The 70346-nt window shown below is 40.6% G+C and overlaps 4 protein-coding genes across 7 annotated transcripts; 3 read left to right on the plus strand and 1 right to left on the minus strand.

Moving 5' to 3' along the window:
• The first annotated feature begins 24697 nt into the window (after positions 1-24697).
• LOC117472912 (mothers against decapentaplegic homolog 4-like) lies at positions 24698-34212 on the plus strand. Of its 3 annotated transcripts, none has more exons than XM_034118353.1 (10): positions 24698-24942; positions 26335-26736; positions 27001-27175; positions 27637-27891; positions 28146-28253; positions 28363-28413; positions 28915-29098; positions 30253-30421; positions 30638-30776; positions 31350-34212. In XM_034118353.1, the coding sequence occupies exons 2-10, from the start codon at positions 26497-26499 to the stop codon at positions 31559-31561; spliced, it is 1533 nt and encodes a 510-aa protein (XP_033974244.1). In that variant the 5' UTR covers positions 24698-24942; positions 26335-26496; the 3' UTR covers positions 31562-34212. The 3 variants fall into 3 exon arrangements, with proteins under 3 accessions (XP_033974244.1, XP_033974246.1, XP_033974245.1); XM_034118355.1 differs by having other exon boundaries at positions 27646-27891; XM_034118354.1 differs by lacking the exon at positions 24698-24942 and adding an exon at positions 25778-25875.
• A 1982-nt stretch (positions 34213-36194) lies between these two features.
• Positions 36195-44362, minus strand: LOC117472859 (RNA-binding protein MEX3B-like). Of its 2 annotated transcripts, none has more exons than XM_034118290.1 (5): positions 43613-44362; positions 42204-42442; positions 41969-42014; positions 40084-40808; positions 36195-39760 (listed from the first exon to the last, which is right to left on the minus strand). In XM_034118290.1, the coding sequence occupies exons 1-5, from the start codon at positions 44217-44219 to the stop codon at positions 39362-39364; spliced, it is 2016 nt and encodes a 671-aa protein (XP_033974181.1). In that variant the 5' UTR covers positions 44220-44362; the 3' UTR covers positions 36195-39361. The 2 variants fall into 2 exon arrangements, with proteins under 2 accessions (XP_033974181.1, XP_033974183.1); XM_034118292.1 differs by having other exon boundaries at positions 39481-39755.
• Positions 44363-45692: 1330 nt separating this feature from the next.
• tmed7 (transmembrane p24 trafficking protein 7) lies at positions 45693-49723 on the plus strand. Its single transcript, XM_034118130.1, has 4 exons — positions 45693-45767; positions 46063-46280; positions 46874-47119; positions 47617-49723. The coding sequence occupies exons 2-4, from the start codon at positions 46122-46124 to the stop codon at positions 47851-47853; spliced, it is 642 nt and encodes a 213-aa protein (XP_033974021.1). The 5' UTR covers positions 45693-45767; positions 46063-46121; the 3' UTR covers positions 47854-49723.
• Positions 49724-50106: 383 nt separating this feature from the next.
• On the plus strand, positions 50107-60501 carry fem1c (fem-1 homolog c). Its single transcript, XM_034117989.1, has 6 exons — positions 50107-51473; positions 56238-56407; positions 56522-56710; positions 57154-57665; positions 58068-58244; positions 58530-60501. Exons 1-6 carry the CDS (start codon positions 50930-50932, stop codon positions 58792-58794), a joined length of 1857 nt encoding a protein of 618 aa, XP_033973880.1. The 5' UTR covers positions 50107-50929; the 3' UTR covers positions 58795-60501.
• Positions 60502-70346: the final 9845 nt, after the last annotated feature.

A 70346-nucleotide genomic window follows, 5' to 3' on the forward strand; every position in this document is an offset into this window, starting at 1 on the left:
AATATCCTGTGCTGCGCCAAATCATTTATTCTTGGGTTTCCTTTTCCCTCATCTTGTCATGGTTCCAAATACATTTTCTAACCTCAGTAGTTGCAGATGCATTTGGAAAATCTTTAAATTGATGTTCTTGTTCCGACTTAAACAGAAGCTAAATAACTTCTCCACCATAGAGTGTAAATGAAAACCGAAGCAGAACCTGAGACAATGCCTTTGTTACAACTAAAACGAGGTAATCATTAACAATTTGAATGCAATGCTTTTCAGTTCTCTAAACAATGCTCTGGCACAGTGAACAACAATAAAGACGGTCTCCTCCTCACCACCACAGGGGAGCGTCAGCAGCGCAGTTTCACATCTGGGTACTAGTTTAGTTCATCTTATTTACATCATCTGCATCCACCTGTAACATCTGTTCCTCACCATCAGTCCTCTACTCACGTCCAAGCGGCCCGTCGAAACAAGATATTCTGAGACTCTTCACTAGCTGCACCATTTACTTGTAAGAGAAAGTTAAACTGCACAGATACATAGACAATATGAAAAGTGCTCAGATGTTTTGCTATTAAAAAGTGAAAAGGTAGTGTAGAAATGTAGGTTTTGGCATATTACCTTGATCAGTGTACTCAATGGGAAGGTTGGTTTTCCTATTTAAGAGTTGTGGAGGGTTTATTATTTCTTACCAAGTAATAAAACCAACTTCATACTGCATAAAGGACCTTCATTCAACGAGTAGCGACATTCTGTAGTAAGAGACTTCACCTAAGGCCAGGTAGGCAGCACATTTAGCTAATTCACACTAATACAAAACGTAACATTTATGGCTGAAATTAGTAAGAGAATGAAGGCCTTGGTATGTAACATGTGTGTCACTGTCCACACTGTCTGGCAACACACCTCAAATCTGATCGGACAGATACAATGTTCTTAGTGATACTTTGTGTTCTGCTTTAGTGATCAGACAGCAACAGTCACCACGCAAATAGGTAATTGTACATGAGCTCAGTGGCCTCCTGATTTCCTTAACAAATAGCCCATCCCCTCATTCACTTCAAAAGTCTTTCTCTCCCCAAGTCATTTGTTTAGAGTGGAGAAGCACACAATTAGCCTCTGCTTTGGATGGGGCACAAGAACCTGCCATATATAAGCCTCATTTGGTTTGCAAATGTCCCATTTATTTCCGATTTTAGTGGCTAAAACAAATAGCTGCGCTTTGTTTATAAAAGAGGAGGGGGAGAGTGGTGGAGCAAGGGAGAGAGAGGAGTGACATGAGGGAGAAGTGGCTATTTTAGCTGTGCCCCGGTCATCTTGCCTGTAGAGGAGAGAAGAGGCTCTCACAGATAATGACTGAACAAGCAGCTTTGTGTGGGACGACAAATGGAGTGATTCCACTCTCTCGTCCCACTTACCACAAGAAGAGCGTTGATGTGTGTGCGTCTGTGTGTGTGCATGTGTTACAGACAGAGAGAGAGAGAGAGAGAGAGAGAGAGAGAGAGAGAGAGAGAGAGAGAGAGAGAGAGAGAGAGAGAGAGAGAGAGACACACACACAGAGAGAGAGAGCTAATATGCAAACATGTGTTTTGTTGGGCTATTTAAATGTGTGTGTAAGCGCATTTGGTTAGTTTGGTTAGTGTGTGTGTGTGTGTGTGTGTGTGTGTGTGTGTGTGTGTGTGTGTGTGTGTGTGTGTGTGTGTGTGTGTTGTGTGTGTGTGTGTGTGTGTGTGTGTGTGTGTGTGTGTGTGTGTGTGTGTGTGTGTGTGTGTGTGTGTGTGTGTGTTTTTATGTATGTGCGTGTGTGTGTCAAGAGGGCTTTTTAAAGAGTGAATTCATAGTCATGAGGTGGTGTGTGTGTCAACAGCAGATTATTTGCGTGAGGGTTCAGGCCAAGCCTTCCCATGGAGCCCTTGTTTTGTTTTGACTGTTTTTGATGGACAACCAAGGACATGATTTGAATACCATCAACACGGCCTGTGAGACACTTTCTTTTTTTGGTTGAGGGAGAGGTGGAAGCGCTGGTTGGTTTCCTCTTTGGAATAATTTGAGTCACCTTGTGCCAAATCCAATCTTCTAGTGCCCCAGTTAGGTTCAGTGTGAGGGAGAGCAATGGTTTATATTCATCCTCATCAGGAGGAGGATGATGTTCTTTGGCAGATGTTGCCTGAATCTGTTACCTGTTCATGTAGACGTACACCTCACATTTTAACATATGACAGGATCACCCAAAGATCAAAAACACACAAAGGCCCTAATCTAAAGTGTCAACACCAACTGTTGCCAAGGAGGACGAATGATGCCAACAGACCAAGTTTATTTACTTATTCAAAAAAAACGTCTCTCATATGGCCATTTCAGTTTGCATGTCCTTGGGTCAAGCTCGGTTTTTATACTCAAATTAGTATTGTACAATATTTTTAAATGTATATTTATTCAAGTCCCTCTACGCTTAAAAAGTTGAGCTTTCCTGAAACGTCTTGGAGTGTGACACTTTTTTCACATTTATCTGCTGAAAGAGAAAAGTCTCTGTTCATTCACCTAAAATAAAGATGTGGACGTAAATGCATATTTTCTGACATCGCAAATAGTTTGAAGGCAATTGTGGTACAATAGGCAGTTTACACAATGAATCGACAATGAGAGACATTTAGATTCAGGAAAAACAACTTTTGCAATAAATATAATTTGATAAAGCCTGCATATATATTCTGGATTACAATGAGTAAGAAATATTTCATTTAAGAAAACGTTTAGCTTTTTTCCGGGGGAAAAACATATGAGAGCAGAGTAGGCCTACTTGTTGATGTTTGGAGCATTTGTTACAGCCCGGTTCGTTGGCTGCAACAAAGATGAAAGACAATACGAGTTTAAAAGTAACAAAACACATATATTCACAATATAACCACACTTAAAAAATTAACAAACCTAAATAAACATCAAAGTCAGTAGTCAGTCATGTACGGGTATGTGGCAGCAGCCGTGTTCAACAGACGAGTGAGAGCCACAGCGTGGGATGGGGTTGGAGGGGATCTTTAAAATATAATCCTTTTTTTGGTGATAATCTTTATAGATTATTTTAATATAACAGTACAGGTGACTTTAAAGCTAAGGTTGTTTTTTTGCCACTTGAGGCTTATCAGATCATCACATCATTATAATGTTGTCCCAGATGTGCTTGGTGCTGATGTTCACTGAGCTCATGTGAATAACAGAATAACAGCCAACATTTTACAACACCACCTTTAAGTTTGTCACATGTAGTCATTCTGATTTTTGACATTCAATAAACAGTTCACCTCGTGAAAATGTGCAACTTCAGTGGCTATTAACTCACTGCAACCTTGTTGGATTTAACTGCACTGCCTGCATGTTTGAACCTTCAGTAAATCACTGCTGTCACGTCCCTAGCGTCTCCACTGCTCTGTGTTGGTCTACAGATGACATCATGCCCACAGTCTCTGGTTTCAAGCCTTTAGAGAGCGATGCTGTGATCACTGAGGAAAACTGAAGCAACACAGATGATGGAGATAACATGTGTGAACATTGTTTAAGTCTGGACTTCCCACATAACGGTTCATGCCAACGCTATTTACACATTTTTCAAATGAAAGTTGGGATATGCAATTTGTATTGAAGCAGATAGGGCGGATATTTAATGACTTGATCTTTTAGTGTTCACCTTAATTTTGGTCAAAATCCCAACTGTGATTACGATCATGTTTTTATTGCTCTTTACTTTAGACATAATGAGGGTTTTTTCCTTATTATCAGCAATGCTTGGTTTTAGCAATGTCGGTTTTGATTTGCCCCTGTTTCCTCTCTTGATGCCTTTCCTTAAATGGACCTTTTTGATTGTGATCATGTCCATTAATCACTGTGTTTTTATGTAAAACCAACTCTAATGTTTGGAGGGACTGTTAATAATACTTTATGTGCAGGGCTTATTATAATCATAGAAGGTAATGATTAACATATTGTTTGCAATGTCATGGTTTTTTTTTTTCCGAAGGACTAAAGTGCCTTGAAGTGCTCACAAAAAAGATTACACTTTCAAGGAAAGAAAATACTACATTGTAGAGAAGTAATGCAATAATAAGGGATGATTTATTACTCAAAATGTATTTTACATGTAGGGGATTTTTTCATTCATGGTGACTGTAAGGGGTTTCCTCTTATCTGTGGGGAAAAAATAGCCAAGACATATTATAGTTCAAGGGTGTCCCGGATCCAAGCCATGAGAAACAGGTTTTTGGCATTTGTTGAAGCCGCAGTATGGTGTTCATTCCCAGTTTGCCGAGTTCTTGTATAATTTATGACTGTGCATTAAACAGCCTAGCACCAGGCAGCCCATCATGTAAACAGATCAGGGCTTTTACAGGCAGCTTGCCGGCTGTTTAAACAGACGAAAGGAAAAGGGGAGAAGGAGGGAAATTAAAACCTAAATGGAAAACATGTGCGACTGTGTGTGCATGTGTGTGTGTTTAAATGTGTGTGTATGGGTAGGTGCAGGGGGTGTGCAACTAGACGATGTGGAAGTGACACAGTGTGAGGTAAAAATGCACACATTAAAACTTGCAAACACATACAACCACACACATACAGACTAGCACACATGCACACAGACACACACAGACACACACAGACACACATAAACCTACGTACCACAAACCTCCAATTTTATCAAGACCAGCTGTGAGTGGAGTCGTATCAAAGGCAACATGTGGAGTTGTGGTGCTGCAGAGACGATCAGGTCCAGATGGGTTCAGTCTGTCTGACAGACCTGCTCCCCTCGGCCATGCTTTGTTATGTTAGCCACTGATCGTTTCTCCTCTTTGTTGCCCCTTTGTTTTATCTTAGGGCTTTCCTGTTTAGTGAACTCAAATAGGAAAAGCAAGAGGTGACATGCAACAAAAGCGATAAGCCGGTTGCAAAACCACAATGTGTGTTGTGTACGTTGGCTGAGAGCCACAAGGACATCCGTCTGCGTCTCTGATCACAAAGACAACAAGCCAAAGTAGATTTTGTCAGGAGAGAAGAAGTAGTGCGTAGGTCATGTCATCTGGATGTTTTTTTGAATGGTTGTGGTGGTTAATCTGTGTGTCCTAACATGTGTAGAGGCAGTCACAGCCATGATCTACAGCATATGGTTGAGCAAACGCGCACACGCACAGGCACACGCACACACATGCAATTTGACACACCCACACAAACACCAGTTCAAAGAGTTGTGTGGGCAGAGCATGACTTATGGTATATATCACAGTGGATAAAACATAACAAATCACTTTAAATCTATCTATCTATCTCTAAATGCTGAAAATTGATTCTAATGGAGACATAATGAAACTCTGTAGACATCGTACAGCAATTAGCACATATGGTCACATTCCACTTGATTCTTGGAAGAGGACACAATTACCATGAAACACTGTATAAGTGCATGTCGAGGAAAAGGAAAAATATGCTCTCAATTTGTAATGGGGACACAATTGTGCTGCTTTGACAAATGAGGGACTCAGCTATTTTCTCAGATGAAACACGATTCATTCGAAAAAGCATGTTTGGAATGGGTTTATTTTTTATTTTCGTGTCAATTATGTAAAGTTTGTAATAGAGGCTTCTTGTTCTTCAGTAAAAAGGGCTGAGCGAATTAATAAAATAATGTGTTTACTTTGGATACTGACCATAACCTGTCTGCTAATCACCTCAAATGTGGCATGACTGAAATCCAGACCAAAAACAGCTCTGAGTGAAACAACTGAAGAGCTGCGTAGGTTGGGGAGTGTTGTTTCTCTGGGATGATAAAATAAATACACATTATGAAGGCCCATTTGAGTGGATCCGTGAGTTTGAAGCCTTATCAGACCTGTAAATATTGGTTTAATTATATATTTAATTCAACAGGCTTATGATACAGATACCATTTTTGTACCTCGCTCAATGCTTTACATTCAAAGCAAATGACAAGAAATGGGTTTTATTGACTTTGCGTCAGATTTTTACCTAATAGGCTATTCAGAGAAAACCCATGTTTTTTTTTGACATATGTGTCCTATTTAGGGACACATCTGTCTGTATAATTATAGAAAATGAAAACACCAAAGCATCCTCCTGTGTAGCTCAGATCAGCTGAAGGCTGTTGAGGCTTTAAATAATACTACAGCTCATAATTAACATTTGTTAAACATTCAATGATGTGTTAAGTGCTTAAGTGCTTAGGTGCTCCAGCAGGTGCACAAGATCTTCTGAACATGTGAGATCAAAAGCAGAGGCTTTCCATTTGATTTGAAATGTTCTCTGACTGCTTTGTAAGGTCTTACACATCTCGGTTCACATAATACTATTCCATATCGTGCAGTATATCATGATTTTACAGCACCTAGGAGTGTTCAAGGTCTAAAGCAACAAGTTGAACTTTATACCACTGGGGTGCTTTGATCTGGGTTTTTGATCTACATGTTTGATCTGTCTATTCTTTTTGAAGCACTCTCCTCTAGTTTTCCTCCTCACTTTAACAAGGATAAAACAGAAAGCAGGATTGTAGCTGCCAAGTCTCTCAGCCGCAAAAACATCAAGTCTTTTATGTTGAGCGCAGAATAAAAGATTAACTTGATCTACTTCTGCAACTTCTGAATTTAAGACAATATTGCCTGTTTAACGCATTCTCTTTGTTGTTGTGTGTGCCTGCATGAACACTTTGTTGTTTCTGTTGCTGCTGCGGCTGAGTGTGTCCTCAGCGTTGGTGTGTTTTGTTTGTGCAAGGCTGCTTGCCTTGCCTTGGGTGTGTGTCAGGAAGGAGGTGAGAGAAGTGCATTCAGGGGCATCAGGTGTTTGTGTGTTTTCTTACCGAGTGCTTTCATACAATTATCAGGTGGATTTGAACTATCTACGACTGGTCCTTTGTGTAAAAAAGGAACAAAGATGCCTCTCTAGATACACCAACACCCAGTTTGTTTAACAGCCATGCAAACAGGCTGTGGGGAAATACCCACCACGAGTGATAATCAAAGGCTTGTTATGGTCATGGGAATGCAAATAGAAGTGTGTGTGTGTGTGTGTGTGTGTGTGTGTGTGTGTGTGTGTCCCTATCTCTTTTATTTGCATTAGTTGTCGCACACATCACGATATGCACAAAAAAGTGTGTGTCTACACAAACACACACACACACACTTCTTTGTGCATATAGTGATGTGTGCGACAACTAATGCAAATAAAAGAGATAGGGAGTCTGTATGTGTGTGTGTGTGTGTGTGTGTGTGTGTGTGTGTGTGTGTGTGTGTGTGTGTGTGTGTGTGTTTGTTTGTGTGTATGTGCTGTCCTCAGCTGCCGTACTAATCCAAGAGACAGGCTTAGACACTGAGACTCTTGCGACCCTTTAAGTAAGCACTAATACTGTTAAACCACAACTGAGCTCTTACACACATTGAGAGAGAAAATAAAGATAGAAGAAGCTTCAGTTTCTACACACACACACACACACACACACACACACACACACACACACACACACACACACACACACACACACACACACACACACACACACACACACACACACACACACACACACACACACACACACACACACACACACACACACACACACACCTCTAATCAACCCCTTACGTATTACAAACTATGCCTCCTAGTTGTGGTGGTGTTGGTGTTGAACTAAGAGGGTACAATGCCTCATTACCCTGCTTAAGTGTCCTTGAGCAATACGCATAAAATAAAATGAAGAAATTACATTTTATGTAGCCTGAAATAATTATTTTTATAATTATGATTAAATATATATCAGTCCATCACAACCACAGGATGAAAACCTATACTGATATATTGAGAGGATATCATTTAATCATGTGGTTTTGTTTTAACATTGCACTTTCGATTAACCCTCTGTTTATTGCGATTGTTGTTAAAATCTTGCATGCCCACAACAATTCTGCTCATGGGAATACCCAAGAGTAGTTCAATTAAACAATTATCTTGGTGCCTGGTCACACATATGCAAATAAAATGTGCCCCCCATTTACCTCCATATTGTGCAAGCAAAGGGGCTAAAAAAACGTTTGCTTCCAACGGCGAAGTAAATTTGCATCTGTGCTTTGCATAGAGTTCAACTTTGGTGCATTTTTTTTGTGTGTGACGGTGCCAGAGATCCTTTTTTTGATATATGTGTAAAAAAACTTGTATATGGACTATGGGGAGACAACAGTGACAGTGCAGAGATGAAGGAAGGACAGAGGGAGAGAGGGACGAGGAGCAAACCAATGAGGAGAGAAAGAAAACTAAGAAGATTTACTGTAACTGAGTTATTCAACACTGATGTTAAAGAGGCTTATGATTCCAGCAGCGCTCTCCAAAGGCACACGTGTATGTGCACACGCTAGCACACACTGACTCTAACACATACAGTGTGTGTGTGTGTGTGTGTGTGTGTGTGTGTGTGTGTGTGTGTGTGTGTGTGTGTGTGTGTGTGTGTGTGTGTGTGTGTGTGTGTGTGTGTGTGTGTGTTAAACACTCCTGAGGGAACTAGGGCCTAATGAGAGGCAGACAGACCAAAGTTGCAGGCAGACTGTGAGTTAGCATGACAACGTGGTAATGACTTTTGTTGCCCCTAAAATGCAGATTTGTTTTATTTTACTTTATCGTAAACTCACATCACAGAAGAAAAATTCAAATGAACTCTTGTTTGTCGTAGACTGGCTTTTGCATAACTGCCAATAGGATCAGTGTGAAACAGACTGAACTAAGAACAAGCCCATGGACTTAAATCCATGAAAGCTCACATAAAATGTGTTTGCAACTTTACGTGTAAGCCTCATGTCTGCATAAGCACACACTTTAAGTCACTTTTCACATACTTTTAACACTTTCCTACTGCCCCAAATGCATTCAGTCATCGAACAACTTCGGTCTGTCTTCAGTAATAACAGCTCACACACTTCGGTGTCCACTGCAGCAAAGTACAACGCCAAACAGAAACAGAACTAATTATTTAGGTATATTCCTATATGTCACTGGTATCCACAGATCATATGTATGGGATGAGGTTATGGCTTTTTTTGGGGTGGGGGCGATCTGCCTTTATTGACGACAGGCAGTTAAGGTTGTCAGGTTGGATTTGAACACCGTCTACTTGAGTATGGACTGAGCCACCTAGCAGCTATTCTTTTTAACCTTTATGAACTTTGCTAACCACTTTACAGACTCCAAGATCAATGCTAAATCTATGAGAACAGATTAGCATTAAGGCAGCGTGTAATGGCTAGCCCTGTATCTATTCGGATCTCTGATGTAAATACAGCTCATGTCCGTGTTGGCATAAGACTGGCCAGGGCTTGTGCTTAAAGCCATTATAAAACTGAGGCAGCTTTAACAAGGTCAGCGCATGCGGGCCAATTATAAGACTTGGAGAAGGTCACATGACATAGATGGTGAAAATGACTGGACCAAGACATGTAGGTCAAATGTGGCACACAGGAGCATGCACCTATATTATGGGGAGACACAGCAGGTTAATACTTTGGATTAGAGCCATTAAGCTATTAAGCTCAGCTGTAAGACTCTAAAGCAGCAGACAAATATTTTCTAAATTAGCAGAATGTCTTTGATGTGGATCAATGATACAGTAGATGGACTGGGAGAAGAAAAGAGATGAAGGAGGGAATTCAGCAACTTTGTGGCTTTTAATGGTAAACCACAGTCTAAATGTTCAGCCCTTTTTTTAACCAGAGCAGTAAACTGACGGCATATTTGTGTTAACAGTAACAGCCACAGGGTGAGTTGGAAAGGAACAATTGGGTTTCTTACAAGTTAACACATACAATACACTTCCTGGGAGTATTTTGGTGATCCAAGTCTGTCACATGAAGGTTGTCACAGAGCCTCATAAACAAGAAAGTCACATTTCATTACCTTTGAGGCATGTCATTATAAATATATTGTATAACATTTGTTTAATAGGGCTGTGGAATCATTAAAAAATACTTGACATTTTGTATTGATTTATTTCCACATTCAAAGGTAATTTAATTCACCTGATATGAAGGGTTTGTGAAAAATATTGTAAAAAGTTTGGACAAATACACTATTGCTGTAGGTGACTGCCCCAAATGGCAGAATGCTTACAGGTTAACTAATATGATGAACATTATAAAGATTATACCTGACAGTATATTAGCATATTGATGTTAGCATTTAGCGTGAACTGCTGAGCCCAAGTACAGAGCTGCTAGCATGAAGACTATTATTTTGTCGTCTTAGCATCAAAAAGCTGAAATATTACTTTTCTGTCAGCCTTCTTGCTTTGAGGAAATTAGTTGTATCTAACATTTACTATGGGCCTTGTCATTAAAAGAATCAAAAATAAAGATTTGCTGTTATTTTTGGTCATTCATTAAAGGTGGGGTATGTAATTTATTTCAGAAACACTTTTTGTTATATTCCATGGAACGCTCTTAACATCCCGATAGCAATGACTATATTAAATGCTTTGACAATAAATACATACAAAAATGTCATCTGTGGAAGCCGTAGCGCTGTAAAAAGCACGACCAATCATTTTAGCCGGGCCGGCTAAAATAACTGGATGGCCTACCTGCCTGACAGCCTTCCATCTGTGCACAAACTTATCTCGTGCCCTCATTGGTCATGTGCGCGTTTGTGTGTGTTGGAGGAGGGGCTCTGTAAGGAAGTGGCAGATTTTTTCCGGTTGTGTATTTTCAAATTCTAGCGCACTCGAGCTGGTTTCTCCAAAATTACCTACCCCACCTTTAAGCAGGTCAGCAGGAGCAGATAAGTCTGAACTGGTTTTCCTGTTACTCTAACTCTAGGTTTTTGTTTTATTGTCACACTACATCAGCACATGATGTGTTAAAACACAGCTGATAAATGAAATTAACATAATGTTTTGTTTGTCAACTTCAGATGACCTGTCAGTGTGTTCGAAGTTATCAAATGTTGCGCTCTTTCAAACTTAATAATTAAATTAACAGGCTAAATCGTCAAATCGGGCTTACAGTCTATGTAGAAATACTTAAGTGTGACCAGGCCTCAAGGAATAAATAGAAGAGACTGACAGAGATTCACTTACAGCCCCTGAAGCATGGGAAGTACTCAAGAAAACCAGATATTCAGAGTTATTCAGAGGACTTTGAAAATATAAATTCTTATTTTGGTAGTTAAAGAAGAAAGTGAGGAAAGAAAGAAAGTATATTTCAATTAGCTATCAGAAATAGGTAAAATATTGTTTCATAAAATATCCCTGACTTGCTGTTTATCGTGTCATTGAAAACAACATCACACATCTATGTTGTAAAAAGGAGCATGGAGACTCGTAGTAAGTGGAAAAAGATGATTATCAATGCCTTACAGTGATTTATCATGCTGTGTTATTGGTGTGACATGACAAGAACATCAAGTCGCTCTGTATGTTTGCTGTAAAGGTCCTTACACACCAAGCCGATTTTCGGCGTCGATAGATGTCGGACCGCCGATGAGTGTCGTGTCGCCCTACTCAGATTGGTGTGTCTTGGGGTGTTCTTCAATGTCGAGGAAGGCTGCGCAGAGCCACTATTTCAAGCATACTACATCATCGAGTGCCGCCGAAGGACTGTTCCAATGTCCAGCATACTTGGAATTCTACCGAGGCCGGCGTACTTCGTAGCGGGAAATTTCGAGGCTGCACATGTGTAGACTCCGCTGTCTTAAAATCCCCACAATGCTTTGCGCACGGACCAATTTCCAAATCTTTGGCGGAAATCACGCTCCATTTCAGGCGGGGCCCCCGCATATGATGCACACCTGCACACCTGTTAGCCTGTTCCACAATTCTTCGTTTTCCGAGGCTAGGAAGGATTCTTGCCTCGCTTCTGAAGCAAGTGACTCGGAAGACATGTGCTACCAAGCAAGCGTCCTCGACTGTGAGAAACACCCTTGGTGTGTACTGCACCGCCGTGTCTTTTCGGCCGTGTCGACACCTTCCGCCGCCGATTCGACATGTTGAATCGGGAGGCTGTCGGCTAAAGGCCGTCGGCCAAAGAAATCACTCGGATTGGCTGTTCAGCTTAGCGAATCAGTGCATGAGAAGCGAAACGGAAGTGAGGGACCCAAACAAACTATTAAGAAGGCAAATCTGAGATTTCATTTAACTCCAGCTCTCGACACAGGTTCGGGAAAGCCCCATGAGCTTCTCGCTGTAGAGTGAAAATGGAACGCACACGCTATTTGTTGTTTGTTTATATCACACAGTCTGTTCTTCTTCTCTCGGTGTATCACGCAGTCTGTCTTCCGGTTGTTGCCTCTTTTGAATGACGAATACACACTACCGCCGCCTGCTGGTAAGGAGAGTTATTGCCACTCACGCATGCGCAGTTCGTACGTGCAACTTGGCCGTCGGCTGAAGTCTTTGCGGTGTGTTCCAGTGCGAAACATGGCCAAGACGCAGGAGACGTGAGGCGACGTGAGGCGACGTGAGGCGACGTTCCGTCGGGACGTGTTCTTTGGTGTTCTTTGGTGTCAGTTTGGTGTGTAGGGACCTTTAGAGATCAGCTACTGATGACATGCTATTTTGCACAGCCAGTAAAAATGTGAATACCCGTTTTCAAAGGTTGCAGTGGTAAAAAAGCATCAGATGCTATACCACCAACAAACAAGGCCATTGTTCTCAGCTGAAGGCAAAGTACAGCTCTAAGTAGTGTGTCAAAACGTTTTGATTTGGCTACCAGATTCAGTTCATTAGTAAAAGTACAAGGAAGGTTTGATTTCTATGGATCGATGCAGAAAAACAGATCAGCTTAAGAAGTTTTTCTAGGAAAAGTAAGGGGACCCAGAGGTAAATGTACCTATGCACCGCATTTCATTAATACTGGGTTGAGGATTGACTGTCCAGTGACCAACAATCACATGAACACACATGTAAACAGATATCGGACATCTGACTTTAGAGACAACTTTGTATTTCAAATATATAGCTAAGGTCAATGCAACTGCAACTGTAACACAGTTAAAATGAGACAATAACATGCGTGTTAGTGTAAGTATCGGCAATCATTTCTGCACTGTTTGGAGGACATAAATACCACAAATAAAATCACACCGTTTCCACAATTATTAACCAATCAACTGTTGTTTTCTGCAGAAGAGCAAATTAATAAATCTTCCACTTGTTTAGAAAGAAGATTGAGAAAGTTAAGAATGACAGCATCATTCAATCAAGTAAGTGCCCCAAATGACAGATTTTTATTTAATTATTTTTGCATTTTACCCCTGTACTCTTATTTAACAGAAGGCCGTCCAGGAATCGGGTGAGAGGGGACAACGTTTCAGAGGCTGAAATTGAACCAGGGATCATAATGGCTTCCAAGGCATTCCACAACATACTGTATCTTTGGATGACATAAACTTTGGTTATTTAGTTTATACTGTATGGTACTTCTCTCATACAACCCACATTTTGGGAAATAGACTTCAGATTTGGTGTAAGCTTTGAAGAAGGGATGGTTTCACTAATGGGCTAACAGTTAGTTAGGCATTTGAATTAATTAATGCAAGCGATTAACGAGGGGCATTCAAAGAAAAAGAAAAGGCATGTGTGCTAACATGCATGTAGGGATTGTACGTACATGTGGCAGTAGTAGCTGTACGGTGTGTGTGTGTGTGTGTGTGTGTGTGTGTGTGTGTGTGTGTGTGTGTGTGTGTGTGTGTGTGTGGTGTGTGTGTGTGTGTGTGTGTGTGTGTGTGTGTGTGTGTGTGTGTGTGTGTTAAACACTCCTGGGGGAACTAGGGCCTAATGAGAGGCAGACAGACCAAAGTTGCAGACAGACTGTGAGTTAAGTTAGCATGACAACGTGGTAATGACTTTTGTTGCCCCTAAAATGCAGATTTTTTTATTTTACTTTATCGTAAACTCACATCACAGAAGAAAAATGAACTCTTGTTTTGTAAAAACATTGTGAGGAGTAAAATGTTCAGTCCACCATCTGATAGCTGAAAGCACTTTAGAGGGGTCTGATGGTTGAGTGGTTAGCAATGATGCATGTGACACCAGCAGTGCTCAGTTTAAACCCCATATCAGTGAAATTGCTTTTCCACAAACAAAAGAGTACCAAGAAAAGGTTCAGCTCACACAACTGAATGTCTATGCATGACAGAAATCACCATCCCTATACTAACAATTTGTGAGCTTAAAATGATTTGTTTTTACATGATTCTTTGCAGTTCTGACAATCTACATTTTTGAAATCCCAGCTTGCAGAACTATGTATGTAGTGAGGTCTGTCTCTATACTTCAGCAGAAGCTCATGTACTTTCACTCATGCACTTTATCATGTTACATAGAGGCATATAAGAAGGCACCAGCAGTGCCAAAGCATCAAAGATGGTTCATGTGGAAAATTCACATTTAAATTAAAGGTAATGATTCAATTGGAAAAGTTGCAGATTGTACATTAAACCAAATAGGTTTAAAATAAAGGAAAGGGTTTTGCATTTAACCTCTTAAGCACGGCGGTCCCCCCATTGGACCCCTCCCACCGTTTTTTTTTCGAGATAATGTCTCAGGGCTTCTTAACATTTATGAAACTATTAATGTGTAGCACCAGATTAACGGGAAGAATCTCAGCTAACTGAAGATATGAACCATTTTTACCAAAACAAAACACAAGTCTCATAAGAAGCGTCTAAAAGACCCCTGAGCGAAAAAATGCTAACGCACTGCGGCAAACAATTCAAGATAAAGATACCCTTATTACTTATCGTAGCTGCACATACAATATAGCCGATTAAAGCTGAGACTCCACTGATTATTTAGGTATAGTATCATCACTGAGCGATCCGAACTTGCGACAGGGGAAGCAAACACAGACATCACAACACGTACCTTTACGGAGCTTTTACGGCAGATCGTCTCACCGTAGCTGTCAATTAGGTCAAAAGACGTGTTCAATGGCATTAAAACGAAAAGAAAAAATGCTACAACTGTTGATCCATAGGTTGATGATGTAGCTGTGCCTTTGAAAAAATTATTTATAATCCATAATTCCATTTTTTATGTAAAAATCGGAGCGGAAAAGCTGCATACACTCTGTATGCAGCTTCCGGTTTTGGTAACGCGTCACTCTCACTCCTTATTTGTTAACGTTTTGGTGTGTATATAACTTTCCCTCGATTGCATTGGCTCTAGCGGTTATAAAGAGCTTTCATTCATCAAAATCGACCAAGGGGGGCCAGAGATAGGTCAAATCCACCCAAATGACCCCAGAAGTGGGTTTTTTTGGCTAAATCTCTCTAAAAATGTCAAATTTCACTTGTTTTGCATCAATCTTGATACAGGGTACTTATTATATGTTGTACTTTGGATTCCTAAAGCTTTTAGTCTACTAACCCATCATCCAAGGGTAGTTTTCACTATAAGTAAAAAAGAATTTTTGGACGGACACTATAATTTACAGTTTTTTACTATGTAAAATCTGAATTTTCTTTAAAATAAAAAACATCTATATTGATTCTGACTTTTCTACATCCAACTCACAGGTTTATCATTACTTTGAGAATAAAGATTATTAATTTAACCCTTTTAGAAGGGAAGCTATGGTCATTTGTTCTGGGAATGTCATTTTCGAGCCTGAGACCTGAAAAACAGGCTCAGGGCTTAAGAGGTTAAATGTATGAACTTATACACTGGAAAAGAACAAAAAAAACGTGTAATCGTCCTGTTAGGCAATGAATCCATGCAGGTCATGGTCATCTCTTAAGAACAACTGATGGTAATCTTAAATATGACAGCAACGATTCTTATAACAATGTCCACAACTACAGAAATTAAACACATGTATCCGCGCCACCAGGAAAGCTGCTTTTTTTCTGCAGCTGAGTCTGTTGATAACAGTGTTTCTGAAAAGTATCCTGCAGCCCGGCGAGGTGGTGCTTATGATGATCTCTACCACTAGCCTGTCATTGCTTTTTAACACAAACATTAATGTTACATTTTTAAGTGTTGCCATGTTTGGTTACGTTTAGGTATGCAAAATAAGCAGTTCTCAAGGAAGGTGTTTCTATCAACAAATGATGATTCTTGTTAATCCTTCATGTACACAACGTGCAAAGGTAAACATGTGAACAATGCTGCTCCTGTCACAGCCACTTAGATATTATGTTTAAAGAAAGGAAGAATATGACAGAAAGACAGAAAAGGATGACGTCAGAGTCCAAGAAGATATGTTAGAAAAATAAAAATAAACTAAGAAATCCCACTTTAGTTTAAAACATTAAACGGAACATAACTCAAAATAACAATTTCTGATTAGTAACACAATAGTTTTTACTTTTTAATGTTTCTTATCAAACACTAAAGCAAAGAAGCTGCAAAGAAACAAAAACATGCAGGATGATTCACTTCACTTGTGAAAGCAAATAATATCTCTTTAAAATATATCAGCTGGCTTCATGCAGGTGTGTATGTGCACGTGTGTGTGTGTGTGTGTGTGTTTCCCATTTGTGGGTGGGCCCATTAGCCCACAACCTCTCAGAGCTATGGTTCAGTGGTTAAAGAAAAAATGTTCCGAACCTCAACCACACACACACACACTGACCACAATTCACATAACCATGCAATCTTGCCAAACTATATATAAGGACACACACACACTGAAAAAATACCCTGATCGAATGACACATCATAGCAAACATTGCTCACATAAACCAAACCCTGTGTGCGTGTGCATGTGTGTGTGTGTGTGTTTCGTACTAGTCTTGCTTTATTGAAGTTTTATGATGAAACATGAAGACTGACCCTAATTCAAACCATATGACGGCATCAGTGTTTGATCTCCACAAGCCCTCTGAGTCACAGGGGGCTCACGGTGTGTGTGGTCACATGTTCACTTTACACATGTGATGGGTTAATGGTCGTACACACACACACACACACGCACACGCGCACACACACACACACACACACACACACACACACACACAGACAGAGAGAAAAAGATCAACAGAGAAATGTAAAGAAGTATTTGGGCAACGTTATGTTGATTGAGTCAACAAATTACTGTTTTTTGCACATTTTAGTTCAATTGAGAGGGGTACACACAATTGTTTTCTTGATTTCACTACACTAGGGCAACCCGGTAGCTCCCTTGGTAGAGCATGCGCACCGTGTACTGTCTGTGTCCTTGCTGCAGCGGACCCAGTTTGAATCCGACCCTGTAGCAATAGGCTGCATGTCCTCCCCTCTCTATCCACATCTAATTCTGTATGTCAGAAGGCAATAAAAGATCAAATTCTCTACACAAAAAAAGTCACTTTGTAAGTACTTCACACTTCCTAAATCATATTGTTCTTTCCTGAAATCTGTTTTCCCATGATGACTCTATATGATCTTTGGATATGTTCAATGCACCTAACCTTATTAACCATCTCCTCTTTAAAATAGTTTCCCATTTTCGGGAAATTATTTATGAAACTGTGTTTGTTCCATCCAGTCTGAAAGACTAAGAAGCAAAGTGATCCTTAGATTTGTTGTGGTTTTCAGTTCATCTTTGTGTAGAATTATCCTTAAAATCCCCCAAAATAATTTGTAAAAATGAGACAGTCCCAGTGAAAATGTGTGCAGTGTATGGTTTGCTCATACTTTCTATCTACGAATGAGGATGTAAAGACAGGCAGCTGTGACACAATCACCATTGTTAACATAAGGATAAGGAACTATAAGGTCACTATACAGTCAAATGTCATTACAAACAAACCAGAATTAGTGCCATCTCAGATCTGTGTGCTGTTGTTAGTGTTTGTTCAGAGTCTGATGCTGCTGTTGACCTTTGTTCATATCCTGATACACTGCCCTCACTGGTCATGAGCTTATTGCATCTTGCATAGCATTCATATCTTAGGATCTGCTCCACCGTATTCTGAAAGATCACAGGACACCCAAGCTATGGTAAATATATATCAGAAGCTTGACTGTTGCCCTCAATCTAGCATCTTTAATATACTATGATACGATTCTAAAAATAACAGAACCATATATCTGTGACATTATTGTTAATATTGAGGAGCTTCACTAGCAGTGCTTTGTTTGAAGTATCTATAACTCCAAGGAATAATCGAAATGCCACTTAATGTAAGGGAGTTTGTCTGTAATTTGTTCCAGCTCCTATTTTTTGTTTTAATGAGACTTTTGATAAGGTTTTTTTATTCTAATACTAAGACTACAATAGATGAGGATGGAGGGTGCTAGTATGTTAATTATTGGAGCATAACATCTTTAAGACGCAAGTATCTCAAAACTACTCCGAACACAGACATTTTAATATGTAAAACGCCTATTTGCAAGCAGCGCAAGCACATGTGTGGGTGTGTCCAAGCATGTGTGTGTGTGGTTCGTGTGTCAGGTGACTAGCCCTGGGCTGATGAGGAGAGGCATGTGGTCGCCATTTAGAAGGATTAGGACTGTCAGGGACATCAACCACGACTAATTATTCTGTTAGCACACTACAGGGATGTGAGTGTGTGTGTGTGTGTGTGTGGCTGCAGGCAGGGAAAAGATGGAGGGAGAGTAAAGCTGGAAAAAAGAGAAAGAGAAAGATGGAAGACAGATGGAAATGAATAAAGCCAGACAACAGAGAGAAGGAGAGGAGCACTGAGAGCTACTGTTAATACCCAGAGAGAATACACTGTCTGTATGAAATATGGATTGATAGGAACAGAGTAGAAAAACCCTGTGGGGAAATTAGATGAAGGTATGGAGATTGGAAAGGAGAGTAAGAGGGAGATGTTAAAAAAGGAGGAATGAGAGGGAGAGAAGAGGGGTGACCTACCTCATGCCTTCATGGATGACTGCATTTGTATCCAAACATCCCAACATGCACTGCTCTGCCACTCGGGGCGAAATCCGCCTGCAGCACCCAATCAGCCGTGGCCTTTTACCACCTCGCCGTGGGGCAGAGTGTGTGCAAGCTGAGTAAGTGAGTGTATTTGTGTGTGTTTGCATGTGTGTGAGTTTAAGCGTGAGGGCGCACACACATCTGTTAATGTGTGTGCGTTTATGGACACAGAACTCCGCACTACACTGCCTCTCTGATTTATCTTCAAACAGACAGCTCAGCCATCTCGTCTCCCACACCTCCGCTTCTCTCTTCCTCTTTCCTCTACTCTTCATTTCTCTGATGCTTACCGCCAATCCATCCATCCTCCAAATATTTCACCTCTCCTCCCTTCCCTTAATCCATCTCTTCTTCCAATCATTTTACTCCTCCATCCATTTCTTCATGCTTCTCTCCATCCCTCCATCTGCATTTACTTCCCCGCGGGGAAGACAATTTCCTGAATCCCACTGAAGTGGAAAGATTTCACATTTAATACTTCCCCCACTCTTGTGATGTGCCCAAGCTTCAGAGGAAGGGGTTCAAAGGAGGAGAGGAAAGAAGAAGAAGGTGTGAGGAGAGATTTTTGATGAGTAGATGGATGGAAACGTTGGTGGCATTACCTTTATCAAAACATGTCTGTCAGTCTAAATCTTTCAAAAAGTAATTTCTCTGGAAGCCTAAGAAGCTTTAGGTTAATGTTTTAGCATGCTAATAATTTCATTATAATAATAATAGTTCTCATTAGCACCATCTGAATATCATGTGAAAAAATAGGAAATTACACTTTAGATGTGAAGTTTTTGTCATTTCTCAAATCACTGACAGAAAATAACCAAGAAGATATGCTTGTTGCTAGGTAATACGAACACTTTTAAAAGTAGATGAATGACTGTGGAGCAGCTGGCAGGACTTGATCATAACAACACATATTTGAAAACACTCAGGCCAAAGATTTTCACAGCATAACAACAATAAAAAGTGAGAATCTGTCGTTGGTTGGAGTGGACTTTCTTTAGAGTCTCTACACTGATAGTGCTGAGGTTGATCAGACAACTATTACCTTGACAGCCATCAGTCAGAGGCGAGACACATGGTGTGGGTGTGATAGTTATGAATGAGTGCATGGGACTTACAGCGTACATCCATCAACAGTCATAAACATAAATGAACAAGCAACAGAGGAGCGTAAGGGAGGTGATGTCTCTCTGACAGTCTTACACAATAAAGTGACAGCAGCTTTCTGACTAAAAACACTTCTCCACCTTTTTTTATTTACTCTTACTCCATTCATTATTTCCCTTCTGCTTCATCACTCCTTCCCTTCTCGTGTTATGTCAAAATGAAAATAATGCGATTTGTTGACTCTTTGATTCTTATTTACGGTTGCAACCACAGACTTTATGTATACCTTCGAAGGTTAAGCTGAGTACAACCTGAACACTGACAAGAGTTTTACGCCACAAAATTGTTAAAATTGACTGTTACTGCCAGACAAACATCTGCATCTAATGCAGGATGAATGGCAGTCATGTGGAGAACAGTCGCATTTCGCTTTATGATCAGTTCAAGCTAAATACAGTAAATAATTGCATCTTCTTCCTATAAGTCTTGTTCTTAAAGCATGCTGGGAGCTATAAGCAATCAGCCAAATTCAATTCATAGGGATATCACCAGAAAGTACAGCCATTTATAGCTGCACAGGGATTTAAAACTACCTCAAGGTTCAAACATGAACTGCATATCGGATATCCTTTTATGTAAAAATGTACATTAGGAAGTGCAACACACTTCAGTATTATATGGGTGAAAAGACTGCAGAACACAATTAAACATTCAAATAGAGCCATAGAGTCTGTTAAGAGTATATTTTGCTTGAAAGCCTTTTTGTTTTGATTTGTTTATCTTATTGACTTTTACATATGGTGTGGGATTTAACTCCTTTTTTGTAAAAGGGTTATTACCAGAGCACGTCATATGTTTGATTAGTTTCAGATGCATTATGTTTTGACACACAAACTATGGATGCAGGTCTGTATCTTGAGTTTGCTTGATTTCCTTTTGGCTATGCTTGCCTCTTACTCATTCAGTAGGCTCAATTGTTTGATTAAGTCAAAAGTGTATTCACTTCTGTAACATCTTGAGTTCTGGTTTGATGAAGATGGAATGGGTATTACAATATATTTATCACAAGGTTCAGCCTGTAAAGTATAACACAATATTGATACCATCTGATTTTTGAAATCGACAGTCTGTCAGTACCGGGCAGGGTTTAAAGCCTGGTGCTTACTGCTCTCTGTTGGTCAGTATGTTGAATTACACTACAAGTGAATGGCAGTCAACTGGGTTCCTATCCCTCAATGCCATTCATCAGTGTGTTCATGCAAACAAATGTGATAATGATGAACTCTCATTGCTCCCATTGTGACTCCCCTCACTTAATGTTCGTCAACATTATGCCTCTATCTTGTTTATGTTAGTTTGTGTACTACTTATTCTGTCACATGCTTGCCGTAAATAAGAAATGGGAATAAAGAACACACAGAATCAAAGGAAAAGTATTTTCTTTTGATCTTTTTCGATGGTGGGTTTGGATTTGAAAGAATGAAAGGGAGAATAGTACGGTGGCCCGGAAGTGCAAGACACCACAGCATTTCATAAAACACCACAGCATTTCAGAAAACACAACAGCATTTCAGAAAACACTACAGCATTTCAGAAAACACCACAGCATTTCAGAAAACACAACAGCATTTCAGAAAACACCACAGCATTTCACAAAACACAACAGCATTTCAGAAAACACCACAGCATTTCACATTGGACGGAAAGGGTATTCCTTTAGGGAGAACACTTCTTGTTTGTGATTGGACAGAGCCAGCCAGAGAAGCACTGCTGTGATTGGTTGTTTTTGCTGCCAGTCAAGAAATGACGCTTCGTGATCGGTCAGCACCCGACAGCGCAACATGTCATATACAGTCTATGGTCCCAACACATCAACCGTTAGCTGTTAGCACACACTCAGAGCTCACAGCTCCTCATATCTGTTCAGAAACTGGACAAAAGTTAAACAAGTACAAATCACAGACTGTCTATGTCATGGCGAATACAGTCGCTGCTTCATTTATGTCTGTATGACGCTGTTGTGAGTGTGGACGGAGCAGCTACAGGTTAGTTTAGCCTGATCGATTCGCCCCCTCTCCAGCACGTCTTGTTTGAATGACAGGAGTAAACACTGACAGCTGCGGTGAAACTCGAGCGATTAGAGCGATGCGAAAAAAACATGAATTAATGCTTTATTAATTCATGGTTTTTAAGGGGCTTATCTCCATGTAAATACTATGGTAGACTACCCAATATTCGCATCGCTCTAATCGCTCGAGTTTCACGGCGGCTGTCAGCTGTGTTTGCTCCTGTCATTCAAACAAGACGCGCTGGAGAGGGGGCGGGGCGTATCTCCATGTAAATCCTATGGGAGATACCAACTACAACAAAATGAACATATTGACCGTGATTTAATTGTAATACACGTTTCAAAGTGATGCCGAAGTAACTACATACTGATACCGGTTAGTAAAAAACATGAATTAATGCTTTGACAAGTCTGCAGACAAGACGGCAGGCGAAAAGCTTTTAAAATGCGTGTTTTCTGAATGGAATTGAATCCATCAGGCTAAACTAACCTGTAGCTGCTCCGTCCACACTCACAACAACGTCATACAGACATAAATAAAGCAGCGACTGTATTCGCCATGACATAGACAGTCTGTGGTTTGTACATGTTTAACTTTTGTCCAGTTTCTGAACAGATATGAGGAGCTGTGAGCTCTGAGTGTGTGCTAACAGCTATATGTCCCAACACAGCAGCCGTTAGCTGTTAGCACACACTCAGAGCTCACAGCTCCTCATATCCGTTCAGAAACGGGACAAAAGTTAAACAAGTACAAACCATAGACTGTATATGTCATGGCGAATACAGTCGCTGCTTTATTTATGTCTGTATGACGTTGTTGTGAGTGTGGACGGAGCAGCTACAGGTTAGTTTAGCCTGATGGATCCGATTCCATTCAGAAAACACGCATTTTAAAAGCTTTTCGCCTGCCGTCTTGTCTGCAGACTTGTCAAAGCATTAATTCATGGTTTTTACTAACCGGTATCAGTATGTAGTTACTTCGGCATCACTTTGAAACGTGTATTACAATTAAATCATGGTCAATATGTTCATTTTGTTGTCGAGTTTCACCGCAGCTGTCAGTGTTTACTCCTGTCATTCAAACAAGACGTGCTGGAGAGGGGGCGGATCGATCAGGCTAAACTAACCTGTAGCTGCTCCATCCACACTCACAACAGCGTCATACAGACATAAATAAAAGCAGCGACTGTATTCGCCATGACATAGACAGTCTGTGGTTTGTACTTGTTTAACTTTTGTCCAGTTTCTGAACAGATATGAGGAGCTGTGAGCTCTGAGTGTGTGCTAACAGCTAACGGTTGATGTGTTGGGACATGTTGCGCTCGGGTGCTGACCAATCACGAAGCGTCATTTCTTGACTGGCAGCAAAAACAACCAATCACAGCAGTGCTTCTCTGGCTGGCTCTGTCCAATCACAAACAAGAAGTGTTCTCCCTAAAGGAATACCCTTTCCGTCCAATGTGAAATGCTGTGGTGTTTTGTGAAATGCTGTTGTGTTTTCTGAAATGCTGCGGCGTTTTCTGAAATGCTGCGGCGTTTTGTGAAATGCTGTTGCGTTTTGTGAAATGCTGTTGTGTTTTGTGAAATGCTGCGGCGTTTTGTGAAATGCTGTTGTGTTTTCTGAAATGCTGCGGCGTTTTGTGAAATGCTGTGGTGTTTTCTGAAATGCTGTTGTGTTTTCTGAAATGGTGTAGCGTTTTCTGAAATGCTGTTGTGTTTTCTGAAATGGTGTAGCGTTTTCTGAAATGCTGTTGCGTTTTCTGAAATGCTGTTGCGTTTTCTGAAATGCTGTAGCGTTTTCTGAAATGCTGCGGTGTTTTCTGAAATGCTGTTGTGTTTTGTGAAATGCTGTGGTGTTTTGTGAAATGCTGTGGTGTCTTGCACTTCCGGGCCACCGTAGAATAGAGAGCTAAACGATGCAGAGAAAAAAGGGAAACAAAGACAAAAAGCGTAGACAATTAATGTCAAATTATGAGAGCATGCATGGAGCATGCCAAGTACATTAGCTACCAAAGCTGAACATTAATCATCATCTTGCGGCTGTCAACGGGTAATATTCACATCTGTAATTGGGACAAAGTGATAACCAATGGGGCATTTCAAGTGTGTGTGTTTGCTATGAGAGAGAGCATTTTTATATTCTCTTTACAGTCGAGAGGTTACAATGCAGGTGGCACATTGTGGAAACGTCTACTTTTTACACCAACTAAATATCACTGCAACAGATTTCAATGCATTAATTAGCACCTTGTTAAGTGCATTGGAGAAAATAAATATATAAATGAGTGGCATGGTGTTAAATTAAACTGAAAACTGAATCTGGAATCATTTATCTATCTGTTTTCTTGGTCTTTATATTGTAATTCTATCAAACTGATTACAAATACACAATCCGTCTGTGGTTATAGCTTACATGTTATGGTAGTAAAGGGTGAGGGTAAACTGATAGACACACAGACATACCTCCTAATTTCATGCAAGGAATGTCAAATCTGTTCATGACAAATCAGTTGTTAAATCAAAGTCATAAAGGTAGGATAATAAATCACTTAATAGCCGGAACAGTATTAACGATAGCAGTTTATAATCTATATGAACTCAAACCCCTTTCCTATGGTACGCATGCGCAGGAAACAGTGTGAGAAGTGCGTGAAGTGGGTCGGGACCATAGGTCGGGACTTGACACAAAATCTGAGATTTGACTTGATCCGCGCTCCAGTTTTAAGGATGTAAAGCTACAGGTTGCGGACAAGGACTTACTTAAGCATGTTTTTGTAAACAGCTTGCAGAATTGATGAAGATAATCCAGGAATTTTACAGGATCTGCACACCCTACTGCTCGCCCCGTCGGTAACTTGGGACAGAGGCTGCTACACCAGCTAAGCTAAGGTAGCGCAAAGTGCTAATGCTAGCTATTTACAAAGCCTTATGTCGTTATTAATTGAGGGAACTTATACCAACCAAGGGTTTCACAGTAAAACTGTACTTTGACATTACATATCGACCTGTTTGTGCCGCGGCGTCCCTGCTCACCTCCTATTAGCATGCTATATTTGCTACTGTGATATCAACATGAATCGGTGCTAGCTGATATGGTTAGTAGCAGGAAGCTAGTCAAGCTCACATCAAGCTAACCGAATGAACGTCTGTTTCCGGTCAAAAACCGAAAGCGAGCAGTACAAGTGTTTAACTTGTGAAATTAATTTGACAAGAAATATATAAATATGTTGGCCAACATATATTGCACTAAGGTTTGATTAATATTGCGTTGGAGACGTTTGGAACTTTTTTGTTTTATTCCTACAAACAACACCTACAATAAACTAAAGTACTTAAATGGTTGACTATTAGTACATGCTATGTAAAAGGGGTAGGTATAATACGTTCAAGCTTCAGCCTACACTCGTTAATAAGACGTATTTGGGCATAACATGTCAATTAATTTACTATCACAGACTAAAATGACACTATGTGTATAACTTGTAATAGTTATCTAATCATGTCATGGGGTTTAGGTTCTTCTCGAGCTCAACAGTTCTTATTAAAAGCACATTTGTAATTGTTTTACATATTGAAAAAAATAGTTCCATTGCGTTTTGTTAAAATGTTAGCTTTTATTTTGAAGAGGATTGTTTACTTCCGGTGAGTTGTGTCCGTATGCAGTAACTTCCCGGGGAGACGGCAGCCAGAGTGGCGCCGTTAGCTTGCAACAAGAGGCACGCAAAACAATTTAACCCTAACTTCTATCCTAGAATGAACAGTTCAGGGGTTTTAATTTAATTAGACACAGGTGCATACAATATTACTTCGTCAGGTGATGAGGTAATTGCTTAGCTAGCATTATTATACTGCTAAATATTCTGTTAAATCGTTACAGTAGCGTTTCTGATTCATGCCTCCTGCCTGCTTCTCAGATTCAAATAGAAATATCATGTTCATCGGTTTTACCTAAATAGCTCAAATGTTAACCAGAATTAATCGATAGGGTGGCAGTAAATTACAGCCTTTATCTAAAAAATGTACAATACATAAAACACAGGCAATTTACAGCCTGACTTTCTTGGTCAGTTGCAAGTTCCTTAGATACTCCAACTAATACAACAGCAATACAACTTTTCATATTAGGCACATTTTAAGAAATATACATGTTTTTTTTATCATAATGAAATCTAACATCTGTATCACGCTAAACAAATTACAGCCTCATAAACTACTATAATTTTCAATCAACATACTTCTCAAACAGTTTGATCACAAATTTGCAAATTATCCTTTTTTCAGATTTTGTCCCCTTCCTTCCTGATGCTGGGGGTCTTGTGAGGACACACATCTTCCTCAACTACAGCTGAATTGCTGTGAAGATAGTCTCTGCTGAGGCTTCCTGATTGAGTGAACCACATATAGATATATTCTCAGAAAGTGCAGTGAGAGAGAGAAGTCAAGATGTCTATCACCAACACACCTACCAGCAATGATGCCTGCCTGAGCATTGTGCACAGCCTGATGTGTCACAGACAGGGTGGTGAGAGCGAGACGTTTGCCAAGCGGGCCATTGAGAGCCTGGTGAAGAAACTGAAGGAGAAAAAGGATGAGCTTGACTCCCTCATCACTGCTATCACCACCAACGGGGCCCATCCCAGCAAGTGTGTGACCATTCAGAGGACTCTCGATGGACGACTGCAGGTAGGAACACACAATCACCTGGGTTATGAATAACATTTATTTTCTACACGTTAGTGCATCTGGCCCAGGGCGTAAAGTTTGGTGGGCTAGATGCACTTGACCATTGTGTTTTTAATCTAGTCTGAACAAGCTGCTCTAGTGGAAAACGGGTTGTGTTCATTGACACTGCGTTTGACCTCAGCTGTAAGGGCAGTGAGTATACAAATGATTTAACGCTTTTTTCCTTTATTCTTCCTCTATCTTTTTGATTTTTGTTGTTCCCAGGTGGCGGGACGTAAAGGGTTCCCTCATGTAATCTACGCACGGCTGTGGCGGTGGCCTGACCTGCATAAGAATGAACTGAAGCACGTCAAATACTGCCAGTTTGCCTTTGACCTTAAGTGTGACAACGTGTGTGTCAACCCCTATCACTATGAGCGAGTGGTGTCTCCTGGCATAGGTGAATAATAGGGAGGCTTCCAGTTAGTCTTTTTTAAATTGGTAAAATGTTTATTGGGCTCTTCAGAACCTAAACAGAACTTCAAAAAAACACTGTCTAAAAGATGTTGTTCTAGCTTACTGATCATTCAAATGTATGTAAAACGATAAAGAAAAGGCCGTTCAATGCAATTTATTACAGTCTCTCTTAACTGTGACTCTTAAATAAAGAAGAGGACATCAACAGAATAAAAATGAATAATTATTTATTCAAATTGAAAACACAAATTATTTTGTTCACAACTACTCTCTTTATTTATACATTTACTATTACATAGTCTACTTGTATTTTTAAGCAAAAATCAAACAGTTCATCGTTCCCTTTCTATTCATCTTTTTGTAAAACACTGTGGGACTGGATCACATGTGTAAATTGTCCCTCACTAACATGTTCCGCCCTTTGATCCTGTTCCTCGTGCACAGACCTATCAGGACTGACTCTGACCAGTTCTGGCCCCAGCTCCGCTTTGATGGTGAAAGACGAGTACGACTTTGATGGTCCACAGAGTCTGCCCTCGATCGACGGAGGGCACTCCATCCAGACCATCCAGCACCCCCCCTCCACCAGCTGCCCGGCCCCCTCTGAGCCCTTTGCCACTCCAAACCTTCTCCCCCCTGCTGAGGCCTCCACCTCCGCCTCTTCGTCAGCTTTTCCTGCCATTTCTGCTGGATCAGGAGGTTAGTACAGTTGTTAAATATTCCTTTATGTATCATGATGTCTGCATTTGTTTGTGCAATACAGTATGTGTGTGTAATTTGAAAGTTACTGTAAATATTTTACTGTCTCACTCAAAAAATATGACTTCAGAAATAGAATGGATTAAGTCATTTCAATTTCAATCATGAGTAAAAGCCTAGTGTTCTTTGTTTTGTGAATTATTGATTCGGTTCTCTTTATCTGTATCTGACTTGTGTTGTCCTTTTCTCCTCAGGTGCCAGCGCCAACTGGTCGAGGAACAGCAACTTCAACCCCAACACACCCCAACACACAAACGGCCATCTACAGCACCACCCTCCCATGCCACATCCGACACACTACTGTAAGTACACTGTCACTACAGCTTCAAGTTCATCTGCAGACGAATAGCTTTATAGATTGCATTTACTTCAAAGTGGGTGATCACTGACATTTCTCTCTGTTTCTCTCAGGGCCGGTGCATAATGAGCTCGCCTTTCAGCCTCCTATATCCAACCATCCAGGTGAGAACACAAAATCCAGAAGTACATAGACCCTGGGCTATTTTTTTCTTGGTGTTTTAGAAAACAGTTTGAATCAATTTGACTAACCGCGCATCGATCTTTACAATTTGATTCATAGAGTGATGTCCTTTTTTCCGCTATCATTCTTCATTGCTAAAGCACTATTGCCCATTTCAACTGTTGCTTCAAGTGGGTGACTACATTAGATATAAAGCTTTGTTAATATGCTGGGTTTGATTGCCTCTGGGTCAACTTTTGATTGTCATTACATCAAATGTACAAGTTACTTTCAAATGAAACATATAGTGCTGAAACAATGAAAATAATCGATTCAAAATATCCTTGTTTAATAATGGTTTTACAAATGTATCAAATGAAAACGTGGCTTGTTTGTCTTCATTTCTGTACTACGAAAATATACCTTTATAAATAGCTTGACAAGGAAAAATGTTCATTCCTGAAATAAAACCGTTGACATTAGTTCTCTCCCTTCTGTTTCAGCTCCTGACTACTGGTGCTCCATTGCCTATTTTGAGATGGACGTTCAGGTCGGGGAGACGTTTAAGGTCCCCTCTTCTTGCCCCATCGTGACAGTGGACGGCTATGTGGACCCCTCAGGAGGAGACCGCTTCTGCTTGGGTCAGCTCAGCAATGTTCATCGCACTGAGGCCATTGAGAGAGCAAGGTAGGAACCATAATAACTTTCAACAGTTATACGCACGCTTGCGGCTATTGTAGGCCTATAAGGTCTTAATTGTAACTAGATGGGATCTCAAATGAATGCTCTACTGTTGTGTTCACTGCAAATAATCAAGAGATGTATCACTTAACAAGAACAACCTTGTCTGTTTTTCTGTTTAGTCCCAGCATGTTCTGTTCTGTGTTTTGTGTTTCCCTCTGTATAAGCCTCCTTGGGTTTATGAAAGGCGCTATATACCTTTAAGTTGTTATTTTTACATCAGTCATTTACATCAATTATTTACAAAATAGAGGTTCTGCACCCCGGTTAGAATTGCTCAAGCTGATCCATGAAGCACTATTTCGATGCTGACTATCATGCTATCCTACCTGCTTCTTAAGATTTATATTTAGGCTTAGATTAAATTCTGCTTCACTTTGATGTGGTAAGAACATGCAAAATCAAACATATGGATGGGAAACACTACGTTTATACATGATTAAAGCCAGATCAATAAATTCATAAACATAAAAATGTTTAGGATTTATTTCATTCATAGTAACAGAATACACATTGGTATAAATATGGTCTTAAAACCATATTTTAACTTGTTGAAACCTGCAGAAACTCTATAATATAATCTTTAGATGTGTGTTTGATGCAGATATAAATATCCCAAAATATTAAGGCAAAATTAATTTTCTTAGGTGTATCTTTGGTTGGAGTATGCACTATTTTTCTACCCATTTGACACTTAAAACCCTACCACAATGTCATCTGTTAAAAGCTCAGAAGCACATGTTGATCCAAGATAACATCGCCTAACCTTCTTCACATTTGGTTCCTTTTATTTCTTCCTGTTTAGTTAAAAAATAAGCTGAGAATATTCTTGTTAAAAGGATGTAGAATAATGTTTCATGACTAGGCCACCAAATTGTTTGTATTTGTAATTCTAACATGACAAAGGCATGCAAAGGATTAAAAAAACATATAAAGCAACTGTGTGAAACCAATTTAAGTTCTGCATATTTTGCTGATCTAATATGTCTAGGTGAGAATCGTTGAATGCAGACAATAAATGGCTATGTTTACTATGAAAACTCAATATGGCAATATTATAACTCTGCTTTATTCCCTTCCTGTTGTCTCCTCTCTTCCAGGCTTCACATTGGCAAAGGGGTTCAGCTGGAGTGTAAGGGGGAGGGGGATGTGTGGGTGCGATGCCTCAGTGACCACGCAGTGTTTGTTCAGAGTTACTACCTGGACAGAGAGGCCGGCCGAGCCCCTGGAGACGCTGTGCACAAAATATACCCCAGCGCTTACATCAAGGTGAGCACATAGTCACTGGACTGTAGAAGGAGGACATCCCTCAAGGCTGTGTGAAAGATCAAACCGTCTCTTTCTATGCCCCCTCCTCATGCATTCTGCTCTGACATTGTTTTTTAAGCTGTTTTCCCCATGCTGCCACAGTCTTCATTTACATTTCTGCTGGTAGTAGGTACTTGCTGCTGAAGGACATTTGTTAACGTCTCCTCTCTCCGCCAGGTGTTCGACCTCCGTCAGTGCCACAGACAGATGCAGCAGCAGGCCGCCACGGCTCAGGCCGCCGCTGCAGCTCAGGCAGCCGCTGTGGCTGGAAATATACCTGGCCCTGGATCAGTTGGAGGAATTGCTCCAGCTATTAGTAAGAAACTTTACTCTATATATACCGATGCACATTCACACAGACACCAGGGTTAAATGCAGAGGTCAAATGTCACTGTGTGTGCATGTATGTGTGACAATTAAAGAGGGTTTCCTCCTCCGATTCTGTCAGGGGGTGGTAAAGGCAGAGTGGGTGGATGTTAACAAGCAGTGAATGGGAGCTATGTACTTGCATATGACGCAAACATAGAAATGCTCAGTGAAAAATAGTGTTTTACATTTTGATTTAGTTACATTTAGTTAAAAATGTAGTTGAAAGTTTTGCACATTTTCTAGTGATTTTTCTTCTACGGTGTTGTCACAAGTCTTTTAAATCTTCAGAAAATATTTCCCTATGTCAGAACATCTTGGCCCAAAACCCAGATACTCAGTTGCCTAAAAATCGGGAATTGATTTTCAATTATTCGATTATCATTTTTTCAACTCAAAATAATGGTTATCACTTGAAGTCTTCGGTTAATACAATTCACTTGAATCCTATTTAAAATGGAATAAATCGTTTTTTTCCACACACAAACTTTATCCCACTCACCTGATCTCTCCTGTCCTCCAGGTCTCTCGGCAGCAGCTGGTATCGGGGTAGATGACCTGCGGAGGCTGTGTATTCTCAGGATGAGTTTTGTTAAGGGCTGGGGTCCCGACTACCCCCGGCAGAGCATCAAGGAGACCCCCTGCTGGATTGAGATCCACCTGCACAGAGCCCTCCAGTTACTGGACGAGGTTCTGCACACTATGCCTATAGCAGACCCTCAACCTCTGGACTGAGATGCGCCCCCCCCCCCCGCAGCATCACACTGCAGCATACAGCGGCTACGGAGAGTCGTCCTCAGTGAACCGTGTGGAGAATCCAGTGAAACAGCGGTGACACTGTAGCTGTCCCACATGAAAAAAAAAACATTCAGGTGTTTTTGAGGTACCTTTGTGCACTGTGGCCCCTACTTTTGCTTTTTTTCAGCATTAGTGACACTACAATTAGCTAAAGCCATATATTAAATAAAGATATGTTGCTCTTTATTTTTGATATATGGCTTTGATTTGTTATGACTGGAAAGATGAGTAGACAGTTACAAAGCAACACATCATGATGATAGATGACCTGAAGATCCCATGAAACTGGAATGTACAGCGACTACTCAGTCCACAACTACTGACAGACATCAGACTCACTGAACAATGGAAGAACGCCTGAGGGCTGTACAGCTGCGGGATGAGTGTCTGAGCACCAGGAGAGTGCTGCTGGTTTCTATTGTGTCAGACTGCTTCACACCTGGCATGACAAGCAAGTCTGGTCCACGAACAGCCATCCACGAACATCACACAGAATGAAAGGACAAGCGCCATGCCTCAAGCCGACTCTCACTCTGAACTGAAACGAGGTCAAGTCTAGGGGCTTCTCTGTGATTGGTTATGGGTTTTATGGAGGTCCAATGACAAATCTCTTCTCAATTAAACAAGATCCCCACTTTCACAAGACAATATTGTCCTTCAGTGGCGTCATGACATGCAAAGTTAAATGGCAATATATCTGTTTTGACCAACTATCTGTGAAAATATTATTTCTCCACTCACTCAAATATTGTGATGACAGGAGGCTCATCAATCATTTGTCGTTGGTAAATCTCCACCCTGGTCTCCTCTCACTTGTTTCATGTATGGTTACTGTTTTGTTAAGTGCCCTGTTATGCTGCCACGAAGGGTGAGTCTCATGCATCTTCTTTTCTCAATTTCTCTCAGAGCAGAACAGAGCTTGCTTTTGTTCAGTAAAAGTGGGGAAGAGGCATACAGCTGGTCTTAGATGTATGAAGTTTAATCATGGTAAAAGCAACAAAGTGTATCAATGTTTGGGCAAACCAAAGTATTCATTTGGAAGAAGCAGTCTTGTGTGATCATGAGAGAGAAGTCCAGTGGACATTAATTTGGAAATTAAATGAATTTGAAAGGGGATTATGTTTCTTTTCTTTTCAATTGTGTATCTCTTTATCTCCAACCGTACCCGACACACTCTCCACACAGTTGAGAAATATTGAACTGAAATATTTTATGACTTGCAGCCCGCCTACTTGATCAAGGTCTCTTGTGTATAGTTTACTGACACAAATACAAAAACCTAAGACAGTTTCACAGCAATATTGACTCTTTTTTTTTGGGTTCTATTTTTGTTACTTTATTAACTGATATGTATTGTAATTTTAGCACTTTAATTTTTTCAAGGTTTTAATTCAATAACCCTAATTTGAGTTGGTTGTCCTGCAATGTGGAAAAGGGAGTGAATAGAGTGGTTTATATTTGATGTAGGATTGTGAAAAGACGCATCTTTGTGTACATTAGTATTAAAAACATGCAACACTAAGTCACATTTTTTAAAGACTGTTTTTGCCCTTTCACTCTTACACACATTTGTAGTTTGGAGTTGCATTTAATTTTTTGGATTTGCAGTTTTCTTTCATTTTTAATCCATGTAAATATATTTGTTTTTGAAAAGTATGTCAATGTCTGCATGGTTTTAATGGCAAATAGACCCTTTTATATCTAACCCTTTTTAAATGGAGTACTTCACTTGCCCTGCATTAAACAGGGAAACTGGACTCTGTGGAGTGTAGACAACTGGAGTGCTGCTGGTCTATGACAAAAGCATTTAAGGCAAACCGAGGGAAGCTACATAGTCATAACTAAAAATCTAAATGTAAGAACATAAACTCAAATTGCTGGAACCTAAACTCCTAAAGAACTCAGAGGCATAGTTTGTTTAAATACAATAATTCCATCTAAAATTAGTAGACACATTTTTCTCACAGGTGTAGAAATAGGTGAAGCTAAATTGACACACATAAATAGATATGAAGTAAAGTCCCATCTCATCTGCCCGTGCATCTTTTGTTTTCTTTCACAGCAAATCGCCATACAGTAAATCCTGTCTGAACATATGTATCTGACAAGACATTTAAAAAATGTATTTGTGTATTTTTCCCTTTGAACAATGCTGTCTTTGTGGGTTACAGATAACATGGAAAAAGACACACTGCATACTCAGCCGTGGTTTCTTTCCTTTTACCCATCTTTGATAATTCACTATCATTTGAAAAGCATTGTTTAAAAAAAGTATTTTTCCAACCGCACGAATAAGAGTCAGGTTTTTGGGTTTATTACCATAATTATGCAACTGATTATTCAGGAAACAGGATATTTTAAGATTATGTTACTGAAAGAAGTGATGCTGAATTATGTCTGGAGAAATAATGTTATGTTTGGTCGTGCTTTAAGGTGGACAGATGTTTTTATATTACTTGCAGTTATTATAGGAGCCTAAAGATATGGCTCAAGGAGTTGTTGACTACTATGACAGATTGCAGATATACATTTTACCTGTATTTCTTATGTGAGAGTCTTTAATTAAACATGGCCGGATATTCTCTAAATGGTGACCTGTTTATTTTCTATAAAAACACAACATGAAATAAGAAGACATACCCAACATGAAGAGGTTACAGTATTACGTTTTTTTCAAAGATAGATTTTCCTCTTGGGAGCTGGTGGCTCAATTGAACACATCGCACCATTTAATATCATATTTTATTTTCAAAGAACTGCAACCCACACGTGTTTTCACTTTTTGGCCAGGTTGAATTTGGTTGTTGGGATTTATGTAGGTCAGTGTACCAAAATACATCTTGGTATGTCATAGCATGAAAAGCACAGCTGTATTAAATGAAATGAAAAGTGCACTCAGTGGAGAGCAGTCCTCCGCCAGGTGTTATATCTCCATAGTTGTTGACAGTCGAGACAGAACAATGTAAATAAAAAAGGATTTATTTATCTCAGCGTGAAGTTACTTTTAAGTTGTTATATTTGACAGACTTTCACTCTCCATCCAAGAGTTTTCAATTATGAACCTGCTTGAGTATAATGGAAGCCATTGAAACAAAATGTAGACTTTTCAATTAAAAACAACTGTAGAGTACATTTTAACATAAGGGGTGTGTCGTCTTTGTTTAGTGTAGTAACACTATCTGGTATTGATTAGGACTCACTGGGTCACATGACATGGAATCTCATGAAAAAAACTGAAATGATTTATTACATATTTTTAGTTTAATCAATTTATGACACATTCAGAATAAAATTAAAGATGTACATTTTAGTTGTTTACCAATTATGGGCACGTTGGCCCAATGCTATTGACAATATTGTTATTACAATAGTAGTTTATTGATTGACCCCAAGTGAAATCCTGGGGTTTTAAATTGCCATCCATAATTTAAATGATGTGGTGTTTAAACACCGTCACAAACCTGAGAAGATGTCTCGTCAGGCAACAGATTAACGTCTCCTGTATGGGTGGCTACTCACCACCAGTCCATCATTTCTTTGATCAAATGCTTTTCTGCTGTAAATGAGGGTCAGAATCCCCTTAAATCAATACCACATTGAGTTAAGAACAACTTAAAGGTCCCCTATTATACTGTTTTTCATCAATATAATATAGGTCTCAGATATATACAAAACATGTCTCTGAAGTGTTTGGCTCCAAATACCAAACAGATCATGCATTGCAGCATCCCATAATCCCCTCTGTTTCAGCCCTGTTTCAAAAGTGCTGATTCTCTGTCTGTTACTTTAGATGAAAATAAGGAGCCACTCCCCACGCCCCTCAGAGATATTTGGATGGCTCTAGGAGGAGATTCAGGTGATAAGGTGGGGGGGTTACCTTGGTTGGTTATTGGCTAATGGTTACACAAGCCAAACAATAGTTGACATCATAAAGTGGCCAAAATCTGATCAGCTCATTTTCAGACAGGTTTTTATATAAATGGATCAGGACAAAAAGTGAGCGAATCTTTTTTCCTAAAACGTTCAGAATCTCTTTACACAGAGGGGACACATGTTTATGTATAAAAGACATGAACAAGTGGATTTTGCATAATAGGTGACCTTTAAGACACTGAGGTTATTTGTGTGTTTCAAACAAATATACTGAAGTTAAACCACATACTCATGAGATTACTTTTTTTGGCTGTGAAATGCTTACACTATCACACACGTTAATGCTCTTTACCCATGATAAACCCACATTGGTGCTTTTAAGAAGTTTGAGTAGTGTTACTGCAAATGTATGACCCTGTAATTGCCAGCCTACACAAAACAATTAGTCTCACTAGTTTGACGTTTTATTTTGGTTGGAACTGATCAAAACTAGAACCAGGGGCCTGTTTATCAAAAGGGGTTTGCAAGAACCATTTACAAGCAGATAGAAATGATGAAAAGTAAATGTTTATTATTAGGGAAACCTGTCAAAATCAGGTAACAAATGTGGTGAAATATTCCCCATGTTCCTCAAAAGTCTCAGAATGCAAAACACGTTAAAGAAACATTTGACTTAATGAATCACACCAGTCAGACACTTCTTAAAATGAAACCGTCTTTATTAAGTAACTTTAATATCAGAAAAATAAAACTCTTAAATTCTCTTTACAGCAAATATATAATATCAGTGCTTTGGCCGCAATAACTTAAAAGGCCGTTATAAAATATAGTCTGCTTTTAAACTCCTGACTTAATTTGAAGAATTTATATGCCATAAGACTCCTCCGACATATACATAACAAAAGTGTAGTAAAATTAGCAAATACTTTGAACTGTTGGTACAGCTTAACAATATATGTATTTATATATAGATAATCTAAGATACATTTTACAGTATACCGTTCTTAATTTGGTGGCGTACAGACATGACAGGCAGCTTGAATCCTTGGCCTTTTTACAGTTGCAGTGTTACGTTTTACATTGGCTGTACATTATGAAGACATGCTCGTGATGCACATTCCATTCTCCACTAAACGGCAGCTATCAATACGATTATCATCAATACTGTAAACTAATAACTAGACTACAAGCAGATAGCATTGACACCCTTCTGCAACATTTCTGGGTTTCCAACTCTTCATTCAATTGATCACTCAGAAAAGTAAAAAAAAAATTAAAATCTTATTGTAAACATTTTAATATAGATATATTTGTGTATATATATGAAATGTAACAAAATAAAAATAAGTTCTGTATATTCATCAGTCATTAACAGTAATATCATATAATACATACACAAAAATGTCAATAAACTGAGGGCTAACAGTGTATTGCATTCCCTCAGAGAGAGAAAGAGATCCACCCTTCGCAGAGCTGAGAGAAATAAAATAAAAAGGACGGAGAGAAGACCCAAGGGGCAAAAGCAGATGTTTTTTTTTGCACTTTTGGGACTCCTTCAGTTCCATTTCCTTGAGAAAGCTCAATCACCCATGAAAGAATATGATATTTAAGAAACGGAAGTATAGAATAACTCCCAAATACCGTTTACAGTTGGAATGCTAGACGGACTGCGGTCCAATGTCCAAAAAGTAAAGCAACAGTATTGACCTCATGTAGTGTCAGTCCCAGATTAAATCATTCCAGCTGGCTCTCCTTCCAAATGTCCCTCAACTCATTTAATCCTGTAAAACTAAGTCTAGAGACACTGGCGTTTAAAGCTAAGATTTGAGATGATTTCCACCTATTTGTACCTTTTTCCATCGCTTTTCAGGAGGAGGAACAGACAGATGCACATTGAAAGGGGGTGCACAAAGATCAGACTGTTTTGGAGTCCGTACTTGTCAAAAGTGTGATAAGATATGAGGAAGGCTGTGCTAACTAGGGCACAAGAGCAACAGCAATTGAGCTGATTAGACAGGTGAAGCATCTCGTCAATGCATTAGAGCTGGTAATGAAAGTTAACGCTGACTGAAATGTAGAAACTGGTCAAATCAGAAGGGAAATGTCTGTCTACAGGTTTACGCCCAATATAGTTCAGTTTATCTCCATGGGTAGTTTACGGAGATGATTTTTGCATAGGCCTGGTAGACGAGACATTGATGGCTGCTGTCTCAATTTTGCATCCTAATATAATTATTTGCCGTCTGCTAACCAACCAGGACACAACATGGCTGTGAGGAGCAGGGTAAGTGAATTGTCAAAAAAAAGTAACTTTAATACAGGGAGGAGGAATGTTTCCAAAGGGACAAGCTGTGCATATATCTCTGGCAGAAAATCAGCACATGGTTTCTCCAAACAAGGATATCATTGAGAAAAAAACAAAAAAGGCAAAAAACAATGAGTGGAAATGTAAGTAAAATAAATGGGAGTGTTTGGTGTTAGCAAATAGATGGTAAATATTTGGGAAAGGCTCACTAAAAATGGGAAGCAAAAAAAAAAAAAACCCATCCCTGTTAGATAACCTTTGATCAACAGAGAGGCATTTAAGAGTTTAAACTTTGAAGAATACATTAAGACCTCTGTTAGCGTGATCTGAATTGGTAGATAGTGTTGTCAGTTAGTTACAGGCTTTCCAAAAAGGCCACAAGTTTGTTTTAAGACAAACAACACTGCGTTCACTCGGCACTTTTTGTTCAAATTTTGTTTTTTCCAACATACTTTTTGTTTACTCAAAATGGAATTAGGCACAAGTTTACCGTAAACAGTTTTTTAAAGGTAGAAACGGAAAGCAACGTAACATCTTGGTACTCAACAAAGGGAAGTTAACCACTTGGTTCTAGTCTGGGAGAGAAGGAAGCCTGAGGCAACAAGAGGTTGCCCCTGGAGTGTGAACCATTTACAGTTGTGGGTTTGACCCACTTGGTTTAAAACCCCTTTGTGGGTATGTCTACGTGCTGCGTCACTATGCTTTTGATACAAGCAATACTCAAAAACTCAGATTTTTCCACTGGAGCCTGTAAACATCATATTCTGTTTAAATATAACAGACACACTTTGCTCGATATTTACACACATTTTCAAGGGTAGTGTGGCATTTTCCAGGATAATGTGTATATTTTATCCAGTTTACTGCCGTAGGCATTCAAATTCTGTGGTAACCAGGAGAATACTATTAGTTTAATCATATTAATATATGGGGCTCATATGTAAACATGCTCACTTCTGTTTTCCTTGGAGCGAGCACAATAATTGGGAGGCAAAGGGGCTTGGCTCTACTTCAGATCAAAACAATTTGTAGCAGCGAATTAAAAAAAAATAAAAACAATGGCGAAAAACTTTTTAGATGTTGACAAAATTAACCTTGACCTGAAAGCATTATGTTTCTAATATAATTCAAAATACATTTTAAAAATTGATAAAAAATATAGGTAGGCAGAAATGCTTCAGGGAGGAGAACATTTAAATCAAAAATCATGATGAGCAATATATATATATATATATATATATATATATATATATATATATATATATATATATCCCACCCCACCCAATGCTACACAGAGGGTTTCCAACCCTCCCATTGATCAATCAATCAATCATGGAAGAAGACTTCACAACAGCAGGCACATGTACGGGCTGAACACCCTAACCCATGCCCTAAATATACATCATTCCTTATTCACCTATTCTTCCTCACCTTTGTCAACCGAACACCAGCTTGGACAAATGTGAGGATATACCTAAACAATGAATTTCCCTACACTTTACAATTTGGAAGTGTTGGGGAGGCTGATCCCTCATCAGCCGTCAATAAATGGATTAAAATCAAATGTTGCGCAGCTGAATGGCCTGTGTGACCGGGGACATGCACACAGGGCAAACAGCGTCTGGACTCTGGCATATATGGGTGGCACAATCTAAACAGAAGAGGTTATGGCCACAGGGAACCAGGGCAGCGATCACCTGGTTATCCATGCAGTGCATGCATATTTCCTGTCCCCTCCCTGCTGGTCCAACCCCCGGGCGGTGGGAGAGGGAGGATTCAGGAGGGGAGGAAGAGGAGGCTGTGCTTTCACTGGAAGAGGAGAAGGCCGAGCTGTAAGAGGGGAACCTCTGGACATCATGGGCCCCGGTCGAGACAAAGGGCCCTCGGAGAACTCTCCTGGCCTGAGGGTGCTCCAAGGCTTCTGTTGGAGAGAGCCGGGGCGTTCCTGGCAGACTGTTCTGGAGAAAATGATCAAAACAGGCATTGGATTACATGAGCCTTAAGCAAGTATTTATATAAAAAAGATCCGTTTCTGATTTAAAACAAGTTTCTTGAATTACTTCATCATTATTGATACTGAGTTTCCTGTTCTCTTATTGTCACTTTAGAGGTGCTTGTTCTTTTCACAATAGGGGCAATGGTTAGAAGTACAGGACAATAGGCAACTGCCGTAAGCCAAATGTCTTCGTTAAACTTGAAAGGTTGGGAGTAAGACAAACTTAAATAGTGGGATGGTCATATGGGAGCCATAAACGGTGTGCACCTGCTGAATTTCACCTACCTGAGAGTGACGAGCATCGAAGGCCTGTGGGGGCTGGTGGTCCACATAAGCGCTCCAGATCGGTGGCTGTGCAGCAGGGTGCGATGCTTGGGCAGTGGAGATGGTTAACGGATCGAAGCCGGAGGAAGAGCCTGCACCTCCCAGGCTGACCAGCTCCTCAGGAAGAACGCTGTCGCCAAACCAGAAATTTGCACTGCCACCATTACTGTTGTTGTTGTTGTTAGCATTGGCATTAAACTGACAAGTTGGGCTCAGATCTGCCATTCGGTTACCATTACTGGTGGCGTAGACAGAGTCAGCTGAGCTGGAGCCGCTGCCCAGGGAACTGGAGCTGTCGTTACGGTAGGTGGAAGACATCCTGATACCGCTGTTGATATTGCTATTGATTCGCTGAGTACCGTTGAGACTCATTGGCAACAGGCTGCCGCCGCCACCATTTTGGGATGATGCACCTGCACGAAGCCATCCGGCCTCCCCCAGCGCAGCTGCTGCAGCATGCTCAAAGCTGACATCTGTCCCATTGTACTGAAAGTCATTGTTGTCAACTCCAGGAGCCTCAATACTTCCACAGGATCCTGTACGTATGGCGATGTGCGCCTCTATCTCATCCTTCGCACGATCCACGTTCTCCGGCATCCCGGTGACCTCGAACACCGGCTCCTTGTCCCGGCTTGGCGTCACAATGTACGTGTGGGTCTGTTGCTGAATACGTTTGATGGTTGCCCCTGAAAGATATGAGCAGACCAAGAACCTTATAATATAACACTTGTCAGTAAACTAACTTTACAACGACAAGAGATTTTCAACGACATAATTACTCTGTAGCTATGTTAGTTTAACAATAAAGAACCATGAACCTTTAAGTAACTACTCTGGTCACATGGCAAGATGAATGGCAAGCGCATAATCACATAAAGTTTGACGCATGATACTGTATGCATGACCAATTCTGAGAAATATACATCCGAGGATATACAAATGGAACATTGATGTAGAGAATCAAATTGTTTGGCGTCGGGAAGAAAACAAGTATAAATAGGGCTGAGAACATTAGCTAAAGAACAGATCTCTGTGTACTTCATTGTTGACGCCTCTTAACTTGGCCGAACCAGGGTTCGTGGAGTTGACAAGGTCCGGGAAGAGCTATACTAAAGACTGCACAGTCACATTTACTGCATCATATTTTCAGTAAATACACTTGTTTTTTTCTAACAATAGCTGGCATTGAAAAAGGAGGAAACATGGCTCTGCAATAATTATAGCACCTGGTGACTCAGCTGGCTAACAGGACATGTTTCAGTTAGGTTTAGGAAACTTTTCAAATTTCATTCCTATATATCTTAAAGGGATAACCAGAGAGAGCATTGACAAATATCCCACTGTGAATGTTCAAGTAACAGACACCTTTCTCGATGATTGTAAACATCAAATATTGAAAGGAATATTTTTCATTATCATCACATTTTTATTTCAAATTTGTTTTCATTATGACCCGTTGCCTCACCCTCTCCAGTCTACTGGCATATGGTTGAGAACTACTGCACTTCAATTTACAAATCAACCCCAGGAGTTTCTGACACTGCGGTGGTAATGTCAACAGGGAAAGGGGTTGAAGACTTTCCCAGAGCAAAATGTAGCCATCTTCAGTAAAGCTGAGCATATGAAAACTTACAGAATCTGTAAGCAAACTGAAAAAATCAGACAGTCCACAACTTTGTTTAAATGCTCAGAGATAACAAGTGTTTTTGTAACAGTTGTATGATACACAAGAATGTGTAATTTATTTAAAAAGCAGCAATATCTCCATATGAAAATATAAATATAAACTAAACCACCTTCTGGGAGACAATGGTTATCTTAATAATGGATAGTTTCAAAGACTCACCTTTGGGACCCACGACCAGCCCTACAACACGATATGGTACTCGCACCTGTAGAATTAAAATGACACGGGGTAACTTAGACTACTATGAATCAAACACACAGAGAGCCTCCTATATAAAAACAAATGTGGGAAACATGGATGGTACGATACATAACAAGTAATGTAACTCACTGCATAGGAATGGGAATCTTTAACACAGAATAATGCTATGATTCATGATCACATGTTTTCTGACCTGAATGGTTGTCTGTCCAGGTAGAGAGGGGGTCCCTGTACCCGTCGCAGCAGACAGAGGGCCCGTCTTGTTTCGAGAGGCTCTGATGAGGGAGAAGTGCTCAGCTGCAGAGAGGATCTCCCTCTTAGCCATGCCCACGTCTTCTTTGCGCCCCGTCACAACAAAGACAGGCTGCTCTCCCCTCACCGGTGTCTTAATGTAGGTGTTGGTCTTGGCTCGAAGTGCCTTAATCTTACAGCCTGTAATGAACAAGGGAGACAAGGAAAGAAACAGAGTACTGTTGGATCATTGCTGATTCACGTTTGAAATGTACCACACACACTGCATTAAGTCAACATATTAAACTTTGATGATTACCTAATTAAAGGTTATGCCATATGCAATTTCCCTTTCCAGTCACTAATGCCATTTCAAAGTTGCATAGCCTATACATTAAATATTCCTTTCAGCTGTGGTTGAGTAGTCCAGCATCATTACCAGAGCCATTTCCTGTTGTTGTCAACACTGCAGTCTGTGCACCCTCCCCCAACAAAGACGACATAATAACACTCTCTCAACCCTACTATTGAGCTATGTAAAGTTGATGTAAAAGACCAGATAAAGGCGTTCGATATCTAGGAAAGGGGCAGCGTTTAGTTGAAGTGAGGAGTCTTGGTTATGTCACAGAGCTAACTATAACCTACAGCTGATGTGGCAAAGCAATGCCGACCTACACACCGCTCTTCATGTTCTCCTCCGAGACAAAGCAAAGCCTCGTTTAGCTCGGCAAGGCACGGCTGGGGTCATGTTCGTTGTTCACTGTCCATAAAGAACAGACAAAACGTCCAAAATACAGACGAGCTGTCAGAGCGAGAAGACATCTGCTGGCTTATAAAACTTGTATTGCAAACTTTTGCTGAGGGTGTTGGGCAAGTGTGATGTTGACCCAGTTAGGAGGAGTGCTAAGCTAGCTGAGCTAAGTGTTGCTGAAAAAGACATGGTTTAATAATGTCTTATTTGTGACTATACAATGCTCAACACAAATGTTAGATGTCCCACATAATAATGTAGCTTGTAAAAATGTTAGGTATTATTTATCATAAACAGCTTGCAACAATACTCGTCAATGCTGGTGACAACAATAAGTCTATAGCTAACGGTAGCGTGTTGACTAACGTTATATTCTTACTTGCGACAAATTAAAGTACAATTTACTAAATGTTTGATTGTAACTTTGGGTTTACTTAATATTGCAACATTCTTTCGAAATCACATAATGCATTACATTTACCATCCTGTTGTATATCTTATTTCGCTTGATTTACTACTGCATGAACTATCTTCCTACCAAGTTTGGACCAAACTGCCATTAGCAACTTAGCTTTTAAAAGGATTCTACCAAAACCCTCCGAAACACAACAAAGACTCACCCTGTCTGCCCACAATCTCCGCGACGTGCTCGGAGCTGGGCACCGACACACACTCGGTTGTGTTGACGCTCTTTCGCCGAGCCAAGAGCGAAGACTCGGCCTCGTAGCCCGACTCCCCGTACATGCCGGGCGGTAGTATCGCCATGCTGCCAGCCAGTGGTAAGGCGCCGCCGCCGAGCCCGATATCATCTCCGTCTCCGTTGTACAACAAGACCGTTTCGACGTGCGGAGGCTCCATCCCCGACGGCATCACTGAGCCTCCTGGCCCCGATGGGAGGTGTTGCTGGCGGTGGGCCTGCGCTAGCAACAAGGAGTCAGCTCCAACTTCTAGCTCATCGTCCTCGGGCGCTATGTTCACTTCTTCTCCCGAAGGCGGCCGATGCACGGGCGTCAAGTCTAGGACCGTACCGAGAAGGTTAAAATGAGAAACAGGGGAAAGCTGGTGGAGGTGGTGGTGATAGTGGAGGCTCTCGTCTAATTGTTCGGGGTTCTGGCTCTGGGTGCCGTGGTGCTCCTCAAGGCCCATACCGGCGAAAGCGTGCACTAGAGGCGGTGGGACCTCGGACTCTCCCTCGTCGGCCTCCAGCAAAGATGTGCTACTCGGCATTATGCAAAGCTTTTTAAATACTGTCTTTAGACGGAAAACGATACAAATAATTAATCAAATTGTTTTTGGTTCAGAAAAAAATAAAAAGCGACCCGCGCCTGTTGGTTGAAATGTGTGGCTTTTGTTTTGTCTTTCCAGCTCTCCATGCAGCCCTCCCTACACTGTAATCTCGTAAAGCTGGTTCACGCGATACTTGGTTTTGGGGTCAGGCCAGGCGTGTATTCACAACTATCAGAAAGAAAGACGCACTCGCCGCACATCTTGCAGTGGTTCTGACTTCTGTCATGAGAATGATTCATTATAATATATGAATACTATATTTGCCAATGGGCTACACATCCCGAGGTATCGGGAGAATAATTCCGTAAGGCCGCCTCAGAGTCGACACAATTATTGTGGCATTAATATACCCTTTTTTTTGGTGAGATCTAGAAGAAAAAAAGGTAGGGATAAGTAACATGTTATTAGAAGGCTTAGATTGAGGGCAAGGACAGTATGTTACCTAATAAAGATGCAACCAATATGTGTTGAACATCAGTGGTCTGACCCTACGCAAGCCACCATGTATGTTTTCGCAGGCCATTGTAAGATGCCAATTAGGCTTTTCCTCAAATTGCAACAAGATGGAGGTTTGATAAAAACTAGTAGGGCCACAACTTTTTGTAGGGCAAACTATTCCCTAACTTTGAAAGAAAAGTAACTTTAATACAACTGTGATCTTCAAGTACATTCATTTAGATATTGGACATTATTTCAATTAACTGGTTGTCCAGCTTAACAACAAGCTAGAGAAGTCTGACATCACCACTCCACTGCTATCTGCTGTCCACAATAACCAAGTCAATCACTCTAACGGTTAATGTAACTGCACCACACACTTCCCGTGGCTAATATCATCAGTATCTTCTACATCCAAGAAAACCCATGTTATTGTACACGGACTCTAATTCATGGACAGTCTTGGGTTAGGGACTCACCAACAATATACAAACGTACACCCATGAATAGCTCAAATACAAGTGCATACAAAAAACAACAATTCATTAAATCAATAGTACCTGACTCTGACTGTCTCTTCTGACATTTATTGGTGATATTGCAGTGGACATTGTTGAAAGTGTTTTCACATTTTATAGAGAAAATACATGAATACAAAACAACCCTCTGAGAGCAGAACCGCTTACATAATCTTGGTCAATGCCAATCAATGGTTTCATCACTAAAGGCTACATCAAACTCTATTTTTTATTCTGGACTTCTATGGGCGGATTTTGTTGTAGTGGATTTTGGTGATAAAATATATTTTGCAACAAGCGAGCCTTATTAGTAAAGTCACGGCATCTCGTTAACTGCATAAGATGAGACCATTTTAATTGCATACATACAGTATTGTATTTAACCAAACCCTGTTTAGCAGCAGCCACGTTGGAGTGTACTATTGACCAATGAGAGTGCGCAGAGGGCGGGCTTTCACAGTTGACAGCCAATGACGTGTCACGTTTGTGATACGTTACTTAGCATTAGTTGCATCCGGGTGAGCATTTTGAGGTGAGTAGCTAATGCTGAGTGAGACAAAATAATGAATCAAGAAATGCTTATCTTTGAATTTACTTTGGCTTCAATGACCATGAATGCGCCAGTAATACAGAAATACGCAATAATAAATTGTTAAAAATTCTGAGAGGCTTTCTCTCTCTTTATAATACAAAGGCCACCCAGCTAGCTAGTTAGCGTTAGCTTTAAGCTAACAACTTGTCGCTAATACCAATGTCCGGGTTTGCTTTGTCACTACTTGTGCCTTATTTCCTCCCTTGGTATTGATTTTAGTTTCTTGTCTGTTAAGGTCTATTCCGGCAGGTTTGCTCAGGTTTTTGCTTTGAAGCTTGGCTATCGGTCTTCAGGATGTACGGATCGTTTCGGCTGGTGTTGCAGGTGCTGTCGGCCCAGCTTCTCTGTGTGTGGGTGCTGGGCTCCGAGCTAACTTTCGAGCTGCCAGACAACGCCAAGCAGTGTTTCTACGAGGACATCACCATCGGCACCAAGTGTACACTTGAGTTTCAGGTGCGTGGGTCTAATGAGAAGTTCCTATATTTGAAATATTGATTAATTTCCTGATCAACAGCGTTATATCAGCAGTTCTCTGACTGATGACAATGTGGTAAGCAAGTAAAAACAACACACCTTTAAAAAATCAGTTTTTAACACTATCTTTTGTCTGTTTTCAATAATTGTGTTTATTAATGTAGTCAAGTCAGTATTATTTACATATCCTAAGATCACACATTTGCTCGAAGGGGTTTTATCATCTGTACACCATACGATATTCTCTGCTTTTAGACCCTCGATTGTGATGTGCAGTAGATATGATATGTACAGAATAAACAACGTTAATAAAGTGCATGTAGACAATCCATACAATAAACAAATGATGTATAGAATTTGAACATATGAAAAAAATGAATCCAGGAAGATCTTAAGCAGCTTCCAGGTGTCCCCAACAGCTAAAGACTGACCTCTCCACCATGTAACCTGGAAAGAGAACAGGCAACACGGACATACAGAAACAAAACTAATACACTTTATCAACTTAGATGGTACGATATTGAAACAAACTCAGAAGGGGTATATAAATAGATGTCTTTATGTTTTCCCAGGTGGTAACAGGCGGCCATTATGATGTGGACTGTCGTTTGGAAGACCCAGAAGGCACTACACTCTACAAGGAGATGAAGAAGCAATATGATAGCTTTACCTTCACCGCAGCCAAGAACGGAACCTACAAGTTCTGTTTCAGCAACGAATTCTCCACTTTCACACACAAGACCGTTTACTTTGACTTCCAGGTCGGCGATGACCCTCCACTCTTCCCCAATGAGAACAGGGTCACTGCTCTCACTCAGGTAAGCTCTGTCGGTATATATGCACATTTATTTTATCTGACCAAGAAAAAAAAAGACTAATATCTAGACGGCATGTGGTTTAGTGAAAAATGATACACCTTCAACATCTCTTTCACTCTACTGTTGGTTTCATTAGTAAAACACCTTTTTTGGTACCTATCTGTGCATGTAGTTTTGTGTTGTCTGCAAATTCGCAGCCAAGCTCCATACCATTTTAAACTGACAAGCCAAACCTACTAAAAACGTTCTGGTAGTAAACTAATTATTGTATATCCATAAACTAGTTAGACACTTGCTTTTTATTCCTACAGGTGATGGTTATGGGGTCAGATTGTCTGACTAACATTCACTTATGTCTCCTCATTTTTAGAAGTTTGAGTATATTTTAACACTTTTTGCTCACAAAGGTCCTTCTAGTTTGTGAATCAAAGTTAGAATGTTCTTGTAACAGTCAATATATCTAATTGGCGGCTTGGCTTTTTCTTTACCCTGTGCAGATGGAATCAGCCTGTGTGTCTATCCATGAGGCCCTAAAGTCGGTCATTGACTACCAGACTCACTTCCGCCTCCGTGAGGCCCAGGGACGCAGTCGGGCAGAGGACCTGAACACCCGTGTGGCTTTCTGGTCCATCGGAGAGGCCCTTATCCTTCTGGTGGTCAGCATCAGTCAGGTGGTGCTGCTGAGAAGCTTCTTCTCTGACAGGAAAACCACTACAACACGCGTAGGATCGTAACAGTCTCTGAGCACCGGGATCTGATACAGCATTTTTGTGTCTGTTCATCGGCTAGCGTGCATAGAGTAGGTCTGAATATCAGTGCTGATCTGAAATTAGATCATATCAAACTGCCAAGTCGTACAATCTGACATGTCATCCTGATTCAGCACTGGTATTCTTACAAACGTTATGCAAACGAGCCTTAAGCTAAATGGTTACGTATGTGTAAAATGTATTTGAGGGGTAAAAATAGAGAACCTGAAAAAAAGGATTTCTTGCGTTGCTTAGAATGATCTGCATTGGAGGCAGTTTAAGGTCCTATAGTTGAAGTAAACTTTACAAATGCGTTTTAATTTTATTTGTGTCTTTCTACCCCTGGCATCTCAAATTCTCCACACCTCGTCTATTTCCTCTTTCAGCCAAAAGTGTGCACTGAATTTACCAAGAGGGTTGAATATGTGACTAAACCTACTCATAATGTAAGGGTTGTGACTGTATATGTCCTTATGTGCAGAGCAATAGGTTTCTTAAACCACACTGGCATGGCAAAGAGTGTTTCCCCATAAAGGTTGCATTTGGTTTTGAAGAAAATGTTGCTTCTTTCTTTATTAAACCTCACTGTGTTGAGTTAGAAACAGTAGATAATGTGTTGTTTTATCATCTTTGTCATTTAAGATGAGTTGGTGTATGTTGTATAGATTATAGCCATCTTTTTATTTTGATACGAGTTTGAAAGAGTTTGTATTTGGGCCAGAGGATTGAATTTAAAGATACACATAATTTCTCCTAAATAACTGCAGACTCAATTTTTAAACAAAAAAAATATTTATTGTTTTTTTAATTTTGGATACTATTTGCTTGATTACACATTTAGGTAAAGGCATGTTTCAATTTGAACACATCTCGGTGAATTCTGTACTGCAAATGTTATAATTGTCTTTGTGACTGTATGGAAGGTGAAAAAGAAATAACAGATTTTAAAATGTTGTTTTAAAAGGACACATTTTGTGTGTTAAGTGGCAATGCCAGCAATTTCAAGTACAGCAACTTGTTATAACAAATGTGTCTTTCACTGGTTCCTCTACAATGTCATTTATATAGTTTTGCCTTTGCTGTTTAAAGTGTAACAACTCATTTGTAATGCAGGCTAATTTTGCTCTCAATTATAAATTAAAGTTGTTCTGCAAAATATTGATTCTATATATGTTGAAAAAGACTTAAACATTAAATCTATGATCGGGTCTGGATCTGAAACTTTGAGCCTGCAGAAAGTCCTGCAGGTGGTGTAGTAAATGGAGGCTTAGTTACATCTAGTGTGGCTTAAGCCAGGAATCATGTGAAAGTCGGTGGGTCATTCTTTTATCCATGACTTAAACACAAAATCTGGCAGCTCTCAGCCAGTGGCATGAAGGCCTGAAGGAAACATTAAATATCTGAGTAAATTGATTCATTTTAAACTCCACCTGCAAAGTAGACAAGTTCAAAACATCACCTGGCAAATCCAAATCATCACTGTTGTAATGTGAGATCAATATGACCTTTATGATACTTTATATTTGACAAAGACAGACTTTAAAATCTAAACCACTGAAAGAAACCAAAAAACTCAACACTTCAGATAGTGCTACACGTCTTGGTAAACTGTCAGAACTGATGCTCAAAACAACTATACAATTGTATTCTATTGATTTATTATTGATGATCTTGTGCTTTTTTGGTGTGCTCCCATCAAATGTTAATTGTCTGTTGTGGTAGGTGTTGCAGTGCTGGCGTTTCATTTTAAGGTGTATGCACTGTAACGGCTCATCTTGAACACAACATCTTTTGTAAATCATTCTGGAAGCTTATTTTAGTTGGGATGGCTGAATAAACTTTATTTTCAAATGTCGTTGTATGCTTTTATTTAATATTCAGCAATAAAATTGCTTTTCAATGTGGATGAAGGTTTTGGAAACATCTTGTCATGCTTCTCTTGTCCTGTAGGGAGAGATATAACCAAAGCCTTCACAGTGAGATGTGCACCTATACAACATTAAGAAATATCTCTTAATCTATCAGATGCATACGATATATTCTACCGGTTTTTGTTTGTTGTTTAGTTTCCCTTTACATATTATTTATATCTTTAAAAAGTCCCTAATCATGAATAGCAGCAATCGCCTTTGTTGTTTTTTATCGGCTACGTCACAGTGTTCCTGCTCTGTGATTGGTGGTCAAACATGTCAATCATTTACGCTAGTCAAGAAAAAAGACTGCGTTGGGTTTGCAAATTGTCGGAAACTGAGTCGTGATCATCCGGTCCAGCCGTGGGTGGATAGCCTTCCCTATTTACCTTCCCCTCCACTGAGATTATAGTCGTGCCAGCTTGCCGAGTGGCTCCGTAGACGACGGTGTTTCGTCGTTTCGCGGGTAACGTCTCTCGCTTGTTTCTCGACAGTAGTGTGTGAGAAAGAAACACGGCTAGGACTCCGGGGAAATCCCCTGAGTGAGTGGCCGAAGAACGACCGTCTTTTCCAGGCTAAGCTAACAGCAGCACGGCATTACGGGTGGGGGAGGATTTTTTAATATTTCGGCCCTCGGGAAGCTAATATAAATAACAGGCGTGGGTTGTGAAACAATGACAAGCGCAGAAAGTATACCTAAGAGAGGAGAGGTTCTCGGAGGGGAAGACATGTCAGTGGACGAATATCGGTTTAACGTTCAATAAAGAGGTGTAAAGTAGATCAGCTAGTGGAAGCTAGTCGCTAAATTGATCAAGGAAGTTGACTAGCCACCTTGCTAACTCGGCGACAAATGTATTACTGGACCAAGGGTCGCCTGAAACTCTGAGTTATTCATATGTTTAACATATTCACATAGTGGTGATGACCGTTTTAAAGCCGGAATTAATACAAGTCACACATTTCTGTGGGCTTTTAAAAAAAACTAAAACGCGTCAGCTGGTTTACTGTTGGCTAGTGATTCAGAGCTTGTTGTAAACAAAGGGTCCCCAGCTCCACCTGTCAACAGAGGCGCTACACCTCGAGGTATCGTTGACCCATTGTGTCACGGACATCGCTACCTTTTTATTTAACTGTGACACTAACCCTCAGAAATGGATTTAAAGACGGCAGTATTTAACGCAGCCAGGGACGGTAAGCTCCGGCTGCTTCAGAAACTGTTGGAGAACAAAGATGGACACGAGGTTACTAAGTTGATGGGCGATAAAACAAACGGGGCCACCCCGCTGCTCATGGCCTCACGGTACGGCCACCTGGACCTGGTAGAGTACCTGCTGGAGTGCTGCAGCGCTCCTGTGGAGGTCGGGGGGTCCGTGAACTTTGACGGGGAGACCATCGAGGGAGCGCCCCCTCTCTGGGCCGCCTCGGCCGCCGGTCACCTGAAGGTGGTCCAGTCCCTGTTGGGCCACGGAGCTTCTGTCAACAGCACCACCCTGACCAACTCTACACCCCTGAGGGCAGCCTGCTTCGACGGTCACTTGGACATTGTGAAATACCTGGTGGAGCACAAAGCTGACCTGGAGGTGGCCAACAGACACGGCCACACGTGTCTCATGATTTCCTGCTACAAAGGACACAAGGAGATAGCTCAGTACCTGCTGGAGAGAGGAGCAGATGTCAACAGGAAGAGTGTCAAAGGTGAGAGGTTAGCACAGATAATTTAGCATAAGAAAGTTAAGTTGTCTCATTTAATTCCCCTTAACTCTGAGAAAAGACACTGAGGGTGGGTAGATGCATTTTCAGGGCTCTTATGTAGTTTGAATCACCTATTCCACAGTAAGTGTTTCCAGACATATGATGGCACATTAGATGATAAAGGTATGTCATTTTCTCATAGCAGCCATTTCAAATAAAGAAACCCTGATCATATTGTAAACAGGCAAAATGCACTCATACATTACAAGTGAATAAAAATGATGACTCAACAAAATAACATTAACTGGTTTCACAATGGAAAATTATCTTGATAACTACGTCAGCTTTTCTTTGGGTGTGTAATGGAACTCTTTTATTGGAAGGGTTTTATGAATAGGCTACATGCAAACCAGTGTCCATCTGTATTTATGGCTATTGTGTTTTATGAAATAAGAGTCTACAGGATTGCTTACAGTGAAGCATTAGTGATATCCTGCATTTTGTTCTATTACTGTCGATGTGTGGTGGGAAAAATAATCAACAATCCATATTGGTTTGTGCACATTTGATGGGTTGGAATCGTGTTTGCTTATATGTGGTTGACACTCAATTTATTGCTGTCAGACAAAAAAAACAAAGTGGAGTCACTAAGTTATCCCGACCAGCAGAACGCAGGTGCTCTATTGTGCTCAGACTAACCCATGTGTTTTGTATTGTGTGTGTGTGTGGTGATTGAGGTGGAAATCAGTTTGTTTCCTTCTCTTCAGACTATTGCCTCTCCCATAATTAGATATGAAGTGGAACATTTTCAAAACAGTAGACTTTGTGTTGATGGAGGGAGACGAGCCAGCAAGAAAGAAAATAGTGAGGACACCACATCTGATATGAACTGCTAAAAGTTCTGTGGTCAGCTGGCGCTATTCCTCTCGGAACAAAAAAACACTTAGTTTATACAATTCCTTCAGCCGAACACCTGTTGTACTGTCCTCACTTGGGCTTAAGGCTCCTTTTGGAAGAGCATAATGAGTATTTAGACCAATAGCTTGTTTTGGAAGAAATGTCTGGATTACCAGTTTTTTGTTTTTTTGTTGTGAATTTCATCCTGACAAGCAAAGTGGACAAGGCGTCAACACTATTGGCAACTGGTTTTCAGGAATCTCCAAAAGAGCCATTGTTGCAAATGTATGTCAACTTGTTGATGAAGGGATATTATCCACTGTAGCAGACAGTATTTCATATTTGAAAAATGTAAAAACATTGACTCATCTGAATCTGAATTCCTTTTATTTGTCGTCAATTGAAAATCATTTAGCCATCCAAAACATTTCCTTCATTGTTAACCCAGCTTGTCTTAGTCCTCTCTGATAAAGCAAAGGAGACCCTGCCTTGTGGCTATCCTAAAATGGTCTTTTGTCGTGAGTAAGATTAAAAAAAGATTCTGATCAGTGTGGTTTTGTCAGTCTCCTGAGAATATCTAAAGGTTAATCCTTGACTCGCCCTGTGTGGTCTGGTCTGCCTGAAAATAGATTAGCCTTAGTCTACTGAGAAACTACATGCAAGTGAAAGCAAAGCACCATTTCACAAGTGTTACACTCAAATCATATGTTGATAAGGATGGACATAAAGTGTTATGAGGTCTGTTGAATGTATTTAGTTGAAGACTTTTACTGTATGTGTTTTTTCTTTTAACTATTGAATCATAAGCACCGCTCACAACACTGTCTGCTAATGCTTAACTCCCAAGGTTTTCTTCGGTTGATGATTGACTTTGATCACCGGGTCTCTGCAATCTATTTGAAAGACAAGTTTGAAGGACAAGGATAGGTTTACACTTATTTCTTTATGAATTTTTACATTAATGTCACTTGTTAGTAAAGCATGCACTCGAGTGTCTTCACAAGGGTTTGGCTGGATGCATAAAGTCTTGCTTTAACCATAAAGGATGTCAGTGGGCAATAAATGTACCCTTTTTTTTTTTAAGGGAAACTACAGCGGGAGTCTACTGTTTAGAGTTTCTGTATATAAAGCTACCCAATTCAGGCCTAGGCTCCACGAGGACGAAAACGGGTTGAATCCGCATATTTCTCATGCATATAGCCCTTTAAGCTCGACGACGCCGTAACAGAAACGTAGAAACAGACCCCGCAAACGACAACGGGTCCAAAGGTGGATAGATCTGGGAACGGAGCGCTCTGGGGGGTCCAACGGGGCCGTGGGGTCGCCTATACAGTCATCCGTTTCATAGCCCCGCCTCTCCCCACCTCTGCTGCTCACCTCCGCAAAAGTACACTGCACATTGAATTCAGATTATTTATCTTTATCTCGATATGAACATAAACGCGAGTGAAGTCTAATCTGACAGGACGGAGACACGCAGCTCCTCCAGCTGTGATGCAGCGGGAGCAAAACACACACTTCAAGTCAGATCACCACCCGTAGCTATTTTAATTACCTCTCAAACTACCTAAACTAGTTATAAATATGTTTATTTTTACTGTCGGGTTTACTTACTGGATCAGCTGCTGCATGAGGAAGCATGAAGATTTAAACTTTAACACACATTGACCGGCGAAAAACTCTGCGCGGTTCCCTCCGCCCCCACCGCGGAGAATAAACAGAAGTGCAGCCATGACAACCATTCTTCTTCGCTGCTTTTGTGGAGGAAGTTGCTGCTTTTGTGGAGGAAGTTACAGCGCCACGTACAGGTTCGGCATATGTACTGCAGCTTTTCCAGCGGTTGGATGTAAACGGAGCCGTCTCGTGGAGCTTGACACAATCCGGTGTATATTGCGTGTGGGCGGAAGGTTTTTTGCGGTTGCATTTGCGTTACTCCGATGCGTTTTGCCGTATGCGTTCCCTTGGAGCTGGGGCTTCAGACAGTTTGTCATAACTTGGTTGGATCGGGTTCCTTAAAGTGGACCGATCATGCTATATTTAAATGATATATTGTAGGGCCATACCTATATAAGGTATATTTATACGTTTCTGTTTTCAAAATACCAAACAGATCATGCATTTTAGCCATGCCTCATTTCGCTCATTTTGCTGTCTACGGGGCTTATTCTGTGAGACCACGCCCCCCTGCAGGTGAGGGTAGCCGTGCTCTGATCAAGTCAAGAGGGGGAGAAAAAAAGATCTCCGTCCTCCGTGTTTTATTTATATATACAGTCTATGGTTTTATTATATTATTATAGGCCTATAGAGTCGTTATTCATTTGTTTTAAAGCTCAATAAATAACAAAGAAGACCTTTGACCGGCACTTTTCAAATTTTGTCCGGAAGATTTAAACTTTAACGGACATCTTGACCGGCGAAAGAAACTGAAACTCTGCCGCACGGTCCCCTCGTTCCTTGGAAGAGGCGGAGTGGTGGGTGTTTGTCATCTGCTGGTGGACTAACCGGAGAGAATTACAGTGCTTGCCTCGACGGGGAGGGATTGCATTGAATTAAAGCAGCGGGAGCAACCGCTTGCCTCGGGGAGGGAGAAAAAAAAAGCCACAGCGGAGAATAAACAGAAGGGTAACCATGGTTACCATATGCGCGGGAAGTCTTCTTCGCTGCTTTTGTGGCAGACTACAGCGCCACTTACAGGCCTGGCATATGTACTACAGCGTCTCCAGCACTTTCGAGCAGCAATGGCCGGCCGTGGCCCAACCCCACATTCCGCTGATAGGTGGAGAGTTGGCCCAATAGCCGTAGCGCCACTTCTGTGACGTCATAGAAGTGTTCAAATCTGGATCGGTCTGTATCAGATCCGTTGCAGCCCCTTTTTTTTAGAGATTTGGGTATGGAGGAAAATAGAGAGGGTTGTGTTTTCTGACACTTGGTGAGTTCCCTGGAACACCGGGGACACGTATTCATGTATAAAAGACGTACAGAAGTGCATTTTGCACGATAGGTCCCCTTTAAGATATACCCAATACATATTTATTTTGTCTTTCAACTTAGAAAATTGATGAGTTTCATGTTTTCATTAAGGAGTTTTCCAAACTTGGCAAAGACATATTTTTAATCTTATTTTAGGAATACTGCCATTGTCAATACACCATCATATTGGTTTTAAGAAGAAAAAAAGACCATATCCACCAAGTGTAAGCAAACAACAATAAGATTGTTTAAACATTGCACAGTCAGCATTAGGAAAGTACATATTCTCTAACAAATAAATCATAGCAAAGCTTTTTCACTCTACACCTGCACATTTGAGCAGCAGCTGAGCGTTAATCCCCACTGCAAAGCTTCCATTCATCAGGTTTACTTCCTGCAGTTCCACGACAGGCAGCGTGACCTGTATTTCCTATCTGAAAAAGGGGTGTTAAGAATCACATGTATATGCTGTTAGCATGACAAGCCGCACCTTAACTGGTAATCATCGGTGAGTGAGCATGAAACAGACAAATGACTTGACGTAAGCTTCCACAATACTCTTGACATCAGCTGATTTACAGCCATTTTGAATAAAGATAAAGGACAGTGTGCAGGGTGAACAGCTGCTCTTCTGTATTTGCCATTACTGTCTATCTCTATGTAAAAACATTACATTTGCTATTTGTTTTTCATCATCGAATAACATTTCATGGCCAGACCAACTATTCCCAATTAAACAGTTTTGCTTTATTAAAAGGCTGTGGCTCGGCTGGACGTTTTTAATGGTCATCTAGCAATAGATATACCATCATCAATTAGATGTATCTGCAGGTCATCCAGCATTACTTGTTTGCGCTCACTACCTCTAGCAGGTCACCATGAATGTTCACTTGTTCACAGGCAACACGGCGCTCCATGACTGTGCGGAGTCGGGCAGTCTGGAGATCATGCGGATGTTGCTGCAGTTTGGAGCGTCCATGGAGCAGGACGGCTACGGTATGACTCCCCTGCTCTCCGCCAGCGTCACAGGGCACACTAACATCGTAGACGACCTGACGACGCACCAGCAGGTCAGGGTTTTTTGTTGACATAGATGTGTGTCAGTATATTACTATGATATTTTCAATCTAGTGAATATTTGTCTTAAATCCATATAAAAAATAACAAATTATTTCCTTCTGCAGACAAGCCCAACAGAGCGCATTGATGCCCTGGAGCTCTTGGGAGCCACATTCGTTGACAAGAAGAGAGATCTGCTCGGAGCTTTAAAATACTGGAAGAGAGCCATGGACCTCAGGCACCTCGACAGTCACTGCATTGTCTGTAAACCCGAACCAAAGCAGCTGATCATGGCATACGACTATGCCAGAGAGGTGAGTACTATTATGACACAGTATTTTTTTTTTTACTAATCACTTCCACCAAAAGGATTCTGCATAGCATTTAATGCTCTTAAATAGTATTTTATTTAATGCTGATGCGGTCATAATTTGGTGAAGGCAGCACAGAGTTAAGCAGGGTGACTGCTTCAAAAATGTAGCACGAAGGTAGCAGATTGCATTCGTTAGTATTCGCTGTGAAGAAAAGCAGACATTTGGTCTTGTTTCTGCGTAAATAAGGTTTTTGAGGCACTAATGAACCAGAAAATACTAATATAAATTCAATTAAATAAACGGAGAACCTACTGCAGCAGTCCAGTGTCAGGTCTTAATGCAATTTGATTTCTGAAAAGCATGATTTATCGCATGTACTAAATCCTGAATTGCCCTAATTGCTGCACCCTTCCCTTTTCTTGATCTTGTAATCCTCTTTCTAGGTAACAAACGGAGAAGAGCTGGACGGGCTTATATCTGATCCGGATGAGATGCGCATGCAGGCACTGCTCATCCGTGAAAGAATCCTCGGCCCACAACACCCCGACACGTCGTACTACATCCGGTACAGAGGGGCTGTTTATGCGGACTCTGGGAACTTTGAGCGTTGTATCAATCTGTGGAAGTATGCTTTGGACATGCAGCAGAGCAACCTGGACCCGCTGAGCCCCATGACGGCCTCCAGCCTGCTGTCCTTCGCTGAGCTCTTCTCCTTCATGCTGCAGGACCGAGCCAAAGGTCTCTTGGGGACATCTGTGTCATTTGAGGACTTGATGGGGATCCTTTCCAAGAGTGTGTTGGAGATTGAGCGGGCAGTTAAACAAAATGGGCCGATGCCACCTGACCCTGCACAGCTCAGCAAGGCCCTGTCAATCATCCTGCACCTCATTTGTCTTTTGGAGAAGGTGCCCTGTACCGCAGAGCAGGACCACTTCAAGAAGGAAACTATATATAAGTGAGTTTCTGATGAAATAGTTGTATTAGTTTAACAGTTTGTCTTCAGTGAGGAACATTTCCTCAGTACTCTTGTAGTGTGCGGTTGTCGAAGCGAAACAAATAATAGTAGTTTTGTGGAAAAACCTATATTTCTTGCTGGCAGTGGTTAACTTGCACCTGTTGGGCCACTTGCCTACCTTTTTTCAGCAAATAGAAGTCTTAGTCTCCTTTTCTTCCATTTTATTTTTCAGGAAAAATAACTTGAAAGATAATTTTTTTTTGAAATGTCTGTTTGATTAGATGACTAATCAAACCGTCAGTTGGGTCACAGTCCTGCACTTAATGCTGTTACCATGACGATTGTAGTTTTTTGTCTCCTTGTTTCTGGACAGTAAAGTTGACATCTTTCCACATCGTACAGATTCCTGAAGCTCCAGCCGTGTGGTAAGAACGGCTACAGCCCTCTACACCTGGCAGTCGACCGCAACACCACCTGTGTGGGCCGCTACCCCGTCTGCAAGTTCCCCTCCCTCACTGTCGCCTCCATCCTCCTCGAGTGTGGGGCAGACGTGGACTGCCGCGATGAAGATGACAACAGGTTGGTTTTTCTTCTTCTTTAGTTTCAGCTCTCATAATTGTTCTTTGACGTGGCTGGTTTTTGTTTATTTTAATATTTCTGTTCAAAAGTAACCACAACAGTAAGGGTTACAACAATATTTTTAAATGATTTTGTCTGTAAACTGAAAAGGTTAATGAAAATACCTAAAATGCTCCTCAATTGCACCATTATGACAGCCACCAGTGAAATGCCATGCCACAACATTGATGACATGTTTTGTTATAAAATGATTAAGTGGATCTATTATCTTTTCCCACCCACCAGCCCACTTCACATAGCCGCATCCAACGGTCATCCTGACATCATGAACCTGTTGATATCCTGCGGGACTCACTTTGACAGCACCAACGCCTTCCAACAGACAGCCTGCGACCTCCTGGACGAGAAGGAGCTTTCCAGGAATATAATCCAGCCCATAAACCACACCACACTTCAGTGCCTAGCCGCCAGGGCCATCGTCAAGCACAGCCTCAGTTACCGGGGGAACATCCCTGAGAAACTAGAGGCCTTTGTCTTGCTCCACAGATAATGATGGTGAAGAAGAGGAGAGGAATGGTTGCATTAAAACAGGAGGGGGTGTGATCACATGACATGGAGCTGACAGACTGAGGAGCACTATAGTTCAAGGCCTGTTTGATGAGCTGAAAGACACCATTTTGTAGGTTTGCAAATTCAAACAATTTTTAAAGTATGAATTTGGAAGATTTGCGTGCACCAAAATGTCCTCATTCAACCAGGATAAAAGTGAGAAGTGATCGGAGTAAACAGAGGAATGATTTACTACTTCGTTCCTCCGCTTGCTCTCTCATGGAGCCGCGGCTCGGACCGGTCACAGCCTGATCTGTGGGGATGTATTACGAGTTGTTTGCGACATGGACAATTGTATCTCCGGATGATTTAAGCAAGGGGTTTACATTTATTTTGCTTTAGAAAAATAAAAAAGATTTTTGTTTTGCATATTACACTATGCTATTTATTGAATGAAACTTGAGAGAATTTTCTCCATGCTGGCTCCAACCCAGCCTCAACTTTGCCTGCTTCTCTCTTCTCAAAGCAAAGACTGAGGCGTTTCTACATATGCTGGGACTTCAGGTTATTTTTTGTTTGTCCCATCACTGTTGCCAACAGTCATGGACCCTTCCTCAGTCATCATTATCTTTTTTTGTACTTTTACATTTAGTTATTGTCATGTAACTCTGGATACCTGCCAAGTGGTGTGGATCCTGGACTCATTTGTCACTAGTGTATAACAAAGCTTTACAAGAAGGGTTTAATGTCTGCGAACACCATAAGTGCTTTATTCTTCCTATGCACAGGCTAGGCTGTTGGAGAGAGACTGTTGTATTCTGTGCCGGCACTTGTCTGTGCAATATCTCATGAGTTTTTGTGTTTACCTCATTGCTGCCGTTTCTTTCAGTATCCCCTACTTCCACCAGAGAAAGAAGGGGGGTGCAACACCATTGTACTGACTGTTGTAAGAAGAGTGAATGGATTTGAGTGATCGTGTTTGTTTGTATGTGTGCGAGTGCCACACAGTGTGTTTCTTGTATGCAGAGTTTTTTTGAGCTTACACAAATGATTGAGGACTAGAGTTTGGTGGAGTGGCACTCATGGAGATTCCATAATGCACATGACTGCCACTAAAAACCACAGTGGCCAAACTGTCTTTCTACAACGGCTGGAGTGTGCAGGCTTGTACCCAGAAGTGACCTCTTAACGTTCATACACGGCCGACCTTTAAATGCCATCATTCTTTTAAAAAAAATCGTGATAAAAAAAGAAAACAAATCTAGGTAGGATACCAACATTGGTCCACTGTGCATGTGCAGCAGCATATCAACCAATCACTGCAGAAAACCTTTTGTGAGGACTAGACTACAGCGGGGAGAGTTCTTCTCATTTGGTACAACCGTCGTCCAATTCCATAAGAAGTGAAGACACAAATGTGTGGGAGGGCGCCTGACGTACAGAATAGTAAAGCTTTGTGAATTATCTTGTTTGCACATTAGCTTTAGATGTGTGGGTTGAAAAAAGGGCTTTTCATAATTCATAGGATTTCACATTGCAGTCTATTTAACCTGACCGTTCAATCCCAGACATAGAAAATGAATGAGGACTCCCAGGGCAACTTCATTTGAATCTGCACTTTACTACCGCGGAGTTTAAGATTTGATATGGCATTAATCAAGTTCATGTCTTAATAACCAGTTTGACAATAAACCCATGTTGCACTTGTCTCCTTGTCCAAATGTCTTTCTTTCGTCATTCTGTCTATTTGTGGGGCTTTTGCCGATGGGAATTCCAGTAAATGTTTAGGTTTGATTGGATGGTGTCTATTTTAGCCTTTTTATGTGCCAATTTCCCATGGCCTAATTAGGATAAAGGGCACTAAAACTACATTTTATAAAGAAACGGGCTGCTTTTAAATCCGGTCTTAAAAGGGTACTATAATACTCCCCATACTTCAGTATCTGTTGTCTTTAATGTATTTCAAGTTGCCGAAGCTACTTTAACCTCAGTCACTGAGCGGTACTCATTTCAGACACTTGAGCCGGGGGTAAAGAGAGGACCCTGAGACTGGACTGGAATGTGTCCAGGGAAACCTTTGACATTACTGGAGGGGTTATGTTATTCATCCAGTCGCTTCCAAGAACTGTCCCAAATAAAAACATGCTGATTTGTGACTTGTTTTTTCATCAGTAGTTGTTGCTTGAAGCAATAAAAGAACGACTGTTGCTAACTGGGTTCTTGGCAGAGAACTCGAGCCGTTTTCCTTGCTGAGAGGTTGCCTGAGGTTATTTACCCACTCGGACATAGCAACTAACTGATGTTTGCTTCTGGTCGTATAACAAGAAACGAAAAATGGTTGCCATTGAGCAGTGACATCCACCATGGAGGTTATTGTTTGTCAGAAGAATTATGGATAAACTACAGGCCCTTTATCATGAAAATTGGTGAAAGAGTGAACCATTTGCTCAGAAAGAACCCATTCTTTTTGGATCCAATTCAGAGTGGGGATACACAAGTTACATTTTCCCTACTGCCTTCTCTCATATAGCAGTTCTCACTTCCTGTGTCCTCCACATTTAAAGCAGCAGCTGAAAAAAGTGACACCTGTTCTACTGTATATTCTCCTATGAGTCACTGCCAGGAATTAAAGTGCAGAGTGGGAATTTCTTAATGAGTCACCTTTACCGTAGGTATGTGTGTCTGTGCTTGTACTGGGCGGATGAGGTAGAACAGAGCAGGTTTGGGAAGATGTTTTTTATGTGATCTGTGTTTACAAGGATTTAGCAAAGCTTAGGTTATTTTTTCAAAACTACTAGGAACCATATTGTTACTTTTACATAACAGAAAGAGGGCTATAACTACCAAATGCTTAGCCTACCTGCTAAACCCATTTTGAAAGAGACAGGTTTACACTGGATATTTACAAGACTATTGAGGAAAAATGGTTTACTGGCAGGGCCACTTTGAGGAGTGTCATTGAGCTGTTTTGAAGATTATGGCCACACCCAGGATTACCTTGCAAATATAGCAGCCTAGTGTAAGGAACTGTATCAGCTGAAAGTAGCACAGAAAGAGACATTTATATTGTTGAAATAAGTGTTTGTAGGAAGAGTGGGTGTTTAGAAAGCCAGATTTTCTAGAAAAATCCCTGGTCAGCTCAGTAGGGAGGGGGTGTAGTGAGTCAGAGGGTTGCCCATGAATCCTAGTCATGAAGTTGGTAACACAGCTCCAAAATCCTAAAAGAAATGTTTTTGGGTTAATGTGAGTGGAGTTTGTAACCCGAACCGAGTACAATCACTCTGTACGATAACATACAGTAACATAAACATATAAACATATTTATTTAATTGGTGTAACAATGCTTTATAGAATACTTTATGATTTTCCATAACCAGCAGTGGGATCTGTACGAGCCTTAATGTTGATAAATGAAAGTTAAGAAACACAAGAGTTAAATGTATGAGTCCTCACTCACCGGCTTTATGGCTTATTTTTCGTGGCCTTTTTGGCAGTGCTCTCAGCTCAGCCTACTTCTGTCCTGTCTATATTTAGGGCTGCAGAATGCCCTGTTGGAAAGCTGTCCTACATTAAGCATGCTCCTCCATCTCTGAATACCTGCAGGTGATCTAGCATCCGTCACCAAATGCTTTTCTTTTCCCCATGCTCACATCTGTCTCCACGGGCCACTCAATCTCAGGTTTTATCACATGACAGACAAGTACAAATAATGCCAGAGAGCATTTGGGTAGACTATAATGAAAAGCGATTGTGCCTAATGTATTACATTACAGCTTAACCTTTATCTGTGTGTCATTGTCTGCAGCTCTGTGTCTGCCACCTCCTCACTCCGTCTCCTTTTCGGTCCTCCTCTCTCTCTGTCCTTGGTAGCCACGGCATCATCACAGACTTCATTCTGCTCTAAGGTTGAATTTTCAGCTTTTTTTTCTTGATTCATGTATTGGATCAAAAAGTTAACTCCAGGCTTCGTTTTCACAAAAAGCTGTGAAAACTAACCAACCAAAGAAGATTTATTTTAATGTACGCTTTATACAAGAACATGATGAAGAAGAAGATGCATCTTTCTCAATAGGAAACATATAGATATATTGGAGATTATAACATACATTCACAAGGTTTAATCAGTACTTTAGATTTTTTAAATGTTTGTTTTAGAAACTTGCTTAGATTCTGTTCATTACAGAGTAAAAATGTTTATACAATGTATATTCTGTCTTTTTTTATTTACCATTTTGGATAACGGTATGGAGTTGCATGGGTTTACAATAATGAGTTTTACTGGCCAAGGGTTTGGCAGTCTGTAACAGCATGATAGCAATTTTTTAAGATATAAGCAGTCATGTTGATACCAAGAAACATATATTTTTCAAAGATGCTGTAACTTTGTAAACTTCATGAACTTCCATGCCCTCTATCTTAATTCACCTTCGGAATTAAGTTATAAAACAACCAGTTGATTAATGTATAATCCAATGATTAGATATGTGGGAACAACTTTTATAATCATGTAATAATTGCAGTTGGTAATCATCAAAACATGTCCACCATTCTCTGTTTATAACATATTTCCAATGCAAGTTAATTTTAGGGGATTACAATCTAAAATATTCTAACTTTGGACTTCCGGTTGGTCGAAGCAAGGCATTTGATAAACATATAACTTGTGATTGCCACGTTTGTGTTGTGTTGTGTTGTGTTGTGTTATGTTATATTAACAATTCACCTTTATTTTTGTTGGACTTTCCAAGCATTAATAACTGCTAGCTTTCATATGTCAACATCTGCCTCCTTAAATGTTTTGCTGCTGATTACTGTACTTTGGATGAACTATTCCTAACATACGCCGTTGTTCAAATCAGTTCCCAAATGTTCCTTATGTGAATACACGCTGAACTCCGCTTCATTTGTATTCCTCTAGGCCCTTGAGCCTGGTTAATCAACACGGTCTTTCTTAAACAGAGTTAAGATGGAAATGGATCTGCACTTGCTCACACAGTACATGGCTGTGGATGAGAGGAGCAATACTGAATGTAAGACAGGAAGGTGGTGACTGAGACAGTGGTGTTGGGAAAACCATGACCGTTCACATAAGAGACCCTGCAGCTAAAATAGACAGTCAGGGTATTAACATGGGGATCACTGGCCTGAATCTGATACTGGTCCGGACTGCACTCCAGCATCTCTTCCTCGCTCACCCGCTCGCTCTATCCCACAAACACAGACATGTCCACCCTGCTTGGACCTGGGGAACTGCTAGTTATTGTGTGTGTGTGTGTGTGTGAGAGAGAGAGAGAGAGAGAGAGAGAGAGAGAGAGAGAGAGAGAGAGAGAGAGAGAGAGAGAGAGAGAGAGAGACGAGAGCCGATAGATAGAGCGCTAGCTCTCTCTATCTCTTCTCTCTATCTCTTCTCATCTCTCTCTCTCGTTCTCTCTCTCTTCGCATATCTCGCTCTCTACTCTATCTCTCGTCTCTCTTCTCTCTCTCTCAGCTCTGCTCTCTCTCTCTCTACTCTCTCTCTCTCTCTCTCCTCTCTCTATTCCTCTCTCTCCTCTCTTCTCGTCGTCTCTCTTCTCTCTTCTCTCTCTCTTCTCTCTCATCTGGCTCTCTGCTCTCTCTACTCTCTGTACTCTCTCTACTCTCTCTCTCTCTCGAGATCTGGCACCAACACTTCCCACTTTTAGTCAGCTGTCAAAACAACACTCTTATAAATAGAGGGAGAATTAGCTGGCATGGCAGTGATTATATATCAACAAATACACAAATTCAACACACACATACAGATCCTCTTTTGAATGCCTTTACACAATCAGTGTAGCAGGGACGTCACTGTCACATGGCATGCATCTCAACCACAACTATTTTAAACTCTCCTTCCAGCAACTTCCAAACTATTCTAGTAGACTTGAGTTTGCTCTATTTCCTTATTTCTAACTGTAGACCTAATTCATTGTAATGCAATATTCCACTTTGGCCCTTTTTACTTCGCCAATGACCTTTCTGTCACACTCTGATACAGAATACCAGTTACCAGTCGTATGTGTTTTCAGCCTAGTGATTAAGACTGATCGTGTTTTTCATCATAGATCTACATGTTTTTTTATATATTTGGCCTATATTAAAGCCCCTGAACACTGACATAAAATTGCCTTTTAACCTGCTGTAAATCTCAACATTTTAGAAACCAAAATGGATATATTACATTACATGTTACTTATTAGACACTTTTGTTTGTTTGTTTGTTTGTAGCCTTTATTTAACCAGGTGAAAAATCCCATTGAGATCAACGATCTCTTTTTCAAGGGAGACCTGCAGTACATTAGTTACACATAAAAACAACAGAAAACAAAAAGGACATCATACAACATAATTACAGGGGTATAAATTAGCAACCTATTCACAATGACAGGTATCTAATAACATTTCATCCAGCTGCGCTTTAAAATTATGCAAGGGAACCAAAATGCTCAGTTTCAATTTGTTTTGCATAGTGTTCCAAGCTAGAGGAGCAGCGCACATAAAAGCTTTAGTACCTAAAACAGTCCTAGCACTTGGCACATGTAATAAAAACACATCCTGGGATCTCAGGCAATAGCTACTTGCCACTCTCTGTGAGATCAAAGAGCATATATAAGTTGGGAGTTTACCCAACATAGCTTTATAGATGAATATGTACCAATGACTGAGCCTCCGTACAGTAAGTGAAGGCAGACCTGCCTTGGCATACAGGGTACAGTGATGAGTAAGTACTTTACAGTTAGTAACAAATCTCAGAGCACAGTGATAGGCGGCATCTAACTTTTCCAGGCAATGGGCAGGTGCATTCATATAGATCAAATCACCATAGTCCAGCACAGGTAAAAAGGTCACAGTGACTAGCCTTTTTCTGGCTTCAAAAGAGAAACAGGACTTGTTTCTAAAAAAGAAACCTAGTCTAACCCTCAGCTTTTTAAGCAGATTAATGACCTGAAGTTTAAAAGTAAGACAATCATCAAGCCAGATACCAAGGTATTTATAACAGCTAACCATTTCGAGTACTTGTCCTTGCATAGTAACAATATCCAAAGCAGTCTCTGGAGTCTTTTTAGCTTTAGAAAAGAGCATTACCTTGGTTTTCTCAACATTTAAAAGAAGCTTAAGCTCAGCGAGCTGAGTCTGAATAATGTTAAAAACAGCCTGTAATTTAACACCAGCCTCCTTAATGGAGGGACCTGCTCAGTACATCACGGTATCATCCGCATAAAAATGTAAAGTAGCTTCATCCACATTTTCACCTAAACTATTGATGTAGATGGAGAATAAAAGTGGACCTAAAACAGAACCTTGAGGAACACCATTAGCAATGTTTAACCACTCAGAAGACAGCCCATCAAAGTGAACCTTTCAGAGAGGTAGTTCACAAACCACCCCACTGCATGGCTGGATATGCCAATACTGAGTAGCCTCTGCTTTAAGATGCGATGATCGACGGTGTCAAACGCTTTGGAAAGGTCAATAAATAGGGCTGCACAACTCTGCTTATTATCTAAAATACTCGTAATGTCATTCACCACTTTCATTGTCGCAGTGATGGTGCTATGTTGCTTTCTGAAGCCTGACTGATGTTTAGACAGGATGTCATTTTTACATAAAAACTCCTTTACTTGTTCACTCACTAGGCGTTCGAGCACCTTCGCCAGAACTGACAATTTAGAGATTGGCCTATAGTTATTTAAAATAGTTGCTTCCCCTCCTTTTAGCAAAGGCAAGACATAAGCTGACTTCCATACTTTTGGAATTGCATTTGTGCTGAGGGAGAGGTTAAAAGGAGTAGTGAGAGGTGGAGCAATAACATCTGCAGCTATCTTTAAAAAGAAAGGCTCTACGTTGTCCGGGCCAGCCGGTTTCTTAGGATCTAACTTAGATAATGCTTCATGAACAACATTTACGGGCCGTCTCCATGGCAGCGTTAAAAAATCTTGAAACGCTTCTGCCCATTCACTTTGAATGGGGGTGACGTCACTTTTTTTTCGCTTTCGCCGAAATGCATTGTGGGCAGGCGAGCGGAGATTCTCAGGATTTTCAAGATCCAAAGTTGAACAATGTTCAACTTTTGAAGCTGAGGAGGAAGCGTCAGCCAATCAAATCCCGTGTACGCAAATCTGACAGTTCAAGCTCTAGCCAATCAAACGGCGTGTATGCTGGGAGAGACAGACCGCAGGTCATTTCCTCATATTCCAAAACATGGAGGAGAAATTAGCGGTAGCGAATCAATCACCCGGTGCTTTATGACCAGACCTACCGGGATATAAACCGGAGGAGCCAGGCATGGAGGGAGGTGGCAGAGACAGTGGTATGTTTTCGCCTGTTTTGGGGAGTTTATATCCAGTTTACTTCGGGCTTTTTGGCTTCATATGTCGCGGGCGGGAGATTCATGTGATTGGTTGATCGCAAAAAAATCCCCAAGCCTCAGATACGCCCACCTCCAAGATTTTTTTAACGCTGCCGTGGAGACGGCCCGTTACAGTAAAAGGAGTAAAACTGAAAGGGTTTTCCAAACCACATTGTTCAGAGTCACGGATTGAGGTGTTCACAGAAGAGTTAGTGACAGAATCAAACATAGAACCGCAGGACACAAAATGCTCATTAAAACAATTTAGCATAGTAGCCCTGTCCGATATAGAGCCAGATGCTGTGGTAAGGCAAGGAGGTAGCTCATTTCGGATCTCACCGGTGGATATCGATTTTATGGCTTTCCAAAATGTCCTAGGATTATTTAGGTTTTCTGTGGTAACTGACAAATAGTACTTTGACTTAGCACTTTTTACATGTGAAGTGAAGCTATTCCTTAGTTGCCTAAAACGCAGCCATTCTACCTCTGAGCCTGATTTCCTAGCCTTTGCCCAGGCCTTGTTTCTCTCATGTAGGAGACTAGACAGTTCAGCAGAAAACCAAGGATTGTCTCGTCCCTTTACTCTAAATTTACGTAGGGGTGCATGTCTATCAATGATCTCCATAAAACCAAGATAAAAATAAGACCATGCAGTTCTACATCAGCACACAGATCGATTTGTCCCCAATCAAACCCAAACAGATCATGTTCCACAAAATGTTTTATGTCTCTCTTAATGATAATACGAGGTTTAACCTTTTGGACCTTTGTGTCCCTAATTGTGGCTACAGCACAGTGGTCACTCACATAATTCGCAAATACTCCCACAGATGAGTATTTATAGGGAATATTAGTTAGAATGAGATCAATTAGGGAGGATTTATTAGGGGACTTAATGTTAGGGCGAGTAGGACTGTCAACAATCTGAGTAATATTCAAAGAGATACAAAGGTTTTTAAAATCCTCTGATACTGCAGTGAACCAGTCCCAGTTAAAATCACCAAGTAGCACTATTTCCTTATAGTCTAGTTGCGATAAAAGATTTGCTAGCGAAGACAAGGAGTCCTTGACAGATGAGGGGGGTCTGTAACAGCCCACCACCATGACCAGTTGACCCTTTGCCACTTCTATATTTAAGGCTAACAATTCGAATTGCTTACTGATAGATTTGGAAACCAATGTGGTTACACTGAACTTGTTCTTAACATAAATGGCAACGCCACCACCTTTATTAGGCCGGTCGGTACGATACACATTATAACCATTTAAGGCAATGTCAGAGGCCAGTAGCGATCTGACTACTACTACTGGGCGGACCAGGGTTAGGTTGTACATTTCCTGACAGTAATAACAACTAAAAAACCAGGCATCTTTTCCTCTTAAACGACACACATACATTGTCATCTACTTTAGAATCACCGGAAAAGTCTGCGAGAGTGTGATTAGAGTTTAAGAAGCAGTCCTGAAGAACCATCATCGCAGGCAAACAAAAAAGACAAACATATTTTGTCGAGCAGATTGTCTGTGACAACAAGGCAACCGGTAATTGTTTGTGTAACACATCCGACCCTTTGCAGGGGATGCCCACTGCGGGTGGCAGAACAGACCTGAATCCAGTAGACAAAGCGACTTACATACTCAATACTGTGGGCAATCCCCACAGGAGCAATTTGGGGTGAAGTGGACACAACGACATGCTGACTGCAGTGGGGTTTGAACCTGTGCTCCCCTGATCCGAACACCAACACACTAGACCACTGTGCCACAGCCTCCCTAACATATATACATGTTGTAATGTATTTGTGTTTCAGGGTGGTGCCCACTATGTTTGCTGTCAAACTGACTTAAAGGTTACGCTTTCCCCAATTCCTTATAGTTAAAATAATTATGTTACATCTGAAAACATGTTGCAAATAACCTTCACTGATTTCATCACATTTTGATAAGATGTTGTGTGAGAAAATGTGCTTTCAAGCTCTTTAAATATGAAATATATAAACACTATTACCCATATTGAGATGATTACCTGGAAATCTAATCGACAAGTAAGACAACTGTTAACATCTGACCTTCTGTCTGTTCCCACTAAAGATACTCCAGTTAGCTCAGAGGCAATAAAACAGGCTGGATCTGTTTCTCTGTCCTCCTGCTCCTGCGTGTGGGGCATTTGGGGTAACCTGGACAGCTGCATGGTGGCAGGAGTAGACATCCTGAAACTCAAGTCAGCAGTGACGCTGACAAACCCAATGCCATTTTACTTTAAGATTAACCAGGAATGTTTTACTTCTCATTCCAGAAACCAGGCACCATTTATGTTCAATGTGAAGCTCAAAACCTTGGAAAAGGTTTGATCTTCACACTGCATGGAAACCACAAACTTGCCTTTATCACCCACATCGGTGTCTCTGGCTTTGTTTCATCCTTGTCACATTCACACATTAAGTATTCATGTCTATCATGGCTGTGAAAGCTGTGGGTTTATGTAATCTATGAAAAGGACGTGAGATTAAACCAGAAGAGCCAATATTAAGTTGCACTGGTCTTTAGTGTAAGTCACATTTAATTTTTTATATGAGGCATCGTGTCATGCATTTCAGAGACATATTGTGATTTCAAATGATGGCCTGTGAAGTCCAGCAGATAATAGGTTGTAGGACCAAAACCTTTAAAATAATATTATGGTCCACTCATGGTCTCACTCTGGTTGGATTTTTATTTTATCACTTGAACTGTGATGGGAGTTTTCACATCACTTTACAAAGAAAGACACGGCAATTAACTCCAGTGTTATTCCTGTAGACAAGGGTTGGGGTTGCGGACATACAGTCATAAGTACTTCATCTGAAGTTGCAATTATACTTCAATACAAGAAGCCTATCTCTTGCCATTTACTGTGCATAACTGGCAAGTAGGAGGCAGGTAACATGACTCAGCAGAATGAGAAGCTATAAATAGAATATCGAAGTCTGGGTTAGTTTCTTCTTCATGATAGCTTGTCAAAGGGCAGATAATGTTCTGTTTAAATACAAACTCACATTTCGGTCTTACTCCCTGACAAATAGAAAGCATATTATCTGTAACATATCATGTTCTGTATTTGTTTTATTTTGTTATGTCCTTTTTTACATGTGTCATGATGAAAATGCTTTCATTTCCCTCGATCAAAATTCCCCTTGTTCAACAAC

Source organism: Trematomus bernacchii, unplaced genomic scaffold (genome assembly GCF_902827165.1).
Source record: "Trematomus bernacchii unplaced genomic scaffold, fTreBer1.1, whole genome shotgun sequence".
Lineage (NCBI taxonomy): Eukaryota > Metazoa > Chordata > Actinopteri > Perciformes > Nototheniidae > Trematomus > Trematomus bernacchii.

What these genes read in the sequence shown, in the direction of transcription:
- LOC117472912 (XM_034118353.1), top strand. Translation starts at nt 26,497, where the DNA reads ATGTCTATCACCAACACACCTACCAGCAATGATGCCTGCCTGAGCATT. An exon ending in CATTTCTGCTGGATCAGGAG is followed by an intron (nt 27,892 to 28,145) that starts GTTAGTACAGTT and finishes TTTTCTCCTCAG; the next exon opens with GTGCCAGCGCCAACTGGTCG. An exon ending in TCCTATATCCAACCATCCAG is followed by an intron (nt 28,414 to 28,914) that starts GTGAGAACACAA and finishes CTTCTGTTTCAG; the next exon opens with CTCCTGACTACTGGTGCTCC.
- LOC117472859 (XM_034118290.1), bottom strand. Translation starts at nt 44,219, where the DNA reads ATGCCGAGTAGCACATCTTTGCTGGAGGCCGACGAGGGAGAGTCCGAG. An exon ending in GGAGATTGTGGGCAGACAGG is followed by an intron (nt 42,443 to 43,612) that starts GTGAGTCTTTGT and finishes TGTTCATTACAG; the next exon opens with GCTGTAAGATTAAGGCACTT. An exon ending in TCGATGCTCGTCACTCTCAG is followed by an intron (nt 39,761 to 40,083) that starts GTAGGTGAAATT and finishes CATTTTCTCCAG; the next exon opens with AACAGTCTGCCAGGAACGCC.
- tmed7 (XM_034118130.1), top strand. Translation starts at nt 46,122, where the DNA reads ATGTACGGATCGTTTCGGCTGGTGTTGCAGGTGCTGTCGGCCCAGCTT. An exon ending in AGTGTACACTTGAGTTTCAG is followed by an intron (nt 46,281 to 46,873) that starts GTGCGTGGGTCT and finishes ATGTTTTCCCAG; the next exon opens with GTGGTAACAGGCGGCCATTA. An exon ending in GGGTCACTGCTCTCACTCAG is followed by an intron (nt 47,120 to 47,616) that starts GTAAGCTCTGTC and finishes TACCCTGTGCAG; the next exon opens with ATGGAATCAGCCTGTGTGTC.
- fem1c (XM_034117989.1), top strand. Translation starts at nt 50,930, where the DNA reads ATGGATTTAAAGACGGCAGTATTTAACGCAGCCAGGGACGGTAAGCTC. An exon ending in CATACGACTATGCCAGAGAG is followed by an intron (nt 56,711 to 57,153) that starts GTGAGTACTATT and finishes TCCTCTTTCTAG; the next exon opens with GTAACAAACGGAGAAGAGCT. An exon ending in CGCGATGAAGATGACAACAG is followed by an intron (nt 58,245 to 58,529) that starts GTTGGTTTTTCT and finishes CCCACCCACCAG; the next exon opens with CCCACTTCACATAGCCGCAT.